Below are 60,948 nucleotides of genomic sequence, written 5' to 3' on the forward strand. Positions count from 1 at the left end.
CGTTATCATTACTTATGCATTCAAAGATTTTAGATCTAATAATACGAATAAAGCGAAGCACAAGAACTTCGATGAAAGTCATTCACTCTATCATTTGCCGTGTTTTCTTCAACGTGAAAGCTATTTTTGAGAAAGTCATAGCAACATATTCTATAACCATGATATCGGTTCTAGATTTGTTGTGTCAGTGTACACCTATAGTTTTAAAAACGCTTAATTTGGAAAATGATTTAATATGAATGTTTTACTTGAATCTTATTAAACGATGTTCTTGCAAAACCTCGCGAATGTTTTTATTTAATCTCACAAAACTATAATAGCGCTGCATATTTCTGGAATCGTGCGTACATCTTAAAGTGACAAATGGATTCTGAAGTGTCAAGCACTAGAGAGACAGAAAAAAGAATCACTGCATTTCCGGCGCAATATTTTGAATCTAATTAGAGAGTGCGTGTTGTGGCGGTATTAACGTGTGATCATCCCGGAAGTCATCAAATTCTACTCAATCAAAATCAGTATAGGTGTGACGGTACTTTTAAAACTTACTGATTTATTGGACCTAATGTCTTTTATTTTAGTATATAAAGGGTACAGTGCCGATTCTCTCGCAGTATAAAAAGCAATGATATCAAAACAGAACTATCACTTAAACTTGTGAGTTCATTCTGTATACACATTTTGTACCTAATATCTTATTTTGCCTGACTCGAAAAATGTCGAAAGCAGTGCCAAAATCAAATCGCCGTCGCAGTCGTATTAACTATATTTCTCATCAGCTACAAAGTATGGAAGCCGTATTTGCTGATAACAGTACCCTGATTATAGGTCAAGAGAAGCGCTGTCTGATGCTATTGGTTTAACGGAATCCAGAATTCAGGTAAATATAAGTTATAATTATTATTATTAATTTGCTATTATTAATAATAACAAAAAAACACGCATTCTCATATTAAAATAATTTTGTTCAACATAATCTAACATTATTTCTTTTCTTATTTCGCAGGTATGGTTCCAGAATCGACGCGCTCGACATAAGCACAGCCAAAAAGTGAAGAAGAGTGAAGGATCATCCAGACTTCTTCGAAGATCTCCATCGTATGAAGAATTCTCGCCGTCCAGTTCTACGTCATCGTCTCGTCCATCGTCTGTGGAGCCGACTTCACCTGACACATGCCCATGGTCAACGTATTCGGAATCACCGTCTTTGTCTCATCTGAAGATACCAACTGTTCCTTCACCGCCTTCAAGTCGTTGCAGAGAAGCTTGTTGTTCTCCTCCAGCCATCACTTTGTCTCCTCCTTCATTCAGGTTTGCCAACCTGTCAACTTTTAGTTTTGAAGACAATTTGTGGCCTATTTCTGATGACTTTTTATATTGAATTATTTAATTACATTTTGCTTTAAAAACTCATAGGCCAAATATCTGTATATATAAATTTGCTTTATAATAAAATCATGATGTTAAATTTGCAACAAAATGGAACACCATCAACTGGATTATTTAATTGTATTTGTATTTTTTTTTTAATCTGTACGTCTATTAACTGTATAATAAATTTACTTAGTAATAAAACACGGTGTTGAACTGGTAATAAAATGAAATATTATTTAAATAATTATTGCCACAAATATTGAAGAGTTGCTGTCGTGTGGATATGATTTCAGTATTGAGATTAGTAGCCTGCGCACCACTCTCGAGAGCAATATGGTGTTTCACGATGGTCGTGTTTTTGAAGTGTCTAGTGATGACGTATGTCATGAATTCCAAAAATTAAACATCACTAAATCAGCTGGTCCAGACAATATAACACCCAAATTGCTCAAATTGTGCGCTGAACAGTTAGCGGACATTTTTGCAATCATGTTCAATTGGTCTTTCAGATTGCAGTTAGTTCCTGATATCTGGAAGCGTTCTTGCATAATCCCCATTCCAAAGAAATCTGTCATCTCTTGTATGAATGATCTTAGGCCTGTCGCGTTAACATCAATTCCGATGAAAGTGTGTGAAAGATTATTCAAGAAAGCATTGTTCGACTATGTTCAAGACCACATTGATCCTCTGCAGTTTGCCTACAGAAGTAATCGTAGTTGTTCTGATGCTATTTTGTTCTTGTTGGAGAAAATGTATTATCATTGCGAAGGTACTGCTAGGTTTGGCAACACAGTCAGGACAATGTTTTTTGATTTTTCGTCCGCTTTCAATACCATTCAACCGCACTTGCTGATTCAAAAATTAATGGACAGTAGTAGCGTGCCTAGTTCTTTCATGGCCTGGATTTTAAATTACTTAACCAATCGTTCTCAATATGTCAGACTTACGTCCAACGGTACATTGTCTCATATGCTTACATCTAATACTGGTGCCCCCCCCCCCCCAGGGTACAGTTTTAGCACCATTCTTATTCACTATTTACACGTCCGATTTCAGATCGAATGACCCTGCATGTCCTGTTATTAAATTTGCGGACGATAGTGCCATGATTGGGCTAATTGCCGATGATGATGATACTGTTTACCAACAACAGCTTGTTCGGTTTGTCAACTACTGTGATGCCAACTACTTAGAGCTAAATGTCTCCAAAACAAAGGAAATGGTTGTTGACTTTAGAACCTCTAAAAGTCGTTCTCCAGGTCCCGTTGTCTTAAAAGGAGGTAACATAGAGCGTGTGTCATCATACAAGTACCTTGGCATCATGATAGATGACAAGCTGAACTGGCATATACATGTTGATCACATGGTTAAAAACTGAACTCTCGCATGTATTGTTTCAGGAAACTAAATTTCTTTCATGTCAATTCTCGTATTCTCGCATTGTTTTATGATTCAGTTGTAGCAAGTGTTTGGCGATATTGTTTACTTTGTTGGGGAGGGAACATTACCATAGGGGACAGACAGAGGGTGGAAAGGGTAATTAAAGAAGCTAGTAGAATCATAGGCTCACCACGACAGGCTTTCGAGACAGTGTATACTGATCTTTTGTTGAAAAAGCTCACCGATGTGATGGAGGATCCCCAACATCCACTCCACCATCGCTTGTCATATCACCATAACTCAAAATCTGGTCGTATGCAACTGCCCCGTGCAAATACAGACAGGTACCTGAACTCATTTGTTCCTCAAGCTATTTTTTATCATAACTTGAAGTACCGTCGTTAATTTATGTTTTCATTCCATTTCTAGGGAGTACCCTTGAATTTCATTTTGCTTATAATAACTGTTTTTGTATAATGCTTGTTCTCTAAATGTAGTTTTATGATCTCATATGTGCATGTAATTTCCAGAAATGGATTAATAAAGTTTAACTTGACTTGACTTGATATGGCAATTTATAGGTATGTTTGATGCGATAAAAGGTTTTGCAATATGAAATAGAGCGCTATAAAACCATATCGGAAATTAGTTGCTATCTTCAGTAGATAAATTTGCTTTATAATAAAATCATGATGTTAAATTTGCAACAAAATGGAACACCATCAACTGGATTATTTAATTGTATTTGTATTTTTTTTTTAAATCTGTACGTCTATTAACTGTATAATAAATTTACTTAGTAATAAAACACGGTGTTGAACTGGTAATAAAATGAAATATTATTTAAATAATTATTGCCACAAATATTGAAGAGTTGCTGTCGTGTGGATATGGCAATTTATAGGTATGTTTGATGCGATAAAAAGTTTTGCAATATGAAATAGAGCGCTATAAAACCATATCGGAAATTAGTTGCTATCTTCAGTAGATAGCGTTCTCATTACTTATGCATTCAAAGATTTTAGATCCAATAATACGAATAAAGCGAAGCACAAGAACTTCGATGAAAGTCATTCACTCTATCATTTGCCGTGTTTTCTTCAACGTGAAAGCTATTTTTGAGAAAGTCATAGCAACATATTCTATAACCATGATATCGGTTCTAGATTTGTTGTGTCAGTGTACACCTATAGTTTTAAAACGCTTAATTTGGAAAATGATTTAATATGAATGTTTTACTTGAATCTTATTAAACGATGTTCTTGCAAAACCTCGCGAATGTTTTTATTCAATCTCACAAAACTATAATAGCGCTGCATATTTCTGGAATCTTGCGTACATCTTAAAGTGACAAATGGATTCTGAAGTGTCAAGCACTAGAGAGACAGAAAAAAGAATCACTGCATTTCCGGCGCAATATTTTGAATCTAATTAGAGAGTGCGTGTAGTGGCGGTATTAACGTGTGATCATCCCGGAAGTCATCAAATTCTACTCAATCAAAATCAGTATAGGTGTGACGGTACTTTTAAAACTTACTGATTTATTGGACCTAATGTCTTTTATTTTAGTATATAAAGGGTACAGTGCCGATTCTCTCGCAGTATAAAAAGCAATGATATCAAAACAGAACTATCACTTAAACTTGTGAGTTCATTCTGTATACACATTTTGTACCTAATATCTTATTTTGCCTGACTCGAAAAATGTCGAAAGCAGTGCCAAAATCAAATCGCCGTCGCAGTCGTATTAACTATACTTCTCATCAGCTACAAAGTATGGAAGCCGTATTTGCTGATAACCAGTACCCTGATTATAGGTCAAGAGAAGCGCTGTCTGATGCTATTGGTTTAACGGAATCCAGAATTCAGGTAAATATAAGTTATAATTATTATTATTAATTTGCTATTATTAATAATAACAAAAAAACCACGCATTCTCATATTAAAATAATTTTGTTCAACATAATCTAACATTATTTCTTTTTCTTATTTCGCAGGTATGGTTCCAGAATCGACGCGCTCGACATAAGCACAGCCAAAAAGTGAAGAAGAGTGAAGGATCATCCAGACTTCTTCGAAGATATCCATCGTATGAAGAATTCTCACCGTCCAGTTCTACGTCATCGTCTCGTCCATCGTCTGTGGAGCCGACTTCACCTGACACATGCCCATGGTCAACGTATTCGGAATCACCGTCTTCGTCTCATCTGAAGATACCAACTGTTCCTTCACCGCCTTCAAGTCGTTGCAGAGAAGCTTGTTGTTCTCCTCCAGCCATCACTTTGTCTCCTCCTTCATTCAGGTTTGCCAACCTGTCAACTTTTAGTTTTGAAGACAATTTGTGGCCTATTTCTGATGACTTTTATATTGAATTATTTAATTACATTTTGCTTTAAAAACTCATAGGCCAAATATCTGTATATATAAATTTGCTTTATAATAAAATCATGATGTTAAATTTGCAACAAAATGGAACACCATCAACTGGATTATTTAATTGTATTTGTATTTTTTTTTAAATCTGTACGTCTATTAACTGTATAATAAATTTACTTAGTAATAAAACACGGTGTTGAACTGGTAATAAAATGAAATATTATTTAAATAATTATTGCCACAAATATTGAAGAGTTGCTGTCGTGTGGATATGGCAATTTATAGGTATGTTTGATGCGATAAAAAGTTTTGCAATATGAAATAGAGCGCTATAAAACCATATCGGAAATTAGTTGCTATCTTCAGTAGATAGCGTTCTCATTACTTATGCATTCAAAGATTTTAGATCTAATAATACGAATAAAGCGAAGCACAAGAACTTCGATGAAAGTCATTCACTCTATCATTTGCCGTGTTTTCTTTAACGTGAAAGCTATTTTTGAGAAAGTCATAGCAACATATTCTATAACCATGATATCGGTTCTAGATTTGTTGTCAGTGTACACCTATAGTTTTAAAAACGCTTAATTTGGAAAATGATTTAATATGAATGTTTTACTTGAATCTTATTAAACGATGTTCTTGCAAAACCTCGCGAATGTTTTTATTTAATCTCACAAAACTATAATAGCGCTGCATATTTCTGGAATCGTGCGTACATCTTAAAGTGACAAATGGATTCTGAAGTGCCAAGCACTAGAGAGACAGAAAAAGAATCACTGCATTTCCGGCGCAATATTTTGAATCTAATTAGAGAGTGCGTGTAGTGGCGGTATTAACGTGTGATCATCCCGGAAGTCATCAAATTCTACTCAATCAAAATCAGTATAGGTGTGACGGTACTTTTAAAACTTACTGATTTATTGGACCTAATGTCTTTTATTTTAGTATATAAAGGGTACAGTGCCGATTCTCTCGCAGTATAAAAAGCAATGATATCAAAACAGAACTATCACTTAAACTTGTGAGTTCATTCTGTATACACATTTTGTACCTAATATCTTATTTTGCCTGACTCGAAAAATGTCGAAAGCAGTGCCAAAATCAAATCGCCGTCGCAGTCGTATTAACTATACTTCTCATCAGCTACAAAGTATGGAAGCCGTATTTGCTGATAACCAGTACCCTGATTATAGGTCAAGAGAAGCGCTGTCTGATGCTATTGGTTTAACGGAATCCAGAATTCAGGTAAATATAAGTTATAATTATTATTATTAATTTGCTATTATTAATAATAACAAAAAAAACACGCATTCTCATATTAAAATAATTTTGTTCAACATAATCTAACATTATTTCTTTTTCTTATTTCGCAGGTATGGTTCCAGAATCGACGCGCTCGACATAAGCACAGCCAAAAAGTGAAGAAGAGTGAAGGATCATCCAGACTTCTTCGAAGATCTCCATCGTATGAAGAATTCTCACCGTCCAGTTCTACGTCATCGTCTCGTCCATCGTCTGTGGAGCCGACTTCACCTGACACATGCCCATGGTCAACGTATTCGGAATCACCGTCTTCGTCTCATCTGAAGATACCAACTGTTCCTTCACCGCCTTCAAGTCGTTGCAGAGAAGCTTGTTGTTCTCCTCCAGCCATCACTTTGTCTCCTCCTTCATTCAGGTTTGCCAACCTGTCAACTTTTAGTTTTGAAGACAATTTGTGGCCTATTTCTGATGACTTTTTATATTGAATTATTTAATTACATTTTGCTTTAAAAAACTCATAGGCCATATCTGTATATATAAATTTGCTTTATAATAAAATCATGATGTTAAATTTGCAACAAAATGGAACACCATCAACTGGATTATTTAATTGTATTTGTATTTTTTTTAAATCTGTACGTCTATTAACTGTATAATAAATTTACTTAGTAATAAAACACGGTGTTGAACTGGTAATAAAATGAAATATTATTTAAATAATTATTGCCACAAATATTGAAGAGTTGCTGTCGTGTGGATATGGCAATTTATAGGTATGTTTGATGCGATAAAAAGTTTTGCAATATGAAATAGAGTGCTATAAAACCATATCGGAAATTAGTTGCTATCTTCAGTAGATAGCGTTCTCATTACTTATGCATTCAAAGATTTTAGATCTAATAATACGAATAAAGCGAAGCACAAGAACTTCGATGAAAGTCATTCACTCTATCATTTGCCGTGTTTTCTTCAACGTGAAAGCTATTTTTGAGAAAGTCATAGCAACATATTCTATAACCATGATATCGGTTCTAGATTTGTTGTGTCAGTGTACACCTATAGTTTTAAAAACGCTTAATTTGGAAAATGATTTAATATGAATGTTTTACTTGAATCTTATTAAACGATGTTCTTGCAAAACCTCGCGAATGTTTTTATTTAATCTCACAAAACTATAATAGCGCTGCATATTTCTGGAATCGTGCGTACATCTTAAAGTGACAAATGGATTCTGAAGTGCCAAGCACTAGAGAGACAGAAAAAAGAATCACTGTATTTCCGGCGCAATATTTTGAATCTAATTAGAGAGTGCGTGTAGTGGCGGTATTAACGTGTGATCATCCCGGAAGTCATCAAATTCTACTCAATCAAAATCAGTATAGGTGTGACGGTACTTTTAAAACTTACTGGTTTATTGGACCTAATGTCTTTTATTTTAGTATATAAAGGGTACAGTGCCGATTCTCTCGCAGTATAAAAAGCAATGATATCAAAACAGAACTATCACTTAAACTTATGAGTTCATTCTGTATACACATTTTGTACCTAAGGGACCGTTCACAAACACTTGTAAGGGGGGGGGGCCTGATGCAAAAAGGGGGGCCCCGAAAAATTTTGACCCTCCTAAGGGGGCCCTGAAAAAAAATGGCCACAAATTTTTTGGGAAAATTGAGTTTATATGCTTTTCTATGGGGTTGACCGATAATTTTCATGTCAAAAAGGGGGGGGGCCTGAAATTCTCGAGGTCTGTAAAGGGGGGCCCCGAAAAATTTTCGCGATAAAATTTTTTTGCATCAGGCCCCCCCTTACAAGTGTTTGTGAACGGTCCCTAATATCTTATTTTGCCTGACTCGAGAAATGTCGAAAGCAGTGCCAAAATCAAATCGCCGTCGCAGTCGTATTAACTATACTTCTCATCAGCTACAAAGTATGGAAGCCGTATTTGCTGATAACCAGTACCCTGATTATAGGTCAAGAGAAGCGCTGTCTGATGCTATTGGTTTAACGGAATCCAGAATTCAGGTAAATATAAGTAATAATTATTATTATTAATTTGCTATTATTAATAATAACAAAAAAAACACGCATTCTCATATTAAAATAATTTTGTTCAACATAATCTAACATTATTTCTTTTTCTTATTTCGCAGGTATGGTTCCAGAATCGACGCGCTCGACATAAGCACAACCAAAAAGTGAAGAAGAGTGAAGGATCATCCAGACTTCTTCGAAGATCTCCATCGTATGAAGAATTCTCGCCGTCCAGTTCTACGTCATCGTCTCGTCCATCGTCTGTGGAGCCGACTTCACCTGACACTTGCCCATGGTCAACGTATTTGGAATCACCGTCTTCGTCTCATCTGAAGATACCAACTGTTCCTTCACCGCCTTCAAGTCGTTGCAGAGAAGCTTGTTGTTCTCCTCCAGCCATCACTTTGTCTCCTCCTTCATTCAGGTTTGCCAACCTGTCAACTTTTAGTTTTGAAGACAATTTGTGGCCTATTCCTGATGACTTTTTATATTGAATTATTTCATTACATTTTGCTTTAAAAAACTCATAGGCCAAATATCTGTATATATAAATTTGCTTTATAATAAAATCATGATGTTAAATTTGCAATAAAATGGAACACAATAAACTGGATTATTTAATTGTATTTGTATTTTAAAAAAATATGTACGTCTATTTCTGATGACTTTTTATATTGAATTATTTAATTACATTTTGCTTTAAAAAAAAACTCATAGGCCAAATATCTGTATATATAAATTTGCTTTATAATAAAATCATGATGTTAAATTTGCAATAAAATGGAACACAATAAACTGGATTATTTAATTGTATTTGTATTTAAAAAAAATATGTACGTCTATTAACTGTATAATAAATTTACTTAGTAATAAAACACGGTGTTGAACTGGTAATAAAATGAAAAATTATTTAAATAATTATTGCCACAAATATTGAAGAGTTGCTGTCGTGTGGATATGGCCATTTATAGGTATGTTTGATGCGATAAAAAGATTTGCAATATGAAATAGAGCGCTAAACCATATCGGAAATTAGTTTTCAGTAGATAGTGTTCTCATTACAAAGATTTTAGATCTAATAATACGAATAAAGCAAAGCACAAGAACTTCGATGAAAGTCATTCACTCTATCATTTGCCGTGTTTTCTTCAACGTGAAAGCTATTTTTGAGAAAATCATAGCAACATATTCTATAACCATGATATCGGTCTAGATTTGTTGTGTCAGTGTACACCTATAGTTTTAAAAACGCTTAATTTGGAAAATGATTTAATATGAATGTTTTACTTGAATCTTATTAAACGATGTTCTTGCAAAACCTCGCGAATGTTTTTATTTAATCTCACAAAACTATAATAGCGCTGCATATTTCTGGAATTGTGCGTACATCTTAAAGTGACAAATGGATTCTGAAGTGCCAAGCACTAGAGAGACAGAAAAAAGAATCACTGCATTTCCGGCGCAATATTTTGAATCTAATAAGAGAGTGCGTGTAGAGGCAGTATTAACGTGCTGTGTGATCATCCCGGAAGTCATCAAATTCTACTCAATCAAAATCAGTATAGGTGTGACGGTACTTTTAAAACTTACTGATTTATTGGACCTAATGTCTTTTATTTTAGTATATAAAGGGTGCAGTGCCGATTCTCTCGCAGTATAAAAAGCAATGATATCAAAACAGAACTATCACTTAAACTTGTGAGATCATTCTGTATACACATTTTGTACCTAATATCTTATTTTGCCCGACTCGAAAAATGTCGAAAGCAGTGCCAAAATCAAATCGCCGTCGCAGTCGTATTAACTATACTTCTCATCAGCTACAAAGTATGGAAGCCGTATTTGCTGATAACCAGTACCCTGATTATAGGTCAAGAGAAGCGCTGTCTGATGCTATTGGTTTAACGGAATCCAGAATTCAGGTAAATATAAGTTATAATTATTATTATTATTAATTTGCTATTATTAATAATAAAAAAACACGCATTCTCATATTAAAATAATTTTGTTCAATGTAATCTAACGTTATTTCTTTTTCTTATTTCGCAGGTATGGTTCCAGAATCGACGCGCACGACATAAGCACAGCCAAAAAGTGAAGAAGAGTGAAGGATCATCCAGACTTCTTCGAAGATCTCCATCGTATGAAGAATTCTCACCGTCCAGTTCTACGTCATCGTCTCGTCCATCGTCTGTGGAGCCGACTTCACCTGACACATGCCCATGGTCAATGTATTCGGAATCACCGTCTTCGTCTCATCTGAAGATACCAACTGTTCCTTCACCGCCTTCAAGTCGTTGCAGAGAAGCTTGTTGTTCTCCTGCAGCCATCACTTTGTCTCCTCCTTCATTCAGGTTTGCCAACCTGTCAACTTTTAGTTTTGAAGACAATTTGTGGCCTATTTCTGATGACTTTTTATATTGAATTATTTAATTACATTTTGCTTTAAAAAACTCATAGGCCAAATATCTGTATATATAAATTTGCTTTATAATAAAAACATGATGTTAAATATGCAATAAAATGGAACACCATCAACTGGACATGTTGCCTTTAAAAGCAGGCTGAAAAAACGTTTCATCGGTGAATATGATTTGGCATAGACACTACATGTTTACCCTCGAAGCTTTACGGTAGTTGTGCTTGATTTTCTCATTATACTTAGCTGCTATCCAATCTTTGTATTGTGTTCCCCATGTGTTCCCTTTGTGTGCTTTAATTATCTTCTACTGCTTGCATTCCTACAATAGTAGCCACCGAACTTCACATTAATACTGCATCATCAGAATCATCATCAGAAACCGTAGGCGTTTGTCTCCATTATGCTCTTGACGTAATTAGTAGCTATGACCTTCACTATTCTTCTCTTTCTCTTTTCTTTTCTTCCCTTTCATATCCTTTTCTCTTCTTTTCTTTCTGTCGGATATGTGTATGTGTATGTTTGTGTGTCCATGAGGTCTCTGCACCTCACGCCCCGCGTTTAGCAGAGTCCTCGTCAATCATCTCTTTTCCCTCTCAATTTCCTTTGCTCAACAACCTAGTTTAGAATTGTATTACTATACTTTGTATTTATTGTATCAATGACCATTTAAAATGTATTCTGATAAGCATGCATTATTATGTTGTTGTATTTATTTATATTATACTGACATAATTGTTACTAATTGATTGTATCGATATATAATTATACCATTAATTCTTGCCTCATATTTCGTATTAATTTTGACCATTCATTATATCAATGATCATTCATATATTTTGTATAATCTAATGCTTGCTTAATCTTGCTTGATAATTAATCATGCAGTACTATATTGTATTATCATTATTGTTATTATTTGTGTTATTATTATTATTATCATTATTATTATTATTATTATTATCATTACTGTCATTTAAAATGTAGTCTGCTTAAGCATGCATTATTATATTACTGTATTGACTTACATTATATTGATTTAATCGTAAGCTTGATTATACTATTGATTCCTGATTGTATTTAATATTCTAGCTTTATATATTTTGTATTACTTTGTTGGCTTTTATGTATTACATGCATTTTGATGATTGATGAAAATAAAATATGAATGAATGAATGAATTATCTAATTGTATTTGTATTTAAAAAAAATATGTACGTCTATTAAGTGTATAATTAATTTACTTGATTTGATTTGATTTGATTTGATTTTATTCGGTACTCAGAAATTACAATGTAAATAGACAATTAACAATAATATAAGATGTACACATTTTTAAAAACAACACATTAGGATGATAAAACATTATAAAAACATTATAAAACAGCAGAGCACCAAGGATAGCCCAAAAAGCTTTTCAAAAGAAAAGCTTATTTCCATTGGGGTCCGTAAACATATATGAGGGGAGGGGGAATGCAAAGAACACTGAAGACAAAAAAATATGAAACACCAACACAAAATATTGCACATGAAGTGAGACCAGCTCACTTAATAAAACACGGTGTTGAACTGGTAATAAAATGAAATATTATTTAAATAATTATTGCCACAAATATTGAAGAGTTGCTGTTGTGTGGATATGGCCATTTATAGGTATGTTTGGTGCAATAAAAAGTTTTGCAATATGAAATAGAACGCTAAACCATATCGGAAATTCGTTGCTATATTCAGTAGATAGCGTTCTCATTACTTATGCATTCAAAGATTTTAGATCTAATAATACGAATAAAGCGAAGCACAAGAACTTCGATGAAAGTCATTCACTCTATCATTTGCCGTGTTTTCTTCAACGTGAAAGCTATTTTTGAGAAAGTCATAGCAACATATTCTATAACCATGATATCGGTTCTATATTTATTGTATCAGTGTACACCTATAGTTTTAAAAACGCTTAATTTAGAAAATGATTTAATATGAATGTTTTACTTGAATCTTATTAAACGATGTTCTTGCAAAACCTCGCGAATGTTTTTATTTAATCTCACAAAACTATAATAGCGCTGCATATTTCTGGAATCGTGCGTACATCTTAAAGTGACAAATGGATTCTGAAGTGCCAAGCACTAGAGAGACAGAAAAAAGAATCACTGCATTTCCGGCGCAATATTTTGAATCTAATTAGAGAGTGCGTGTAGTGGCGGTATTAACGTGTGATCATCCCGGAAGTCATCAAATTCTACTCAATCAAAATCAGTATAGGTGTGACGGTACTTTTAAAACTTACTGATTTATTGGACCTAATGTCTTTTATTTTAGTATATAAAGGGTACAGTGCCGATTCTCTCGCAGTATAAAAAGCAATGATATCAAAACAGAACTATCACTTAAACTTGTGAGTTCATTCTGTATACACATTTTGTACCTAATATCTTATTTTGCCTGACTCGAAAAATGTCGAAATCAGTGCCAAAATCAAATCGCCGTCGCAGTCGTTTTAACTATACTTCTCATCAGCTACAAAGTATGGAAGCTGTATTTGCTGATAACCAGTACCCTGATTATAGGTCAAGAGAAGCGCTGTCTGATGCTATTGGTTTAACGGAATCCAGAATTCAGGTAAATATAAGTTATAATTATTATTATTATTAATTTGCTATTATTAATAATAAAAAAAACACGCATTCTCATATTAAAATAATTTTGTTCAATGTAATCTAACGTTATTTCTTTTTCTTATTTCGCAGGTATGGTTCCAGAATCGACGCGCACGACATAAGCACAGCCAAAAAGTGAAGAAGAGTGAAGGATCATCCAGACTTCTTCGAAGATCTCCATCGTATGAAGAATTCTCACCGTCCAGTTCTACGTCATCGTCTCGTCCATCGTCTGTGGAGCCGACTTCACCTGACACATGCCCATGGTCAATGTATTCGGAATCACCGTCTTCGTCTCATCTGAAGATACCAACTGTTCCTTCACCGCCTTCAAGTCGTTGCAGAGAAGCTTGTTGTTCTCCTGCAGCCATCACTTTGTCTCCTCCTTCATTCAGGTTTGCCAACCTGTCAACTTTTAGTTTTGAAGACAATTTGTGGCCTATTTCTGATGACTTTTTATATTGAATTATTTAATTACATTTTGCTTTAAAAAACTCATAGGCCAAATATCTGTATATATAAATTTGCTTTATAATAAAAACATGATGTTAAATATGCAATAAAATGGAACACCATCAACTGGATTATCTAATTGTATTTGTATTTAAAAAAATATGTACGTCTATTAAGTGTATAATAAATTTACTTGATTTGATTTGATTTGATTTGATTTTATTCGGTACTCAGAAATTACAATGTAAATAGACAATTAACAATAATATAAGATGTACACATTTTTAAAAACAACACATTAGGATGATAAAACATTATAAAAACATTATAAAACAGCAGAGCACCAAGGATAGCCCAAAAAGCTTTTCAAAAGAAAAGCTTATTTCCATTGGGGTCCTTAAACATATATGAGGGGAGGGGGAATGCAAAGAACACTGAAGACAAAAAAATATGAAACACCAACACAAAATATTGCACATGAAGTGAGACCAGCTCACTTAATAAAACACGGTGTTGAACTGGTAATAAAATGAAATATTATTTAAATAATTATTGCCACAAATATTGAAGAGTTGCTGTTGTGTGGATATGGCCATTTATAGGTATGTTTGGTGCAATAAAAAGTTTTGCAATATGAAATAGAGCGCTAAACCATATCGGAAATTCGTTGCTATATTCAGTAGATAGCGTTCTCATTACTAATGCATTCAAAGATTTTAGATTTAATACTACGAATAAAGCAAAGCACAAGAACTTCGATGAAAGTCATTCACTCTATCATTTGCCGTGTTTTCTTCAACGTGAAAGCTATTTTTGAGAAAGTCATAGCAACATATTCTATAACCATGATATCGGTTCTATATTTGTTGTATCAGTGTACACCTATAGTTTTAAAAACGCTTAATTTAGAAAATGATTTAATATGAATGTTTTACTTGAATCTTATTAAACGATGTTCTTGCAAAACCTCGCGAATGTTTTTATTTAATCTCACAAAACTATAATAGCGCTGCATATTTCTGGAATCGTGCGTACATCTTAAAGTGACAATGGATTCTGAAGTGCCAAGCACTAGAGAGACAGAAAAAAGAATCACTGCATTTCCGGCGCAATATTTTGAATCTAATAAGAGAGTGCGTGTAGAGGCAGTATTAACGTGCTGTGTGATCATCCCGGAAGTCATCAAATTCTACTCAATCAAAATCAGTATAGGTGTGACGGTACTTTTAAAACTTACTAATTTATTGGACCTAATGTCTTATTTTAGTATATAAAGGGTACAGTGCCGATTCTCTCGCAGTATAAAAAGCAATGATATCAAAACAGAACTATCACTTAAACTTGTGAGATCATTCTGTATACACATTTTGTACCTAATATCTTATTTTGCCCGACTCGAAAAATGTCGAAAGCAGTGCCAAAATCAAATCGCCGTCGCAGTCGTATTAACTATACTTCTCATCAGCTACAAAGTATGGAAGCCGTATTTGCTGATAACCAGTACCCTGATTATAGGTCAAGAGAAGCGCTATCTGATGCTATTGGTTTAACGGAATCCAGAATTCAGGTAAATATAAGTTATAATTATTATTATTATTTTGCTATTATTAATAATAAAAAAAAAACACGCATTCTCATATTAAAATAATTTTGTTCAACATAATCTAACATTATTTCTTTTTCTTATTTCGCAGGTATGGTTCCAGAATCGACGCGCACGACATAAGCACAGCCCAAAAGTGAAGAAGAGTGAAGGATCATCCAGACTTCTTCGAAGATCTCCATCGTATGAAGAATTCTCGCCGTCCAGTTCTACGTCATCGTCTCGTCCATCGTCTGTGGAGCCGACTTCACCTGACACATGCCCATGGTCAACGTATTCGGAATCACCGTCTTCGTCTCATCTGAAGATACCAACTGTTCCTGTCTCTTTTAAACGGGACGTGAAATAATGTTTACCATAATTACCTGGTTGTCATAAACTATGTTTTGATTACTTTACCATGAATTTATTATATCTTCATGGTATTATAGTGTTACTGTCACATATCTTCTTCCTATGTTCCCTCAACATCAACTTCCTTTTCCAACCCACCAAATCCCGTTTTGCCACCTCACAGATTTTTAATCTAATTTAATTTTCGGCCCGCACTTTTTGTCCCGTCTGCACCATGTCCGATTTGTCTAATTTTATGTCGGAACACCAATTTATTCCATCCCAATTCAACAGCGTACTCAATCCCCAATCCCAAACTTCAGATAACTCCTGTAATATTGACCATAACCTACAATGCGACTGTGAATACTATGATACTAGCTCAATCATTAACGAAGGTGCCCTCCGCCAAAATAATTTTTCACTATTCCATCACAACACCAGAAGCATAAACAAAAAAGCAAATACTATTGTGGACTATATTTCTATTCTGAATCATGATTTTGATATTATAGGTTTTACAGAAACCTGGTTCAATTCAACTGACGAGTCCAATTTAACAACTATGACAGAATAGACTGTTTACGCTCCGAAAGATCCGGCGGAGGTGCGTCCTTATTCATCCATTCTAAACATAATTTCATTCAAAGACCTGACCTTAAAATAAAAGCCCCTGACTGCGATTCTGTTTTCCTCGAAATTCCTGACAAAAATATAATCGTTGGCATTGTTTATAAACCAGACTATGTCGACTACCATCAATTCATTTCTGACCTAGAATCAACCCTGAACACTATTTCAAATGAAAGGAAAAAAAGTTTTATACTAGGCGATTTTAATATTGATCTCTTAAAATTTGACCAAAGCCATCAGGTCAACACATTCGTTAATCTTATGTACGCCTATTCTTTTTTCCCCTGCATTGATCGACCCACCCGAGTTTACACAACCAAGAACGGTACCACAATATCGCTAATCGATAACATTTTCACAAATGATGGCGATAACCAAATAACTTCTGGTAACTTGGTTACTGACCTCTCCGACCATTTCCCAAATTTTGTTTCTGTTAAAGGCCCTCGTTTTGATAATAGTTCTCAACCCACCACAAAACAAACCAGGCAATTAAGACCTAATAATATTAAAGGCTTTAAAAACTCCTTATCACTCGTGAATTGGGATTTTGTACTCCACGATGATAATCCCGAAAACTCTTACACGAAATTCATTAATAAAACCACTAGCTTATTAGATATCCACTGCCCTATAAAAACAACTAAAATGTCTAAACGTAAATCACCACGTAAGCCCTGGATCACCATAGGCCTTGTTAAATCAATTAGAACCAAAGATAAATTATATAAAAAGTACATCACTAAACCTACAGATGAAAATAAACTAAAATATACTAAATATAGAAATATACTAAATAACTTACTTCGTACAGCCAAAAATCCCACATTACCGCCCAAATTGAATCAAATAAATTTAACATGAAGGAAACTTGGAAAACATTAAATAATCTTTTAGGTAGAAACAGGCGTTCCAAATTACCTGATTTCTTTAAAGATAAAGATGGCAACAAAATTACCGATTCAACTGAAATAGCCGATAACTTCAATACCTTTTTTACCAACATAGGCACCAAATTAGCTCATAAAATAACTACTCCCGACGATGACTACATTTCTCCACTAAATTCAATAAATCAACATAACAGTATTTTCTTAAACCCAACATCTCCCGAGGAAATAATTAATATTACTAAAAAACTTAAGGATAGCAACAGCAGTGGCTTTGATAATATAAGTACTAAACTACTCAAAATAATTATCAATGAAATAGCCCCGTTATCACACATATATTTAATGGATCCCTAATAACGGGCATTGTCCCATCCCTACTTAAAATCGCCAAAGTAATTCCAATTTTTAAATCGGGTGATAATCAGATTTGTAGTAACTATAGGCCAATTTCAATATTACCTGCTGTCTCGAAAATACTTGAAAAAATAATTTACACCCGGCTTTTTGACTTTATTGATAAAAATAATATTTTGAGCTCCCACCAATATGGTTTCAGACCAAACAGGTCCACGTATATGGCAATCAATGATCTTTATTGCAAAATTACCAGTGTACTAGATGAAAAACTCCATAGTCTTGGAATATTCCTAGACCTAAGCAAGGCCTTTGATACCCTCAACCATGATATCCTTCTCCACAAACTAAATAGTTACGGTATCAGAGGTCTTGCCAATCTCTGGATAAAAAACTATCTTTCAGAAAGAAAACAATATGCAGTTTATAACCATCAAAAATCTGCTGAAGGTGATATAATTTGCGGTGTCCCCCAGGGATCAATCCTTGGACCACTTTTATTCCTTTTATATATAAACGACCTCCCACTCTCATCACCTTCATCCCATTTTATTATTTTTGCTGACGACACTAATATTCTTTTTTCCCACAAAGACCCTGAACAATTAGAAAAAATAATTAATATAGAGCTTAAGAAAATTTCGAACTGGTTTAAACTAAATAAACTTTCATTGAATATAGATAAAACTAACTTCATGATCTTTAAAAATAAATATAGCAATAAACCTGACCAAAATTTTAACATTGAAATTGACAATAAACACATTGAAAAAGTTGAAGTAACTAAATTTCTAGGAATCTTAATTGACAACAACCTTTCATGGAAAACCCATACCTCCCATATTTCTAAAATAGTCTCAAAGTATAATGGTATAATTAGAAAAGTCAGACCCTTCTTAAACCAGGATTCCTCCAAACATTGTATAACACTTTGGTCCTACCATACTTATCCTATTGTACACTGGTATGGGGTGACAAAATAATAGTAATCTAGAATCCTCTTCATCATGCAAAAAAAATCATCAGAACTTGTACTTATTCACTTTGGCTGGATCATACAACTCCTCTTTTCATTTCCTTAAAAAAATTAAAAATCCGTGATATCTACACTTTTCAGCTTGCAACTCATATGTATCGTTAGTGCCGTACTATTACGCTGACTTTCGTATTCGGCGAGGAGGACGATTTCGACCTCCTGGTTTGTTTACAAACAGAGAGGTAGACAAAAAACCGTTCGGCGTGACCAAACACTCAAGTATCAGAAGGATGGTCCACAATAGCGTGATTCACGTAACCTGAATAGGGATTAAAAAGCTGTCACGTAAAACCATGTGCTTCTATTGTCCAATTTGCCATCAAGATTTCATATGGAAACAGTTCAGACCCAGTACAAGATCATGTCAGAAATTAATATTTTGTTCTGGGTCTGATTATTCGGACTAATGTATCGTTACCACCATGACCTCCTCCCACACGACTTACCAAATAATCAGTTTATAACCAATTCTGATGTCCATAATTACGCGACCAGACAGGCCCTTGACCTTTACATCGCGACAACAAATACCCAACTTGCAAAAAATACAATCAAAAACCAGAAACCTACAATTTGGAATTCACTGAAAGACGAAATAAAAACTCGCATTCCTCTCTTCCTTTAAAAAAGAATGACAAATCACATTTTAGATCAATATCACTCTGAAAAAATCAATAACGAGTACACGCATCAATCATGTAAATTCCCTTATCCCCCTGCACCCTCGTTTTTCTGGATGTTCTAGTTTTATTCAAATCAATATTTGTTTCATATTATTCATGAGGTACACGCATGTACCTAATATGACATCCTCTTCATGTTATTATTGTTTCATTGATACACTAGTTCACTTATTCTAGTTAAATTATTTATTCATCCATAGTTTTTTTTTTCTAGTATTATATTCGTTGCAACTTTGGGTGCCATCAGCCACACGCCTAGCGTTCTTGATGGCATCCACATCTCATGTATTTAATATGTTTGGCTAAACTTAAGATATTTACAATTTCTTGTATTTGATAAACTGTATTTATTTATCCTTATATGTATTATCTTGTTTTATAATATAACCTGTTATATGAGATGGAAAAAAATAAAATTGAATTTAATTTAATTGAATTCACCGCCTTCAAGTCGTTGCAGAGAAGCTTGTTGTTCTCCTCCAGCCATCACTTTGTCTCCTCCTTCATTCAGGTTTGCCAACCTGTCAACTTTTAGTTTTGAAGACAATTTGTGGCCTATTTCTGATGACTTTTTATATTGAATTATTTCATTACATTTTGCTTTAAAAAACTCATAGGCTAAATATCTGTATATATAAATTTGCTTTATAATAAAATCATGATGTTAAATTTGCAACAAAATGGAACACCATCAACTGGATTATTTAATTGTATTTGTATTTTTTTTTAAATCTGTACGTCTATTTACTGTATAATAAATTTACTTAGTAATAAAACACGGTGTTGAACTGGTAATAAAATAAAATATTATTTAAATAATTATTGCCACAAATATTGAAGAGTTGCTGTCGTATGGATATGGCAATTTATAGGTATCTTTGATGCGATAAAAAGTTTTGCAATATGAAATAGAGCGCTAAACCATATCGGAAATTAGTTGCTATCTTCAGTAGATAGCGTTCTCATTACTTATGCATTCAAAGATTTTAGATCTAATAATACGAATAAAGCGAAGCACAAGAACTTCGATGAAAGTCATTCACTCTATCATTTGCCGTGTTTTCTTCAACGTGAAAGCTATTTTTGAGAAAGTCATAGCAACATATTCTATAACCATGATATCGGTTCTAGATTTGTTGTGTCAGTGTACACCTATAGTTTTAAAAACGCTTAATTTGGAAAATGATTTAATATGAATGTTTTACTTGAATCTTATTAAACGATGTTCTTGCAAAACCTCGCGAATGTTTTTATTTAATCTCACAAAACTATAATAGCGCTGCATATTTCTGGAATCGTGCGTACATCTTAAAGTGACAAATGGATTCTGAAGTGCCAAGCACTAGAGAGACAGAAAAAAGAATCACTGCATTTCCGGCGCAATATTTTGAATCTAATAAGAGAGTGCGTGTAGTGGCGGTATTAACGTGTGATCATCCCGGAAGTCATCAAATTCTACTCAATCAAAATCAGTATAGGTGTGACGGTACTTTTAAAACTTACTGATTTATTGGACCTAGTGTCTTTTATTTTAGTATATAAAGGGTACAGTGCCGATTCTCTCGCAGTATAAAAAGCAATGATATCAAAACAGAACTATCACTTAAACTTGTGAGTTCATTCTGTATACACATTTTGTACCTAATATCTTATTTTGCCCGACTCGAAAAATGTCGAAAGCAGTGCCAAAATCAAATCGCCGTCGCAGTCGTATTAACTATACTTCTCATCAGCTACAAAGTATGGAAGCCGTATTTGCTGATAACCAGTACCCTGATTATAGGTCAAGAGAAGCGCTGTCTGATGCTATTGGTTTAACGGAATCCAGAATTCAGGTAAATATAAGTTATAATTATTATTATTATTAATTTGCTATTATTAATAATAAAAAAAAACACGCATTCTCATATTAAAATAATTTTGTTCAACATAATCTAACATTATTTCTTTTTCTTATTTCGCAGGTATGGTTCCAGAATCGACGCGCACGACATAAGCACAGCCCAAAAGTGAAGAAGAGTGAAGGATCATCCAGACTTCTTCGAAGATCTCCATCGTATGAAGAATTCTCGCCGTCCAGTTCTACGTCATCGTCTCGTCCATCGTCTGTGGAGCCGACTTCACCTGACACATGCCCATGGTCAACGTATTCGGAATCACCGTCTTCGTCTCATCTGAAGATACCAACTGTTTCTTCACCGCCTTCAAGTCGTTCCAGAGAAGCTTGTTGTTCTCCTCCAGCCATCACTTTGTCTCCTCCTTCATTCAGGTTTGCCAACCTGTCAACTTTTAGTTTTGAAGACAATTTGTGGCCTATTTCTGATGACTTTTTATATTGAATTATTTAATTACATTTTGCTTAAAAAAACTCATAGGCCAAATATCTGTATATATAAATTATAAAAAGAATCACTGCATTTCCGGCGCAATATTTTGAATCTAATAAGATAGTGCGTGTAGTGGCGGTATTAACGTGTGATCATCCCGGAAGTCATCAAATTCTACTCAATCAAAATCAGTATATGTGTGACGGTACTTTTAAAACTTACTGATTTATTGGACCTAATGTCTTTTATTTTAGTACATACTGGGTACAGTGCCGATTCTCTCGCAGTATTAAAACCAAGGATATCAAAATAGAACTATACTTAAAGTTGTGAGTTTATTCGGTATACTTAGGCTTAAGGCTGAGTTAAAAATAAAAATAATGTTTACCATCCCATCCCTCCCGACCCAAGTTAGTTTGGTTACTAATACATTTAAAGGGGCAGTGAGAGATTTCTCATGAAAATCAAATTGGAACATTTCACTTTATTTTGATAGACTGGATCCATAGAAATCCACCGGAGTTGCAATTACAAGAAAGAAGTCAGCAAAGAGTAAAATAAATGAAATTTTGTGAGCGCTACGTTTAGCATACCATCGGGTTTTTAAAAATAAATTTTGCTCCGTTTAAGAGCTACTACCTGTTTTTATGGATTGTTGAAGATCCCTCATAAATCAATAAATATAGAATTTTTGAAATAAAAAAACCTACCACCATTTAGCTGAAATACTAATTTTTCTTAGCATGTAAATTATTTCCGTCGATAACGAATGGCACACTTGAGTAAAACGAGTTGAAATATAATATTATCAAAGTGAATTTTGAGGGAGTAATATTATAAACCACAATAACTCTAAGCCATTGTGTGTGTCCAAGGCAACATCATTTTGTATACACGGTATAGTGGAATGGCGGTTCATTTTACCGTTTGCCCTCCCATGTTAATCCAGATAACAAAATGTTAATTTAAAGTCTCATTGCAAATGATTTTTTATATTTACTTTTTGGATTTGGCTTTGAGCAATGGTGACACATACCATGTTTACAGAAAAAATGAAAATTCTATTCCAGACACCGTCAAAATGTCAAACTTTGTATTTTTTGTATTATATTAAAGTAATTAACTGTAGTTTCTTTATTCAACATCATAAAAGGTTCATACTTGACAAATCTATGATGAATGAAAAGACTTTCATTAAATATTGAAAAAACCCAAAGTTACTCATGCCTAATTTACATAAGTAATATCATGAATACATAATTAGCTGTAATTAGCTAATTTGCATAATTAATTACTTTTGTGTATTTTTTGTTATCAATTGAAAGAACTTTGTATACATATGTGTGCAAAAAAACCGCACCCTGATACCATGTACGGTTTTGGCATCAATTTTGCATATTACATTATTATTTTTCTGGACGATATAGCTTTTGAACCCAATTTTTTTTTTCATTTCATTTCATTTCATTTTATTTGCCAGAAGAAAAACATTAAACATACAGTAAAACACATAGGCCTACAATGATTGCACAATATTAAAAGTATATAACACTTTCAATTGACCAGCAATTAACATGAGTTATTTTCATATAGGAGTTATTAAAAGGCAAGACTCCAGTCCATGATGAGGAATCACAAGACTCCCTCGGAGAACAAGACACAGAGCCTCTGGCAGGGATAGCCAAGAGTAACAAAAGTCACTTTCAAAGTGGCTAAACCTAAAAAATCTGCAAAAACAACACAGCAAAACAAAAATCACACCGAGGGAGACAGGATTTCTCCCCATGAACTAGAGTGGGGTAAATAAATGTACTAAACATATTACATAAGAAACACTCTATAAAAATCAATTCCAGCTGAGATTTTTGAAGTGCTCTTTGGAATTTGTTAAAAACCCATTTAAACTGAAAAGTTGATTACGGAGATCTTGAGGAAGTTGATCAAAAAAAGCAGGAAATCTGTTGAAAACAGTGAATTTAAAACCATCTGTGCGAGCATAGGTGTGACTAAATTGTAAATTCTCGTTGTGGCGGGGATTCACTGATATAAACTTAAAGGGATTGATATCATACCTCCCATACAAACATTTTGAAACAAAAGACAAAGCAAGGTAAGTAAAGTAAAGAAACCAACTATAGGCCTACCCCCTTCTTATAGCCAAGACATTTACTACTTGTATTGCATAACATTTGTGCCATAACTGTTTTATTTTTTTCCTGAGAAGTCAAAAAAGCAATTGTATCAATTTTATTGTTACACCCTGTATAATATGTAGGCCTATTATTATGTTTAGGATTCTATCAGGGCCTGGTATCATAGTACTTTATTGGTGCTGTGCGCCCGTAAGGAAGATACTATATCGTGTCCAAATAAGATCAAATAAGCGAGTATAACTAAACAAAGCCTGTAACCTTGCATGCAGCCGATACTTTCAACAGATCAGTAGAGAATTTTGACCTTGATACTACGGAAAATCTGTATTTTCATCAGGTAAAAATCATCTGTAGAATATAAAAGCTTCTTAGTCTTGTTTGCGACCATAATTCAACACAAGAAACCGCCAGATTCTGTCAAAATAATAGAGTTAAAGCCTAAGTAATGTACATTTTTTTTGTACGATACATGGATATCCGTCAAATTTTAATTTTGTTTGTTACATATATTTAAATTCTTTATTCAAAATGTTGAAATAATATTTATAAGTAATAACTGACGGGAAGGGTTGCTGTCCATTTTAGGTTGATATAACAAGGTAAAGTGTAAGAAACCCCACTGGTTATTTAGGCCATTTAACACACAGTTCTAGGGAGGACATAGTGCCGTACTATTACGCTATGTTTTAGATTTGAGAAGGATGTCGGTATTTACATCCGCTGTTTTACACGTTATTTTCACCCTTTTATGACCGTCTAAAATTCCCTTTGTGAACCTATAGGTGATAACCACTTACTTCTCACTCTATTGCAATACCGTACTTCAGGTTTCTCGATGTGCACTGAAAAAAGTGAAATTTCTTGGCCCTTTCTTGCGAGTCAGTTGGAGAGTTCCATACCCACGTTGTCCTGTCAAAATTGATCATGGTTGACCCGGTATGACCTGTGTCATCTTGCAAAGGATATGGTTCATTCCATTATTTCTTGAGGGAAATTCTAGGGAAATTCCACCGCGTATGTTCAGCACGTCCATCAATGTGATAGAAAACACCCTATTTGAGAAATGGATGATCAATATGCATTACGTATGAGGTCAACTCAATCAATTAACCTTTAGGGCCAGCCATTTTGCATTTAAAAATAAACAGGCAAGACACGACGAGATTGTGCTCAAGACGTGACTACAAATTGGTTTTTTTAACGAATGCAGAACAGCTTTTTACGTCGATTGCACACCCAAACCTTGTACTGTATACAAGCAACAATTTGGAGAGCTCATATATGCAGGTGAGACAAATTAAACTCAAAAGTGACATCAATAACACCATGCCCAAACGCAGTAGGAACACTTCAGTCGATTTTATAGTATGTATAATCGACTGAATATTCGGTCTAGGGAGGACATATTATCATAATTTTTAAATTATGATTTACAATAGAGCTGACTAAAGATCTCAATTGGGGACAACACATCCAGAAAGTTGTGACAACTTAGGCTAACAGAAACCTGAACATGGTTAGGAGGAACCTCAGCAAATGTACAACAAAGATCAAGCGCCAAGCTTACCTGTCCCTCGTAAGACCAAGTCTTAAATATGTGCAGACTGTTTGGGACCCTTACCAGCAGAAGCATATTGAACAAGTGGAAAAGATCCAGAGAAAGGCAGTGCGATTTGTAATGGGGAATTACGACAGGACAGCAAGCGTCACATCAATGCGAGAGAAACTTGAATGGCCAACCTTACTGCAAAGAAGATGCGTTGCCAGGCTCACCATGTTTCACAAGACTCAAAATGGTGCAGTAAACCAATCAAAAAAACAGAAAGAGGCATTATGAATTATAACTTAAGTTAACAGATCAAAAAAGGATTTAAAAGTTTGCCTTGCGTATGTTACTATTGTCTGTCAAACTTTTGATTGATTTTGAAGTCCCTCAGTTTTTTGTAAACAAAGACTTGAAGCATAAACTAAAGGGTAAATCTATTGTAAATAACTTCATTTCTCCATATTATAATCAATTTGTAAGTGGCTGCCATCTTTTTTGAACATATAACAATTTTAAAATTTTTCTTGAAATGTCTGTCAAATAGTAACATACGCAAGACGGTGCTGTAATTCCTGCTAAACTAGGGTGATACAGCTAATTATGCTACATGACATAGCATTTAGCTCTACCTAGCTTTGTGGCACTATCACTTTGTGAGGAGAAGCTTTTTGATGACACAATCCATTGTTAAGTGTTGTCTGTCAAACATTTGTACGCAAGTAACATACATAAGATTTGTATGTGTCTGTCAAAAGTAACATACGCAATACGTTTTCAAAAATTAAAAATCACTTGATGTTCACATTAGGCCGTATAAAATTAATGTTTTGGTTTTCGTCCAGAGGATTTTCATGAATTGATGAGGGAGGGAGGTGGTTTTTTTTTTTTTTTTTTTTTTTTTTTTTTCAATGTAAAATTAGCATTGTCAGTAGTTTTCGGTTTTTTCCAACAGTGCTCGAGGAAACGATGAGGCCTTTTTTTTTTTTTTTTCAAATGTGAGATTCTGAGGGATAAACCCCCTAGAGTACCACAAAAAGACTTGGAAGTGATGCTTGTTCTCTAATAAACTTATTTATATGTATGAAGATTTCATAAATCATTCCAAAGTCTTAAAAAATTGAAAAATCTATAAAAAATCAAAAAATCTGACAAATCCCAGAAATTGAGGAGGGAGGGACGAGAACCAAATTATTAATTTTACACGGCCTTATGATGATAGTTTAGAGTTTATAAAAGTGTTTTAAAACATGTGATTTATAAACTGCATGTGATCTTTATTCAATTTCCCATCTTGAACTACTGTTTTTGCCAAGTTATTATTCTGTATGTTACATTTGACAGACATCTTGCGTATGTTATGGCTTGACAGACACACATATTTTATTTATAACAATTTATCCTCCTTATTGTAATATTTGGACACATTTTTTTCCACAATCAGTTGCTGTAGGCCCTACACCTAAATAACCACAAAATACCTTATGTAATACTTTATAAATTTTTATTTGATTGCAGAAAATCATCAAAATTGTGTCTGTCAAATATAACGTACGCAAGGGCTAGAAAATTAAATTTGTGAAGTAAATGGTCTATAACTTATCTTTCTTTTAGTGTATTATGAACGATATATGTGCATACTATAATTTAAACCTGGTTGGAGACCAAAAGAAAAGAGCTGGAAAAATAATTGTGTGTTACACTTTTATGACACCTTAGCTTATTTTGAGCCAGCTTCTCCAGCTGTTGGATTTTTACTTGCACTGTAAATATTGTCTGCACGATTGTCTTGATGTGAACACATGTGATGTTACCTTGCCACCCTGGACAAGTATACCTTCTCCGTCCTGTTCCAGTATCAGCGTAGATGTATGTACATGAATGTGCTGAACTTTGCTCTGTTAACCTACAAAGTCAACAAATTTGGCAGATTTCATTTAGGTGCAAGTTGGGACATGTGTAAACATTACAAATATGAAAAAAAAAAGGTTTGAAAAAAATTAACCAATTTCATATTATAAGATCGTACATTTATGGCTTTAAAATGGTGACTGGTGTCACGTACTGCACCACTGCACAGTTCCAATAATTCATGAATTGATAGTGCCGTACTATTACGCTGACTTTCGTATTCGCCGAGGAGGTGCTGAGGAGGACAATTTCGACCTCCTCGTTTGTTTACAAACAGAGAGGTAGACAAAAGGCCTGTCAAAACTGTTCCGCTTGTCCACGACTCCAAATACTCAAGTATCAAAAGGATGGTCCACAATAGAGTGATTCACGCAACATGAATAGGGGATTAAAAAACCATGTGCTTCTTTTGTCCAATTTGGCATCATCAACATTTCGAATGGAAACAGTTCAGACCCAGAACAATAGAATAAATACCTCCAATGCAAAAAAATTGCAGGTGCCGCTGTCCGACCGAAAAACAATAGCAACGTTCTCTAGTCTAGCATCAAATACGTAACTATTGTGTGCAAATTTGAAGAGTTCTCGAGTAACCGGTTAAACAGGTATCCAACGGAGAAGGTCATTCATGATCCCATTGATCACAAAGTCTATCCTCAATCCAGGACACTGATAACCGATGATGTATATACGAGGATAGAACGTGGAGCTATATCTCTAAATGCATCAGAATCAGTGAGGCATGACACCATGTAAAGCAATGGAAATTCGGAAGTAAACAACGCCAATCACAACAGGTATAGCGCCTGAAAAAGTTGCTTTTAAATGACATGTTGGTTAGCAAATTTTGCTGTGAAGATACATACATTTGTACAGTTAAGGGGGTACTACATGTACACCCCTGGCACATTTTGTGCCTATTTTTGCATTTTTCTCAAAAGCTATACCAAGTAGTGCATTGGTGACAAGTAAGATATGTATATATTATAGGGGCAAGTAGCTATTGATTTATTGTTCAAATATTGGTTTTCCCTTATTTTTGACTGTAACTCCACAACTGTTGTCTGTGCTGAAATAAAATTTTCAGTGCAGTATAGTTGTAGTCCTTGCCCTATAATCAGTGTTCGATTTACCACCTGCATACCTGCACCAGTGCATGTAACATTCCCTCTGTGCATGCAGCTTTTCACTACCTGCCTGCACGCGTGCATGTACGATTTTAGCGCTAGCGATATGACAAGGCAATACAAAAGTAAACAAGCAGTCAGTCCGATTTGGAAAAACGCAATCTATTTTTAGCGCAACATCCTGACTTCATTAGAAGGGCTGGCGCAAATCGCGCAATTGACAATTCCCGATACCCCTATCACGTGAGAACTGTCACTTTTTTTCATTGACTTCCCTAGTCTTCTACACAGCCAGTTTGCATCGGTCTGATACTTGTCGGTCCTAACGAACATTCGAGATAGCCACATACAGTCTGGTCCGAGACTATGACTTCCCTTAGAGGGGCTAGCGTAATGTGATGTAATCCACCAATTCCCGATACCCTCGCACATGTAGAAGCTGTCATTTTCATTTTATTGAAAAAAAAGAACCGAATTTAAACCGTGGGAAATATTTGTTTACGCACGGAAAATAATCATAATAATGTCCAGCAAAAAGGAAATAGCTCAAAAACACTTGCATCATTCTGGAAATCGTGCACCTCGTCGGCGACTAGTTCTAGAACAGATGAAGCCACAGTATCCGTGTTTTGGCTAAGAAATCGGTGGGTGATCGGCATAAAAATGACAATGACAGTGGAGCCGGGAATATTATTACAAGCTTAACTGACAATGATCGTGATTCAATGTGATTTTATGTTTGCTTTAATTTTGGTGCATGCACACTTTTTGCTGTGCATGTAGAAATTTTGGGCTACATGCACCAGTGCAGGTAGGAAAAAATTTGTAAATCGGACACTGCCTATAATATACTACATGTATATCAATGCGCTATAATTTTTGAGAAAAATGCAAAAATAGGCACAAAATTGACCAGGGGTGTAGTGTAGTACCCCCTTAAGTCATCAAAATAAAATTTGATTAAACTTCACAAAGAATAATACGTTTGAAAATTGGCGATGATTGAATGACTGAAGTAGTTATAGTTCCACACTCTATCTTCTATCCACACAGTAACGTGTCATCATGGATAGTAGAGAGATTTCTCAATCAATGATCCCATATCCAATGTCATGTCATGAAGGTTGTGCGTTCGCAACTTCGCATTATAGTATGAAATACGCGAAATACGATCCTGTTTGGATCAAATACAGACTTACCGGTACAGGTACTGGCAGCTTGTTTTAATTTTGATATATTTGTCTTTGTTTAGGATACATGGGTGAACATAACTGGTACCTAAAATTCTTTTGCACTGGATAGGCAGGTTTCATATATGCCACGGGTCACTTGCCCTGGTCACTAGCCCTGGAGGCACAACAACGATATTGGAGCACATGAAAATGAAATATCACCCACAGAATGCTAGTATTCCTTACAAAGCATGGGGTGCCAAAAGATTCACAGAGGATGATATAGTTTGTTTGTCCTCCAGCACACTTGGCTGACTCTCAATGCAAGTCATTTTTATCAACCTTTTAACCTTTTGTGCAAGCGCCCTTTACCTTTTCTAAATCTTTATGACTAGAAGAATACATTGGTATAATTTTTTCACATTGAATAAAGCAAGTTTTGACACCTGCTTAAAAATACTACGACGCCCTTTTGTGGAGTTATTGCCAGGAAAGCCAAGCAGGGCTGTCAACTCGCACGCATTGGCTGTGAGTCAAATAATCATGGTTCAAAATGAACATTGGAGTCGGCAAATCCCGGTACGCCTCTGTCTCACGCCAAGCAAGTCCAAAAAGTTGACAGCCCTGAAGCCAAGTCTACCCTCACTTCTATGTCATGTCTCATGGTCTTGTATGTATGACTGCAACAAGTAACATACATGTATGGGTCAATTCATGCACACAAGATTGGACTGTTTTAAAGTATACTGTACCCTTTTTTTAATTGTAGATTTTGATGCATAATTAAAGTGAAGATGACCACACCTGATGCATCTGAAGACCAAACAAGTGTGCCAGCCACAGAATGTTGCGCAGAAGACAAAGAGAACCTAGCCCACTTGGAGGCATTGTTTGCTGACAGATTCACAGAGGAAGATGTTTATTATCAGCCCTATATAGGCAAAGATACAGATCCACCTCCAATTATTGAGAACTACTATATAAGGAGACCAAGACAGTATGACAAGTAAGCTTACTACCATCCCAAGTGGGGTCTCCCCGTCAGCCTGAAACACCATCAATCCGAATCTCTGTCAAGCCGAAAATCTAATTGAAGTTAGGGCTAGGGTTGGGGGTTGTCCCTCTTATCTCTTTCTTCCATGTCCCAAGTAAACAGGCAGTGTCTGCTTGAGTAATTAATTATCAGCAGTGTGTAAAATTCGGAGCGATTGCCGAATAGGGTGCAACTCCACTAGTCATATTACAAGACTGCCCTACCCCAACCCTAAACCCTAACCCTAAACTCCGTAAACGAGGACTGGACTCAAGTCTAGCAAGTTGCACCCTATTCGGTAATTGTACCTAAAATTCAGCCAAAAAGCTCCTAAAACTAACCTGTCCTGCCTGAAAGTAACCTGCCCATATAATTTATGCGAAACTTTGGTTTTGCTGTATCGGTACTCGGGTGCTGTCTTAGTGTTTAGTTATCAGTGGACAAAATTTCCAAGGTGGCCAAAATCGCAAACTACCAAAATTACTGTGAAATCGGACATTCCTAAGCGAAGATATTGAGTTCGTAAGTTATGGTATTATAAAATTGGAAATTGAGATATTGGCCTTTAAAAATATTATTGACAATGTTGAGAGTAGGAATTACCTTGAAAATTAAATTTCAAAAAATACAAAATGCCAGTTATATTCCGATCTGAAACTATCAGACAATATTTGAAACATTAATAACATCACAAATTCGCAACAAACCTAAATTGTGAAAATATCACCCCCAGGCAGATTTTTGGCTATTTCTCCACTTACTATCCTGCCCAAAAGTGTCTCCTTTTGACATGACACGTCACAATTGTGCACAGAAGGACAATAAATGTGCACGGAAGTTGAACTTTACATGTTTGGTAAATTTTGCTCTGGTATTTTTGCAGTCGGTGATAGGCGTGGGGGGGTAAATTTCCCCAATATATAGATAAGGGGGGATGGTCTATGCAATCATCTCCCCAATGTTGATGCCTGTATACTATAATGTGGGTTTCTGACCAAATTAACCTCATATATGGCCATTTTAGCCTAAAAAGTATCAATTTTTGTGCCCAGTGCAAATTTGTTCCACTTTTGCACTATATTTAACCATCATTTTAGCTCCAATATGGGGAAACTTTTTTAACTTGTTCTGTCACCAAAAGGTGCTGGATTAAATATACCGTACTTCAAGAATTTTTTTCCAACCCCATCCCCCAATGTCGAAAGGAAATTATTCTGCCTCATTGTACCACTTAATGCTCTGCATGCTAGCCATGCGCTTCAATGGAAAAAGTTCAAGTTTTGAAATATTTTCTCAAAATATCAAGAGCTATCTTAAGAACTAATGAACCAATGCTAGGCTTGTTTGTACTCATTTTAATGCATTTTTCATGCTGATTCCAAAAATGGTCATGAAAATTTACATTTCTGAATTTTTTATATTTTTTTATATTTTTTAAAACTTGTCGTCTGCAGTCGACACCCGTGTGCAGAGAGTTAATATAATGGTATTTACAGTGTTATATCAGGCAATAGATACACGGCTGGTTCTCAAAACAGTACCTTTATTCTGGATAACAGTAAAAATACAGTATATGCGGAGCTATTTTACCTACATGTATTTCACCTAAATGATTGAATGAATGAATACTGCCCCTGGACACTTGCAAATCTGGGCTCGAAATAAGGTGTTCCCTTCAGTCAAATGCCTTTAAAATATCCAAGGGCCCTCAACTTTTTTGTACACAACATGCCTATTTACCTAAAATCAACTTCACTGATAAATTAAAAAAAAAGACCCAGAGTGCCCTCTTGAAAGTAAATCTATTGATTTTGTTCATGATACTAACACTTGTTTGCCTTCTTTCTTGCAGCCAACGTGGAGGAGGTGGTGGCTGGCAAAGAGGTCAGAAGCGTAGTTATGATGACAGAGACAATTGGAATCGACAAGGGGGATACGACAGAAGAAGTGGAGGCTGGGATAGGAATAGAGGGGGTGGTTGGGGAGGGGGAGGTGGCAGTGGCGGAGGGTATAGAGATAACAGAAGGTATGATAGCGGTGGTAGAGGCGGTTGGGGTGGACATAGTGGGGGACATGGAGATAGAGGATACCAAGACAGGAGCGGCAATGAGGGTGGTCACTATGGACAAAATAGAGACAGATATCAAGATGGACATCAAGGACACAGTGGCGGCAGGGATAGACAGCAGACAGACTCATACAACAGACCAAGAAATCAAGGACAGTCAAATAAAGGAGGGAGACCAGAATGGGATTAACATGTATCATACTGCAATGGGAATGGTGCACTCACTTCAGCAGAGGTGCTGAGATCTTAGTAGGCAGGTTGTGTGTCTCTATTTAACATTGTGGGATCTTTGTAATATATCTTTCCCAAGATTGACCATGATTGTGACATCACCCATTGGTTTTGTGTGTTAATTTGTTTCAACTTCAATATTTTATTCATAAATTCTGGGGTATGATCCACAGTTTTACCAGAATTGAATACAGACATGTGTCTTCTCTCTGTTTGATGGATCCAACACTCCAGGATTTGCTTATTACAACATTGAAGTTGACAAAATTGTACACAAATTCTTAGGGAATAAACATTGCGGCAAACTAATTTCTATCAATGCTCAGGGTATACATCCAGAGAAGATATCTTACCCTTCCCAGAATCCTTTGCAACATGATGCATCGACCTCATTACATCAAATGACACTACATGTACTATTTGTACAGGTTCCCTTTGTTTTCATGTTAATAGAATGGCTATGGGTTGATAGTCAAGAAATCAACATAGTTTGCAAGGTCTGGATGTACTACATGTACGTTCATTGAGGTACATTTCGCAAATCGGTACAGAAAATTGAAATGGAAGAAATGCATTATGGGAAGTGTAAGCTATCTTCTCTGGTGCAAACCACCCCTATAGCTTTAGTATTGATCACATCTGCTGGATTTGTGAGTATTAGATAACTCTTACACAGGAGCAGTGCCACAGGGTTGGGGAGGGGACCCCAGAGAGTCACAGAATGGTTAGCACATCCATGCATGTGACAGTTTGAAGTATCACCAATTGTATACTTCATTAAAATATTTTGCAGATTTCCTTTTACAAATTAGGCGTACTGCTAGCTACTTGGCGTGTATTATTTTGCACAAGATCCTATACACACGCTTGTATATAAGTATTTTGCTGAAGGGTATATTCCATTTTTGTACCCTTTCAATTATTGTGAATTCATCAATGAAACATTGCCCAGAGGTTTTTTTTTATTTATTAATCATGTGTGTCTCAATGTCACTGAACTGTTGAGCCATATATCAAAAAGTAGGGGGGGGCAATCAGTTTGAGAAAAACATAGTCTCTCCATTAAAAGTAGTTCAAAAATAAACTTCATTTGCCATCAGAGAAATAAATAATGTTTTAAAACTTTATTATAACACTTGCAGTATCTTAAATATCATGTACTCTTTGCTCGGAAGAAAATAAAATAATGTTAAAAAACAACAGCTCTATGTTTGCACTGTATATGGGGCAACAGTGTGGAGGTCCTTGCATTAAGTCTGGTACCCATGCATGCTTGTTCATATCCTTAGATTTTTTCAGATAGAATTCTGATTTTGTTACCACTAGTAGGATTTGAATGTTTAATATTGTGAAACAGGAGCCAGTAATGGAAGGGAAACCATAATTTTGAAACGGGACTTTTTAAAACTTTGTTGAAATAACTGCAAAAGTAGTACCATTTCTCCATGCTGGTATTTCTCTTTTACTGCTAAAAAGCCTCACTTTTACTGCTAAACCCGCACTTTTATGGTACCTCGCCACATTCAAGGACACTCCATCCTGTGGATACAAACAATGTACACAAATATGGAATTTCAATCAACCAATGAACTAATAAGGATTTATGTATGAGTGATATAAAATAACTTTGCCATTTGGGCGCTGTTTTATTTTAGGTGCTGTGAGGACGTCACATATATCTAAATTCCTATCAGTTACTCTCATTAGTCATTTAAATTTTTTTTTTTTAAATGATTAAAGACTAGTTATCTTATTTGTGACACGATCTGGTCCATGGGGGCCAAAGGAGGCATTTTTTTTAATTGAGTTACTGTAATTATTACATTATACATACAATAGGCTATCATTTACTGAAAACACCAAATGTCTAGCATACCTGGTTCAAAAGTTATGAAGTTTTTAGATGTCTATTTTCTTATGTCTTATTGTTTTTTAACTGCATATTTTTACCTTTCTCTCAGTTTCAAATGTGCCGCCTTTGGCCCCCATGGACCAGATCGTGTCACATTTAACAAATATTAAGTTACCATCATGAAAACTCCCATTATTCTAAAATTAACAAAACTTGTGTAAAAGTTCAATTGCGTGTACTGTGATCACATTTGCATATTACGCTTTACACAAGCATGTTCCACGATGACGGGACCACTATCCTCTATTTTGTCATGATCGCATCTGGGAACCAATCAAATTTAACGCTTACAAGCTAAACCAAAACCACTGACTAAGACGCCAAAATACAGGGTATCTCCAAGAATTGTACCATCGGAAATTGTATTTTTTTAGTATTTCAAAGTGTGAAATCAACCACGGCGGGTATTAATGTTGTTTATGCCCAGACCTTGACCAATCACGCGCGCTGTTAGATACGGCATATGTATGAAATTCCATTCTGTTTTATTGTGGCATTAAATACTCAATATTTCAATTTTCTGATGTAACATTCTTAATTTCTTTCAGACACCCTGTAATGTGTCCTGGGCAGTAAAAACATCCATTCTTACTGATGCCTCAAACACATGAATGTAAAAGATTGGCATTACCCGTTATTTCATAAATATATAGTGTGCAAAATATTTTGTCAAAACTTAAATAACATTATGTTAGAATGCCTTGCAGCAAGTTTTCAACAATATGTTTGAATGATATTAAAACGTTTTATACCATTAATAAACCCTTTATATAACATACAAAATTGTTGTTGTTGGAAAGCTTATACTAAATGGTATACCATTTTTCACCAGTGGCTTGGCAATGATGTGGAAACAGCGTGTGCATCTTTTTAAAGGTGTGTGCTTGCAATTTGAGATTTGCAATTTAAATCTCAAGTTTGAAAAAGCTGTTTCCTTAATTTAAACCTTTACAGATAGTGTACACTAAAACATACTGCCCAGGGGTGTAGCAAGAGCCTTGGTATCGGCAAGGAGCAGTGCGGGTCCTTTTAAACAGGAAGCCCTGTCTGGCTAATTCTCCACAGAAGAACTGACAATAAACCTGTTATATGACAGACAACAGAATTTACATGGATAAATTTTAACCTTGACTAATTCCCCAAGGAACTTGAACCAAATGTGGGGCTTTCACCTTAACATCTCCTATATCAGCCCTTTATTTATTTTTGCTTTTGCTCAGGCCCCTGGACTTTGTCCACCCTCACGCTTGCTACGCCCCCATACTACATACATTCATGTAAACTTTTATCAAAACATTTTCTAAAGAGTAACAAAATCTTCATTAACAAATGTTACAAAATCATCCTTGGGCCAAGAAAACAAAACAGGTTGAGTTAAATATCCAAACTGCCCTGTTCAAAGGCAAAATGATGGAGCAGTGTCTTGCTAAGACAGTGTTACTACATGTAAGTGTGTATCGGTGTTTTACAACTTGACAAGCTTTACAGAGTAGTAGACCTTCTGTGGCATAGCAGAACACTTGCATGTAAACACAGATGACTTATTGTCACAGATTAGCTCCAAAGATGCCAGTGGATCATCCAATCCATCTGGGATTTTGACTTCTTCAAGCATTGCCTTCTGTGTCCAATAGACGACTCCATCAGTGTTACAGATGGCGAACTTTGCCTGTAACCGGTACCTGTCCACCTTTGAATGTGATGATGAGTTGACAAAGTCTGTCTCCTTGGAAGCAACTATCTCAGCTGATAACTTGTGTGGAAAACATGGAGAATTATTCTTCTGCAGTCTTAGGATCCACCTTTGTGGCTGCTGAATGCCTCTGCCTGTACTACTTGTTGCAATGTGTATCGGAGCAATACCATCTGTAAACTTAGACTGGAGATTCAATGCTTGGCCATACCATCTGCTTTCCTGATCGCTAATAGCAGCAACATCATCATCATCTTCCAGGTTGTTGGAGGAGAGAGCATTATGCCGGAAGGCTTCCATCAAGTCCGTCTTGATAGCATCAATACCAGCTTTAGTTACTATCTTGGACTTCTCAACCTGAAGCAACTGTGCGGTTGTCATCAACTTAAAATTGATATGCTTCATGATCAACCTGGTGCTTGCTGTAACATAAAGCGAATCTTCTGCAAGCAGTCGTGTCTCAACTACAGAAAAAAGCTCAAACTCATCTCTTACTATCAACAGGTCGGATTGTAAGATTGCAACCAACAGTTCAATGGGGACCAAAATCCAGCTCGCGAGTTCTGCAGCAGCTTCAATATTGCATGCAATCAAGGATGTGCAACTTGCTTTCATGCCATACAGTGAGAACAGAGAAGCAAATGGAAGCCAATCAAGGGCACAGTTTAAGTCTCCTTCATCTACAACCCCAATCATGAATCCTTCGCAAAGATCCATCAATAATGGTACATCATACTTATCAGCTAACATGAACATATGCACTACATTGTCCACTGTCAAACTGGTGTGTCCGCTATACAGAAAACCTAGAAATAATGGGAACACCGCTTGGCACTCTGGGATATCATGAAGCTTCACCATCCCATTCCTAGACTCTTTCCAGTCTCCAAGGAACATTTTCTTGAAGAATGAACTGGATGCCATGAGGGGAATTTGTGAGCAGGGATGATGCAATCACCTTGGACTAATTTCACATCAGCAGTTTCCTCATCACTAATGAGGTTGACCAAGTTGGTTAAAATGCCAGAGCCATTACTGACGTATGCTCTCTTGAGTCTCTTGGGGCTCCCTGATACACACGCCATCTATGAAAGGAAAAATATTTAGAAAATTATCATTCAAAACAATTGAAATATTTGTGATGTGGTATATTGAAAGCAGACACTTTTGGGCATGATCGTAAATGGAGAAATAGCCAAAAATCTGCCCGGGGTGATTTTTTCACAATTTCGGGGTTTTTTTTGCAAATTTGTGATGCAAATAATGTTTAAAATATTATCTGATAGTTTCAGACTGGAATATAACTGGCATCTTGTAATTTTTCAGCCATTTTTCAAGATCATTCCTACTCTCAACATTTTCAATAATATTTTTAAAGGCGGATATCTCAGTTTCAAATTTTATAATACCATTACTTACGAACTCAATATCTTCGCTTAGGAATGTCTGATTTCATTGGGGAAAACAGCATTGTGGAGCAAAATATCTTTATATTTAAGATATGTAAAAACCTCAAAATTGATAACCTGCCCAAAAGTGTCTGTTTTTGCACATTTTTTTAAATCATGCAAAGAAACAGAAAAAAAGTTGTTCACAAAGCAAGTGGCTGTTTTTTCCTCGCATTTCCACATGGAAACCATTTGTCCCTGTGTCCTCATGTGGCTGTCAAATAGACCCCCTTATGTTCAGTAAATCTGCCACTCAATGACCCCTTTTTTCATCAATTTTCAACAATTTTTAGCGTTCCACACATAATGAATGACCCCCTTTTTCGTCAAAAATTGCCACCGATAAACCCCTAGTGTCGTACTCCGGTAGGCACAGATACGTTGATCACTTTCATATTCATGTCACAATGGGGGGGGCAGTATTTTTGTCCACACAAGGGTCAAAAATAAAGTATTCCAATAAAAATGATCTCAAATAGTTTGCCCCCTTTCGATTCACTACCCCTTTTAAGGTCAGAGTAATGGGAGAGAACATGGACCTTTTTGAGCATATATTATTTCTGAATTTGATGTCCAAAGTATATATTATATAACTATTTAACTATTTTGGAAAGGAAATGAGTCTAGGAATCCCATGGTGACGTCAGATTTTGTTTTAATCTTTAGTTTTTGTCAAAATCCCCAAAATGCACTTTTTTACCCCAATTTTTTGTGACAAATTAGCTTTTTGCGCAGAAGAGACCCTAACCCTAACCCCTTTTTTTTTTAAATACGGGTATTGGTATTGTTTGTCCCAGCTGCGTGAAGCTACGCCAATATTCATGATAATAATACGATCGGTGAGCTAATACAGGCAGTCAGGCACTGGAATGAAATAGCAATTTTCTTCGTTTTACATGCCTCATTTGTTAATTGGCTCGAAATTAAAAGGAGACATTGTGGGTAGTGAAAACTATTCTTATATGCAAATCACACATGGTTATAAAGCCATATTGTAACATTTGCTGAGGAGGGCACTGACCCTCCAAATTGTTTTAAATTCTTTTTCTTACACGACTGTAATGCACTTTAGTAAACTAAGATACTCTGCAAAAATCAAAACTTTACGTGCTGTAGTTTTGTCAAAATCCGAGATTTTTAACAAACCGTCTGAACAAGATGGTTTATTATTTAGGGGGTCTCATTTTCTTCGGAAGGTGGGGTCACGAATATGTCGGAGACCGGAGTCAATTTTAATGATCCCCCTATCGTGGGCTAAATTTTTTATGACCCCCCTACCTTGGGTTGAAATTTTTTATGACCCCCCTTCCACCCACACAGATTCAAGGCAAATTATTCATTGTTTGAAACTTTGATTGTAAGTGTAAAGAAAGCGTGCAGAGCGCGCAGACATTTTGATTGTAAGTTTCAAAGAATGTGTGTGGAACACGCAAAGATTTTGTATTATTGAACTGTAAAGACTGCGCTCACATTTTAATTGTAAGCGGAAAGAATGCATAACGCACAAGCCCTTAATAATTTTACACCCCCCCCCCCCCATTTTGGGTGCAAAAAAATTATGACCCCTGTATTTTTGGTATAAAAAACAAGTATAGTCGTACTTTTAAACCCGGGCTACTAACCATGCAGTATTCAGCTGGCGTATGCTAGAAGTTATGGCAGTGGAAAAGTGCTCCTGAAATATTAGTTGATGGCAAATTTTCCTGTTGTTTTTAACCACGAACCTGTCCATGCACCCAAAAAAGTTTCCATGTGTTTGGCACCGGAAGTCTGTTTTGTTTGGCCACAGGCTTTGCGAAATAGACAGCGACGAGCTGAGTGTACACTTGCGCAGTCGAGTAAATTCGTGATGATATAACCATCGACTCGCGGGGTTTGAAATACACAAGGAAAAATAGTTGGCTTTTCTCACCTTCTCTAGTCGTTTCTCGATATTCATATGATATGTAAGTATGTCTAAATTATTGTGTGTCCGACTGAGAGATGGCAGCCCAGCTATCAATTCAATCACAAGTTTATACCATGATACAATCCCGGATACAATCAATCATGCATGGGGTGCACATGTACATGTGTACTGCACTGCCACTCAGATCATCACATGCTCTGGCAGATAGGGAGTTAGGGACAGGCATAAAAATTTCAAATTAACTCTATTAACATGAATTGTTGTTTATTGGAAGAGAGAACTTCTCAGAAACAATTTGACACCAAAACCAATCTTCTACTGTATTGCTAAGTGAAGTTATGATGAAATTACTGTCGGAACATTGCCACAGCCACAGGCTCACATCACACACTATAGGTGGCGCTATTCGTCCATAGGGAAGTGGAATGTGCCTGTACGGTCCAAAAATGGCTTTACTGTGGGGCTCAATGGAAAAAATTACTAAAAATTAATTTTGACAACCAAAACCTAAGTGATGTTGACTTTATGTAGGTACTGGCATGATACTGGATTCATAAACTATCACATAGTGGACACTCGATTTAGCTCAAAAGCAATTTGTGTGTAAATCAAGACCATCCAAAACAGCTTTCTTACAGTAAAGAATAGGAGGTCATTTGGGGTCACATACAGTAGTGTACATTGTACATGTGCCTGCTGTCACAATTTCACACACAAAATTTTGGGCAATTTGATGACACTATTTTTGTCTGTAACTTCAAAAGTATATGCACTAGAAACATGATTGACCCCTTATTGTTTAAGTAATTTAATTCTCTTTCAAATGAAAGAACTTTCAGCTAAAAATATTGAACTTCAAAATTTTATGAACATCCCTAAAATTTGGGCCATTTTCTCTGATAAGACTTAGGACTAGGACACACCGACATCGCCTGGCTAATAATTATTTGGTGCAGCAGAGACATTAAAATGAATACACGGGATCCATACACGTGAATTGCTATGCACGATTTTGATATCAGGCGAAAATCTTCGGATCCCGTTACAAAATGATGAATATCTCCCGTAAATGAATTTTTCTCAAGAAACCAGATGTGGTCTCATACACTTGAAAATACCTGTTGAACAGATATTATAGTCGTTAGCGTGCGCTTTGAAAATTGGCCGTGCGCTTTGAAGTCAAAATTTGACCAAAACTATAACAATTTTATATTGCGTTGGTCCTATATGGACTACAGCGCGCAGCAGGCTATAGCGACACTCACTCAAGTGGCGCACAAGCTTGCTCACAGAGCGAAAAATCAATTACCCCGTCTCTTGTCAGTAGCCTTAGTCAAGTCACTTCGCTAATAATATGCATCTCATAAGGTCCGAATAAAATGGTCATAGGTGGCTGTGGATTCAACCTACCATGGCGATTTCTACTATGAAGATATCGGGGCGATGTCACTGTGTAGGAGTGCATGGGGGGACTTGATAATTTTTGTGCCCCCCTGTCAATTTTTTGTTTTCATTGTAATTTTATCTACTTTTTGTTGAATATTATGTATGTTATCATTTCCAACACATCTGTGTCTGTGAAATTTTGTATGAAAATTCAATTTTTAAGGTGGTCATTTTGGGCCCATTTTAGGCAAAAACAATGATTTTTCCCAAGCGATAACAAAAAAGTGCTTCCTCCCAGCAAATAAGTAAACTGGAATTGTTATGTGAAAAGGATGAAAGTTTTTGTCAAACCATGTTTCCCTTTTGTCAGAAGATGAATTTTGGGTCAAAATAGAATTTTTTCCCAAAAATGCCCCTTTTTGGCCCCTTTTTTGACCAAAACATTGATTTTCACCAAGACTTAAAAAATATTCGAAAGTGTAGTCAATGTTGCATTCTGCTTCCTAAAGCATTGAATCTGTTGTCAATGCAAACTAGAGCATCATTTTGGTTTTATTCATCATTTTCTCCAAAAATGGTGTTTTCAGTGGCACAAAATGGCACAGAGGGCTTTATTTACAAGTAAAATAAATAGCGCCCTCGCTCAGATGTGCCTGTCCCTAGCTCTGGGCTGGCTACAGCTACATAGAACACGGTGTAGGTATATACATACATGTATAAAAGGTGAATTCAAATTTGCCATCAAACCACATCATTGTATATCAAGGCTTGAGTAAAGAAAGCCAAAACTGAAAACCATTCTGTCATACTCATAGCGCTTTCTGTAGCCAAGCCAAAGTTGTTCGAAAAGTTCTAACTTTCGTATGAACAACCGATAGCTTGTGATAGCAATTATTTGTGCTCATGTCACATAGGCCTACTTTGTTTGGCACATATACGCGGTTGGCATGCAGGGCCGAATGTCAAATTATTAATTATTGTCTCAAAAACATGAGGATATTGTTCTTTTTTAGTGACACATTTGCTATATTCCTTCATCAATTCACCATGATTGTACTTACTAAAAACATCATTTTGTGTCAATTTTTCTCGAGTGATCATCAGACATCACACAGCCACCATTGTAAATAGGTGATCAACAAATGTAGTGCTGAGCCGGAAGGGCGTCACCATCAGTTGGCAATGACAAGTCAACGTTTGCCAATCGGGAGATCGATTAATTTGCCCAGCACTAGATTTTGCTTTCATGAGTGGCGCTGGTCGGTCGTCAAAATAACTTTGATCAAGCAAGATTGCAGAATTAAACAGACTCATAATATGGTCAGAATTTGTACTTCTGAGCCTGTGTTTCTGGATAAAAGTAAGCAAACAATTGTAGCCAAATTGGACAATCTAAAAAATTGTAAAATGCGTTTTAAAACTGACAACGCTATAATGACTGAACGTGTTATACTAGCACCCTCTCGAGTCCATCTTCTATCCACACAGTAAACTATCGTGTCGTCGTGGATAGTAGATAGATTTCTTGTCAAGATTGACTTTCAAAGTTTCATCAAAAAAACCAAAAAAAAACCCAGCATAGTCTCTTGTCCGAGGTGCTCTAACTATAACACTCCAATCGGCCATGCAATCTACGTTTTTAATTCTTCAACTAAACAATTAAAATGTGTGCACAATCTTTCGTTATATAACATAATATGTATAATGCAAAAGTTTTGTGCACTCTACGCTCCTTCTTTACGCTTACGATCGAAATTTGAACGCACTCCACACACTTTCTTCGCTCTTCTGGTCACTCCGCGCCATTGTTCCGGCAATGAATAATTTGGCATGAGTTTGTGTAGGCGGAAGTTGGGGGGGGGGTCATAAAAATTTTCGACCCAAGATAAGGGGGAGGGTTGTAAAAAAATTTAGTGCTAGTCTGCGATGGGGGGGTCATAAACAATTGGACCCCCTCTGAAGAAAATGATAGCCCCCTCAAAATTACAAAAATGTCCACTTTTTGCACCAATTTTGTTCAAAATTTGTATATTTCTCCCCCACCTGAAATTCACTTTGGCCCCCATACCCCCCATAAAAATTCTGGTGCCGCCACTGGCCATTGTGGGAGGGGGATTTGAAAATGTTTTGTCCCATTTTCAGTCATACTCTTTGCCGTTCCAATTTAAACCCTGAACATTTTTTAGCTTCTTCCTGGCTACACCACTGGCCAGATCAGTTTTATAGTTATTTGTCATTTTGCTTGCAAGCAATTTGCACACAGCTTTTTTTTTAAGGGCCTGTTTTCCTAGGGACACAAAAAATTGGTTATTTTTCGAAAATGGGGATGGGCCCATTTTTCAAAAAAAGGGACATTGATCCTGTTTTCCAGTCACTCTATCACACCATGGTATCAAGTAATGAGTATAATAAATAGTTAGGCCTATCCGTCTATTTTATTTTTTCTGTTCCTGCTTGTCAATTTTTTGCTGTCCCCATTTATCACTGAAAATCTCTGGGATGGCACTCTGCTCTCACCTGGCTACCACTGGTGCCTGAAAAAATAAAATGGGTCAAATTTGAGTATTTTGGCATACCCACAACAAATCGTTTTTCCGATAGCCTTGGACCAGTCAAATGTTTTTTGGGGAATTTTTTGTATAGAAATTCTATGACCACTCGGTAATGTATATTCATGGCGCAATTGGCACCCCCATTCTGAGGGAAATGACACTGACAGCCCCTAACACTTTGGGTTGGTAAACTGTTCTTTCTTTCATAAAAAGTTATACTTCAAGTAGTTTGACATATTAACTGTTTTTTTAATAAATAGAAAAAGCCAGAAAATGGCAAATTGAACAAAGTGTCATTTCTCTTTCTGTTTTTCAGAAAATCAGGAAAATGGCTCCAATAGAAAGAACTCTGCTCTCACCTGGCTACCACTGGTGCCTGAAAAAATAAAATGGGTCAAATTTGAGTATTTTGGCATACCCACAACAAATCGTTTTTCCGATAGCCTTGGACCAGTCAAATGTTTTTGGGGGAATTTTTTGTATAGAAATTCTATGACCCCTCGGTATATTCTGAGGGAAATGACACTGACAGCCCCTAACACTTTGGGTTGGTAAACTGTTCTTTCTTTCATAAAAAGTTATGCTTCAAGTAGTTTGACATATTAACTGTTTTTTTAATAAATAGAAAAAGCCAGAAAATGGCAAATTATACAAAGTGTCATTTCTCTTTCTGTTTTTCAGAAAATCAGGAAAATGGCTCCTATAGAAAGAAGAAGTGGCAGGAAGCGAGCGCTGGTGAATGGTGAAGATATTGAGAAGAAGAATACTCTGAAAAGATCACTTCGACAAAGAACAGATACGGTTAAAAAAGAAAAACCAAGTACAGACAAAGTCAACAACAACAACATCAATATTGACAAGAAAAAGGTAACTAACACTTGTTAATAAGAAGGTTAGATTATGTGCAGTGCATATAATTTTATTGCAATTTGCTGCATAGTTTTGCAAGCCACCTGTGAAGCACATATGAATTGCATGTGGATCGAACTATAATGCAGTTCAAAAGGAACTCTAGAATCCATCATACATTAGCCTTGATTCAAGCCTTCTGCCTTTTTCCTCTTCTTTCTTCCTTTTTTAAAAATTACTTTACTTTTGCTCGAAATTGAACATGAAACCTTTAAATACCCAATTGACTATAAAAAGGCCTATATTGCTTATAGATCAATGTTTTTTCTGAAGTATTTCCAAATCATTCTTGGATGTCATTCTATCCATGCATGCACTGAGCATGCTGGTTTTGGCCACAGAGGGGCCTGAGGGTTCATGTGTCTGACCATGGTCTGCCTTCCCTGATCTAACCTGGAAATCCCTGCTGGCTGCTTACAATAGCATCAAGCACATTGTATACAAGAGACAGGGTATTCTCACACTAAAGGACATTCCCTCCAGTTTTAGCCTCTTGGCAGAGGCATGGCTGGATGATGTTCTGTGCATGTTGTGTGGCCGTGGTTTTAAATAGGGTTATATACCAATGGATATATTAATGAACAATTGATAGAAAAATGCATCAGTCTATATAAAGCCTGAGGACTTGGAGCAAGTCTAATCATACATATGCATATAATATTTATTAATGACCCCGTTAATGACTCAATCGATGTACAATAATGTGAGTTGACTGTATACTCAATGATTCGTCTCGATCCAATAGTTCAAAATTTATCAACTTTCAGATCCAAAGACTTCCTTTCCTATTTGTGGTAACTAAAGGTTAGGCATGTCATGACAGCATAAAGTATAACTTCCTGAAGGTTGTTTGAATATGGTTTGCTCAGAGGTGCCATATTGTTGTTTCTTCAGCAATGAGCATGTAATTCTTAGGAGAGGGCACCCTACAGATAACCTGGTTAATCCACCAGTTCCTCGGTTTTCCTCCTGGGACCACTGGTCATTGACCAGGGGGTATCATGCATGACCAGAGATTCACATAAAAAGGGTCTTTTTTCATGATCAGGCACGTACTGTACATAGTATCGTGAATAGGGTATATTGGTATATCTGAAAACAAGGAAATTTAAGAAATATGTTACATACCGGTACCTTGCCCACTAAAATCACAGTGTTCTGGGGGTTTTGAGACAAATTTAGCATGGAATAAAGGTTAAAAGTTATGAACTTTTGAATTTTTGTTTACCCAAATTGTTATGAAGGGTTTCAGAGTCAAGAAAATGACTGATTTCCTTGCTTCTAATGGAGGTTAAAATAATGCCAATACCGTACTTGATTAGGGTAGGAAATTTGCACTTGACATGTACTTGTTTAAGGGTGCATTTTCAGACCTCGCAAATCCTTATTTAGGGTGCTTTTTGAGACTTCCCGGTCACACATGACATAAATATTGGGCGTAAAGCATCCAATTTTATCATTATTATGTGTTGGATCCAATATTTTCACACAATTGGATCCATCAAAACATAATAATGATTAAAAAGGGATAGGTAGGGCTTCCCAAACTTCTTTTTGCGTGACACAAATTTCTATAAAAAATATGACGCGACCCATAGCATAATACTAATGCTGTTACTTACCTAAAATTATCAGCAGCGTATAAGGAAAACTTTGCAAATGGAGTACTATTTCCAAGTCGTCCCAATACCCCACCCAGTATCCCACCCAGGGTTTTACTGCATGTTGATGACTTCAGAAGAAGGTTGTTCACCACAATTTCTCTTAAGATACTGGTGTTTGATTTTTTCTTGCAAATTGTTAAATTCTGCACAATATCTGAATCATTTACAATTAGTGGGTTTTTAGTGGGTTCGCCGCCGGACAAGTTTAGAACAGTCCTGTGTTTAGACAGTTCTAAACTTGTCCGACGGCGAACCCACTAAGGTGTCTTGTGCCATTGTGATAGTGATCTTATATAATGCTATTGTATTAAGATTTTTGTATTTTTTTTTTTTTTGTATTTTTTTATTTATAGGTGCTTGAAAGTTCATCCAAAGAGAATGTGGAACCACCATCATTGGCAAGCAATCTACCCAAGGCCCTGTCCTGTCTCAATAGGGTTCAACCAGGCATCCAAGGCTTTATACCACATGGTCTTCATAGCAATAACATACTATATAGACTACAGCATAATGCTATGGGTATAACACGCGAGAGGAGTCTAAGACAGGTAAGCACAATCTATACAGCTATGTACACAGAGTCTGTATAATGTAGTCGCTGTTTCATCAAAGGCATACATGTATTGCTTCAAATTATGCAAAACTTAATGATCTCAATATAATCATAGGGCTATACAGGGAATTCCAGCGCTATTTCTGACAATATGGTTTGATACATAGCACATCTGCTGGTGCATGAATGTTGAGAGAAATGAATTCTGGAGATGAGATGAGTTAACATTTGTGTCCATATGTTTCCTCTGTTGGTCTGAGATAAAACTTGCCAGGCAAAAGACCATAGCCTAGTTTGATCAGCTCGTAATAGGTGGCAAATGTTAGGCTTTTACCACTACGCCGAAAAGTTGACCCACGTTAAGAGTGCTATTAATTGACCTGCCTGGTCTATATATTTTGTGTTAAAGAAAGTAGACAAAGTATAGGACCTGAATTAATAATTTGTGATGCTTCTGGCGAGATGTCATAAGACAATTCTCAAAATGAAACATTAATATTAATGTTATAGAGCCCGCCAATTATGAGCTGATCAAAGTATACATGTTATCAAAGTTGCGTTTCAGATGCTACATAATAATTATCACAAAATTTAAACAACAAAGGTTTTTCAAGTTGGGTTTTGAAAAGATCATTTGAGTGATCTGCTGAAACAATAATAGCAAACACTGCTGTATTATTTTGTCCTGTGTGAAACAACGGGGTGTTATGACAACATATATAGGTCTACTCATCAAGGAGCTACTGTGATGAAATATTTGCACCGTCATATTTTACTTTCATTGACTTTCATTGACATGATCAATGGGAATATAAGTCACATGTCGGCAATTTTCAATTAGAAGTTTTTTACATCATTTTCTGGCAGTTTACGCAAACCCCATCAAAATCAGACATTTGGTTACTGAGTTATGAGCAATTTATCAATGGCAGAAACAATATAATCAAAAGAATTTAAACCATTTTTTGCTAATATCTCAAAAACAATATTAGCGACATCAGACTCATTACCCTTGATCATGTCACATATTGATAACTATGTAAATTTTTATTCAAGTTTCTTTTCCTTCTCTCTTTAGGCAGTGGTACAGTCCTACTCAGACCAGTTAGCTAACTACCGCATCCTTACCACGGCAAGTCCATTTGACAGACGGGTAACAGCTATGCAGTGGCACCCAACTCTACCAACCACAGTAGCTGTGGGATCCAAGGGTGGAGATTTAATACTCTGGGATTTCACCAAAACTGAAGGAATTACATTCATGCAAGGGGTAATTTTATTATTATTATCATTATCATCCTGTATCACTTTGGAAATTCCATCAGCCATAGATTGCTGCTGTTCAATCATGGAATATGCTCCTTACTACAATCAGAAATGCTCCAAACATAAAAAGTTTCAAAACCCAGCTCAAAATCTCACCTTTAATCATTTATTTTGGTTTGTTTCATAATACTTTGTATTTCACATGATAATATCAAAATTTTGTTTGATATCCGCACCCACACATCAAACTGACTCTATCTTTCTGATTATCAATCATACTGATTAAAAGAGGATAGACAGGGCTTCCCAAATTTGCTTTTGCGTGACCCAAATTATATATGAAAAATATGGTGTGACCCACAGCATAATACTAATGCTGTTACTTACCTGAACTTATCAGCGGCATACCAGGTAAAATTTCCAAATGGGGCCCAATATCCAAGTCATCCCAATGACCGGCTCCAAAAATTACTTAACTGGGACAAATGTGTGTTCAAAGCGTGCGATTTGCAATTTTAATGCTAAAATAGGTCAAAACTGGGTTACATGAACAATGTGATGGTACCCTGCACTTTAATATATGGAGATATATTTTTTGGCAAGTACCACGACCCCTTTTGGAAAAAGCCGCAACCCCCCCCCCCAAAAGGGTTGACCCACGGTTTGGAAACCACTGATCTAAGGAGTTGTTTAAGTTAAAGAAAAGCAAACTTCCAGTTAAAGAAAAGAAATTTAAAACATTTTGTACTCACAATGTTTTATGGAAAAGGTAAATCTTAACTATAAATTGTGCAATCAGCAAAACTGGTTACTATATTGGAATTTAAAACAAAGTACCGTATCCATAAACAAAAATAATTCGAGTCTCTCAAAACCATAAGGAATTTGACATGTTACCGGTACTTTTCTCTAAAGAAAACACAATTTCTATTTACTTGCCTGTTTGTAGATTGGTGCAGGTGGTTCAGTTACACACCTTCAGTTTGACACCACTGACCCATCCTTCATTTATACGTCATCCATAGATGGAAAGGTATCCAGGCAAGATTTCCATGGCAACAATAAAACAGTCTTCCTTAACACCATGGATTGGAGGTAAAATTGAATTTTTCCTTCTGATTTGTTATTGTTTTACTGTAGATTGGGAAAGGAGGTTCTATCACTAATTTGCATATTGATGAATCGGATCCTTCCTATGTGTACACATCGTCTAATGATGGAATGGTTCGAAGGCAGGGTTTCATTGACAACAACAGATCTATCTTCCTTAATACCTTGGACTGGGAGTAAGTTGAAGCACTATCATGTATCATTTCCTTCAGTTGTGGTGTAGAAAGTATGTAACTAGCAGGCGAGGTGGCTATGGGTGCCAAACTTTGGGAAAGAACTGATTTTAGGGCAAAATACATGTAGACTAAAACCACTGATCATACCAGTTATCTTCTGCTGTGTGCTGATGCCCTATTGATAGAGTTGTCAGCTGGGTGCAAAAAGTGTGGCAACAGGTTCCATAATAACATTTCATATAACATCTTTCTATCAGTAGGTTTATCCACTGTGGTTTATCATTGGGGTTGTCTGGTCAGCTAGGAGTGAAATTGGCCAAAGAGGGTAAATTAGCAGTAATTGGGCTTGGTTATATATCCTTTTTCTTAGCAATATCCAATTATACCTATCAGGGCACTGATAGTGGCCTACTCATAGTGCTAAATGTAGTTTTATTTGGAAATGAAAATGGTTTTATATCAGAGCGTTCAAGTTCAAGTTTATTTCACCATCAGGATTTAAAGGCAGCAAGTCAGGTAGAAATTTAAAGAATGGGTCTTGCAGAGATACAGGGGTGGGGTCACTGGGGGAGGGGGAGCAGGTTAGGATAACAGTTCTGTCCTCACTTTGCACATTGAGATCCTGGGTTTGAGCCCCTGGTGTTCCTAGATGACTTAACTTGCATTGGTTTCAAGTCCATATTTGCTTTAAAGTTCACAGGTTATTTTTTTGCTCTGGGTTCTCCATCAGTTTCCTCCTGCTTGTAAAACTGGGATTTCTTCTGTGAGTTTATTGATCTGCTTTGTCTCCTGTATTGAATATTGTAAATAAAATGTACTGGACAGTTGCACATTGGTCTGAGTAACCAATAAGTTGCAATAAATCTAAGCACCTAACCCACCCTAACTAGAATTTCTTTATCCCCATTGCTGATGCTATTTCTTGCTTTTATTGCAGTTACTGGTATTGTAGTCTTGATGTTAACTACAGAAGTAATGTCTTAGTATCTGGAGACAATTTAGGCAATACTGTACTAATGACTAGACAGGGAGAAAAGGTGAGGATACCTTTAGTGAAATATAACATAAACAAGTTTTTAGCAGGTTCGCTGTCTGACAAGTTTAGAACTGTCAAGCTTTCGTCAGTAGTTGCTCTGACTTCTTCAGAACAAAGTACCTAAGTATAAGACATGTAGGCTCCCCTTTGCCTACTGATGGCTCTGTTCATACAGAAGTGTGCACCTTGTGAACAGTGAACAAGCAAACCTCACCTTTCTGAAAAGATATTATTATTATGTATATCCTGGGTCATGAGGGAGAATGTCAAACTCTGACTTACATATTTTCTGTAAGGCATGACATGTTCACGTACATTCGAGAGAGAATAGATTTGCCAAATTTTCATGCTGCAAATATTTCTTTTTACTACATGCTTTTTATCCCTAACACGCCCAGGTACTACAAAATACTTCTTGATATATGTGATGCGATCAAGCAAAATAAGTCTGATGTCGATCAAAATCAAAATTCAGTTTTTAATCTCACTACAGGGTGTATCAAAATGATTGGTACCCATCAATATCCACTGAGCAAGACTCCCACATCAAAATGCAGTTTAATATCCACCTTATTTATAGATTTATGTTATAAAAGGTCATGAAACTGTAATTTGTAGTCATTTCAAGAGGATCTAATGTTGAATGTGGAAGATGCAGGTGTTTCATCATACATCAGAGCTGATGGGTACCAATCATTTTGATACACCCTGTACATGAGCTGTTCTCCGAGCTTTATTTTTCTGAAAACCCCATCATAATTATTAGATTTATGATTATGAGTTATGGCCATTTTAGGGTTGCTCAGAACAATAAAATACAAAGGATCGAAGTTGAATTATTATCATTGGTTATATCTCAAAATCAATATTCCCAACATCCAACTCATTTTACTTGATTGCATCACATATGCGCTGTTCGTGCGTGCATCCAACACACGCCTAGGTACTACAAAATACTACTTGATATATGCACTGTTCGTGCGTGCATCCCACATGGTGGTTGGCATGCGAAGGGTCTCAGGTTCGAATCCCACCCAGACCAAACAACTTCTTTCTTTCCTTTCTCTCTTTATTCCTTCCTTCTTTCCCTTCCCGTCGCCAAAAAGCCCCTGGGGCGTTAGGGTTAGAGAGAATGTATCAATTTTGTGAAAATTACATGCCACAAAATGGTTCAAAATCATGAAAATTTTGTTTATGCAGGTATATAAATATGTAAGCCAGAACAATGCTCATGATGACGTTGAATTTTGTGGCATGCTTTTAGTAAGTTCTAAATGTCCAGGTAATTTTGACTCTGGCTTTGATTCTGTGTGTACACATTTTTTTGCAGGTATGGTCACACAGACTTCACAAGTCAAAGGTCACTCATTGTGAGTTTAATAAGCAGTGTGAATGGCTTCTAGTGACAGCATCTACAGATAAAATGGTCAAGATGTGGGATATTCGTATGGTTTCTGGAAGGAAAAGTGCCTTATATGAACTACCTCATGACAGACCTATCAACTCAGGTACGTTTATATTGTGGATGAGTAAAAGTTTGAAGGACAAAGTGCCAACTATCCTGTGTTATGATTTGGGCATTGTCTTGGCCTGCCCATTACAAATAAGGGCTTTTTAGTGCTATGTGTGGTTACAGGGTCTAGATTTTGTGCCAGTTTGCGAGATGAATCAAAAATCATCCGAGTCACTTCACTTACTGCATGATTCAGTGAAAGAAATTGATTCTCGCAACAAATGTTATGATAATTGATTCAGTGATTCTCATCGAATCTGAGGCCCTGGGTTAGGCCTTTAAAAAAATTTGTATTGCACTTTTCGACCTAAAATCTTTAAAAAATTGAGTCACATTTTTATTTTCATATTTGGTAGTAAATATACACAAAAATTTTGTGAAAATGTTTTGACTCTTTGTAATTTTGTATATTTGCGGGATCTTAACTGCCAAAGCATAAGCTTAATAATTATTTACAGCTTCTCAGCATGTATATACATTGTACACAACTCATACTGTTTCGAATCAAGGCACAGAGGCTTGTTATTGCATAATGTGCACCATAATAAGTGTTGTTGAGATGGTACAAACTATCAAGGAGGGGTATAATTGATTGTAAAAATATCAAATGGTAATTAGCTAGTGAACTGTCTAGAATTTATGTATGAGTGATATAAAAGATGGTCATTGGGATGAATGGGCTATTCCAGTTGAAATTCATACACCACTATGCACTCGGTCAGACATCCGGGAACATTGTCCCCTTTGCACAAGCACTTGCATATCAACCAGCTTGACGAAGGGGAACTGCACATGCGCACAAAGGTTTGACAAGGCCTTTTCCTCCTGTGTGATGTCAGCCCGACAAGAGAATATAGAAATGACCTTAATGTTCCGCACAGGAAGTGTAAATTTCAAATGGGGTTACCTGAATGGGTGATTCTATATTTGAAATCTCCCTGTGTGGGGCAGGGAGGCTATAAGGTAATGTTTTCCACAGGAAGTATATGAATTTCAACTGGAATAGTCCAGCCCTCGCTGTTAGAAATTAGTTCAACTGTATTTCACTCACCTAGCTTTGTAAAATTCAAATTCAAATTTGGTGAATTCTTAAATTAATTTTTCAGCTTACTTTAGCCCAGACTGTAGCAGATTGTTGACAACGGATCAAAATAGCGAGATCAGAGTCTATGGTGGACCCTTGTGGGACAAGATGGAACGAACCATACCTCATCCGCATAGATTCTTTCAGCACATAACACCAATTAAGGTTTGTGTATATTCATATCCTTCTCATATTTCATCGTATGTGTGTGTGTCCCAATCAAATTGCTCATTTTGACATACATTGTATGCACAAAGGCGTGGAGGTTATTTGCTACCCATCAATGACTTCAGCGTGTGATGTAGTGATGGATTACAGCACACAATGACTTCCGCATGTACCTCACGTGTGCCTCCTATGCGCTGGAACAATTCAGTGAAATACGAACTTTTACATTCAACTCGGCAAATCCTCGTTGAATGGAACAGTCTATATTTCACCTCATGAAAATATTCTTACCATTGAACTCATAAACATTCAATATTTGTATACCATGACCGGGCATAGTTCAATTTGATGAAATTCTCTCAAAAATACAGGGCATAGTTAAAACAATGCCCCCACTTTTATCCAATCAGATGACAGGAATCTATGAGGTATATCCAACAATGACAGGTGTGGAAGAAGAATAGTGAAAGGGCCAGGAAAGAGTGTATGAATGATGCAAAAGATTGTAGCATTTTGGCTTTTCAAAATTTATGGAAACATGGCTAACTTTTTTTTCAATGGGTGTATATTTTGTTAACCATTCAAAGTCTAAGTGTCTTCATCCTGCTGTCATTTCAGGCATCTTGGCATCCAATTCATGAGTTGATTGTGATTGGTCGTTATCCTGACCCACAATTCCCTGGGTATCACCATGGTGAGAATAGAACCATTGATGTCTTTGATGCAAATACAGGTGATATGGTATGCCAAATGCTGGATGGCAGCGCCAAAGGAATTATATCGGTAAGTTGATGCATATCGTCTATGTTGAGCATAGACCACTTGAAATCATTGTTTATCAACAATGGCTTTCTTTTTCTATATGAAATGTGTTGGGCGATTTGAAATGCACATGCCCTGAGCAAACTACGATGCGTACACACACTGCAGGGCAAAGAACAATGGAAATTGCCATAATTCGCGTGCATACTGCCGGGCAATGATGTCACATGTCAAGTGGTCTATAGAACACTTTTTTTAAATAAATACAGCAGATGTGATGTACCAAATCAGGGCCGGATTTACCTTTTTGGGGGCCCTGGGCCAGGCCAAAATTTGGAGGCCCTCCAAACGCACTGTGAGGAAGGCATGTGCACTCAAGTGGCCAAGTTGTTAGATTTTACTTGGATACTTGCTCGCGAAGCGCATGAAAAAATTTCAATTTAAGACTATTTTAGCCCAAATTATAGCTGTATTTTGCTATATAACAGGCCAGGGCGAAAAAAAAAAAAAAAAGCGCGCAAAATTTTTGTACCCTATTTTGCCCCAAAACATGGTGTTTTTGGCTAAAATGGAAGATGCACACTGCACAGGGCAAATTTGGGGGCCCCAAAATTTGGGGGCCCTGGGCCCGGGCCCATCTGGCCCTATGTTAAATCCGGCCCTGTACCAAATGCTGGATTCGACTGGGCCATTCTAGTTGAAATCCATACATCCCCTGTGGACAACACACCCTTAATCTTCCACATGTACAGGGAGTGTTAATTTCAAATTGGGTTACCTGAATGGATGAATCCATTTGAAATCTACACTCCCTATGTGGGAGATTAAGATTATGTCTTTAGGGTATTGGATTTCAACTGGAATAGCCCATTGCTTCAAAGGAATTATTGATGAGAAGGCTATGTATTTTGAAAATTGATAGTGGGCTTCAGATTGGCTTCAGTACGCATCGTAGTTTACTCAGGGCGCGTGCATTTTAAATCGCCCACCACATTTCATAGAGTACAAGAAAGCCATTGAACAGTGTACCATATTGATAGACCAGTCCCCCCGCCTTTGTTTATAAACAATGATGTCAAGTGGTCCAGTAATATGAGGAGGTTATGAGCACAGAGGGCTCTCTCAATTTGATTTGCTCAAGGACCACAAAGGGGCCAAACATACATGCTTGAAGGTCAAAATTGAAAAAATTCTAGCCAGTCGTAAAGCAAATTGCCAAAGACTTTTACAACTTTTCCCAAAGTCTTTTGCAAATTTGGAAAATTATGGCTCAAGTTCAGTTGCGGGTAAAAAATAACTGGTACCTTCATTGTTTTTGCACACTGTATTTTTTGGAAAAAATAGGGAAAATTTTGAATAAATCACTCCATCCATATACCAAAATTGGCCTAGAAAAGGGGTCATTGACAAAACAAATGGCTGAAAATGTAATCCATATATGTTTGCGGCACATCCTCATGGTCATTTGTACCGAGTAAATTCCTGAGTACTATTAGTTCCTTAAATGAAATTGTTTAAACCAATTTCCATTTCAGTTATGTCAGTTTAACAGAGATGGCAGTTACTTGGCAGCCGGCATGGGTGAGTAAACAATGATTTTATACTATCTCAACGATTGTTTTTTCAATTTTTATCCACCTGGCTTTAGCCATGAGGGGGATATTACGATAGTGTATTCCTTCTGTAGGGGTGTGTATGTAGGGGTGTGTATGTTCCATTTTGGTTAGGTTTTGCCTTCTGCCTATTTTCTCGGAGACTAGGGGTTGCACGTTCCTCAAACTTGGTGGGTGGGTGCATCTTGACCCGAGACAGAACCGGTTTGTATTGGTTAGTTGATTCATCTGGTGCCTTCATTGGAGAAAAGGAATCGCAACAAAATTTGAAAGGTGCATAGGGCACACTGTTTTACCGCTGTGTTCAGAAATGTCAATCATCACAATAAATTGTAAACAAATCATTTCTGAGTTTGATTAACAGGTGACTTCAGACACAAACTAGTATTTGTAATTCAGTCTGTGATTATAATAGTACCAGTGTCTACATTCACAAAACAACCCAAATCTAGTCACAGACATTATACTATCAATTCCAAGTTGTAAATTAGCAGTCAAGATTTAGGCTTGAAGTTTTTAGTGTGAATGTGGTGTTGCCACTTGCAGTTCCTTTCTTTATGTTGAATTGGGTTATTCGAGATGAAATCCATACACCATATGGAAGTCATGACCTTACATGCAATCTTCCACACAGGGTGGATGAATTTCAAATGGAGGTTAGCTGAATGGGTGACTCTATTTGAAATATGCATCCCCGGCCTGTGTAGGAAATTGAGGCCATATCTACCATAGGGGTGTATGGAGTTAGACTGGAATAGTCCAGACTGGATTACCACATCAGCATTTTCAAAAGATTAGGGTGATCATATCCATTAAGTCAGAAATCTGCTTCAAATGTCTCACTTCATTTCAGGTTTAAACACACTGATATGGACAGATGTAGCTAAGCTTACTACCCAGGGTGCATTGAGTGTGAACAAAACTATCTCAGGCATAGGATTGAATCCAAACCGAGGGTCAAATACATCTCAAAGGAGGAGAAACAGAAGAAATAATAATGATGATGAAGTTGATAAGCTCAAGAAAAAACTGAAAACAAAGACTAAAACAAAGACACAGACGAAAACCAAAACACAAACTAAATCAAAATCATCGAGAAGATAAAAAACTTGTCAAGTGTGTGAGTACCTAAGAGTATTAATATTTTTAGGTAAATATTTAACTCTTAGTAATATCAGGACAGAAATCATGAGCGTTTAAAAATATGAAGTCTAAAGGTAATTGATTCCATACCTTGGGACCTGTTTAAAGAATTGTCTATACTTTGCACCTTGAAAGTAATTAATGTTTGCTTGACGATAAGGAAAAGTCCCATCAAAGGAACATGGAAGCAAGTGTTTTTTTTTAATATTTGTACATAAATTCCTCTACCTCTTTTTTATACGTATTAGAAATATTAAGTACACTCCTCAAAAGAATTAAAGGATCAGTTGAATATGATCAGCATTTTTGACAACATTGGATATGATGATAAATATTATTGATAATTGTGCTTGATTTTTCATTATATAACTTGTTCCCTAAGTTGTATAACAAAATTCACTCATTACAAATATCCGCTATCACCCACATCTTGAGGGGAGGGGGAAATGGAGGCCAAAATTTTGATTTTCAAGCCGTTTTTCAAATGTCACCACGGTCAAGGTCAAGTCACATATTGAGAGGGGTTTGTGTATGTGATGTGTTTTTGGGTCTATACGTCACATTAGTTGGTATAAGATACCCTCATTGTATCCCGGGGGTGGGGAAAGTCATTAATGTAACCGCACAAAAGATGAACTCGGCCCCTCCTAACATATCTGAGAGTAGGGTCATAACTGAGCTCCCTTAATAGTGCAATGTAATGCATAAATGAATACTCTATATGTTCTGTCGTTTTGTACCATTTAATGGTCACGATTAAGACCCCTACCCTCAGAGAAACGAGGAGGGGCCGGGTGGTCATCTTTTGTACGGTTACATTAATGACTTTCCCCACCCCCGGGGATACATTGAGGGCATATTATACCAACTAATGTGACGTATAGACCCAAACACACATCACATACACAAACCCATCTCAATATGTGACTTGACCTTGACCGTGGTGGCGTTTGAAAAATGGCTTGAAAATCAAAATTTTGGCCTCCATTTTCCTCCCTCCCCCTCACGATGTGGGTGATGGCGGATATTTGTAATGAGTGAATTTTGTCTGCAGCTTGGGAACAAGTGATGTAATGAAAGATCAAGCACAATTATCAATAATATTATCATCATATCCAATGTTTTCAAAAATGCTGATTATATTCAACTGATCCTTTAATTCTTTTGAGGAGTGTATATTGTGTCTTTCAAAACAAAGGTTTTGAAGGGGACAAGGGCACTTTTTGAATTTTAAATGCCTTGTTAATATATTTCTTGTTGGCATTTCCCCAAAGAAATAGGCCATTTACAGACTTGACATTTACAAGTGCATTTCAGTTCTGACAATAATTTTGCATAAACTACACGGGCTAAATATTAATTGGGGTGTGTTGGGAGATGGTGTAAAATAATTGTTTGATAGAAAACATATTTTCCCATAAGTTTAGATTATGGTTCTGATAATGTAGCGAATTTGCCTAAAATGGCGGATTTAGGAAGCTGAATTTGAGCTTTGTGGGGGACACAATTTCAGACTTTATGCAACATTGTTCTGTTATTATCAAATTTATAGGGATTTGAGGTGATATTTCCTAAACTTTGTCAGCAATTGGCATTCATCACAGCTGAAATACACTTGGAATGCACAAATTTTTTGAACACGGGAGGAGCTTAAAATATGGCTCTTAAAAGTGATACATACTCAGAAAGTTTGAATGGCCCCCTGGGGTCAAATATTATAAACGTATGGTACAAAAGCAACTGCACAGATTCCTGGTTGTACGATAAACTCATGCTGTTTCTTTGTGTACAGTAAGTTTATAACATTTGGCCCGGGAGGGCCATTCAAAATTTCTGAGTGCTTACCACTTTTAAGAGCAATATTTTTTAAAGTAAAGGTCTTCCCACTTTCAAAACTTGTAGATTACAAGTGCATTTCAGTTCTGACGAACACTTATTGGTATTTAGGTTCAGTAAATATCACCTCAAATCTCAATGAATTTGATAATATCAGAATAAAGTTGCTCAAATTCAGAAATTTTACCCCCACAAAAATAAAATTCAGTCTACTTAAATCTGCCATTTTAGGCTAATTCACTACATTATGAGCACCATGTAAACTAATGGAAAGCACATTTGCTATCAAACAATTATTTTACACCATCTCCCAACACACCCCAATTAATATTTACCCCTTGAGGTTTATGCAGACCCCTTCCAGACCAGTCTTGGAATGTTGCAAAAAAATATTCCATATTAAATGTCAAGTCTTTAGTGTAAGTATATGGAAGCAGACCTGCCAACTGTCCCTCATTTGGGGGTTTCCAAAGTGAAAAAGAGGGACAGTCCTGCTTTCTGAAAATTTCAGTGATGGCAAATTAAAATGTAAGAACAGCAGAAAATGATGCAAATTTTGCAGTTGCATTATCTTTAGTCTATTGTAACAAATAAAGATACCTGGTTTGTGTACATGTGCAAGGTTTTGGCCTCAATGTCCCTCTTTCTGTCTTCGGTAGGTTGGCAGGTCTGTGGAAGTATTAATGAGCTAAGCTGTACTTGTTGTCAGTATTGCTCATGACTTTGTCTAGGGCACCAATATTGCTTACGCATAATTTACATAAAGTATATTTGTTTTTCCATGTCAAGATTTCATCTACAGGAAGTAATAGGATAAATATTGGTATTCCTCAAGGCTCAATACTCGGGCCACTTTTCATCATTTTTGTAAACAGTCTTCCTAACAAATAGAAAGAATGAAGTAGGGAGATGTAAAAGTTCTTTTCAAATTTCCCAAGAAGAGGCTTAGAAGAGCTGTTTTGAGCTTTGTGTGTGTGACAATATTAATAATATAAACTGAGCTCAAAGAGAAACTTATAATTTTTCACAAGGTCATATCTTAAAATCCTGTCCATCAAGATGAACCAAAATTACACACACGTTTCCTTCAATACTCTTCTCTAAACACATGTCAGTAATCAATCAGTTATCCAACTGACACAACAGCAAAATGCACTGAAATGGAACAGCTTCCTGGACCACATTCACAGTCCAATAATTGGCACCCAGCAAAAGAAATCTGTGAGAATGTGTACAAGATCCTTGCACATGTGATAATTCCCAAAGAGTAAGTGGAATAGTGTTGAACAAGACCTGTTTCTTGAAAAAGCAGCACTGTTTCATCATCTATGCCAGGATCTTGCATGCATACTTACTCCAGAGAGCTGTTCCTTGTCCGTGCTTTTTGCTGTTGTGTCAGTTGGACAACTGCTTGGTTACATGTGTTTTGAGTAGAGTATTGAAGTAATCCTGGGTGTAATTTTGGTTCATTTTGATTGACAGGATTTTAAGATATGACCTTGTGATTCACAAGTTGTGAAAAATTATAAGTTTCTTTTTGAGCTCAGTTTATATTTTTTTTGCATGTTTTTGTTTATTTCCTTTTCTATTTTATATAGTGATCTTATTTGTTTGTTTAGGTTGTTCTGTAAGGGACACTACTATTTCATGAATAATATTTTTTGATTTTATAAGTCATATACATATTATGTTATGTAGCCATATTTTATGTGTACCTTAGTGTAGTGATCATATCTCTTTATTTTGTCTATGTATCATTTAAATTCTTCAGTGTTTAGAATCAGGTCACTTAGCCTAAGGTATATAGTCTAAACATACACAGCAAAAACAATGTTTAGAAATTGAGGACAAATTGATGTTTAAAAAGTTAAATGTCTACCATTTAAATGCTCTGTTTAGATCCCAAACACATTTCATATGATTATATATATATGTTAAGATGTTTAAGATCTAATCATTAAAGTGTTTAAAGATGATTGACCTAATTGATAATATCACCCCCCCCCCCCCCCACACACACACACACACTTTTTCCATTCAAAGTGGACATTTTGGCATCAGAAGACATTACTGGTCGAACACGATAAGATTTCGGTTAATAATAAATAGAAGGTTTTCTGATAGCGCTCTCATAGGTCTTTGAACCTGTCTGCAGCCCTCTAGCT

At 36.1% G+C, this 60,948-nt stretch overlaps 4 protein-coding genes across 4 annotated transcripts; all 4 read left to right on the forward strand.

Moving 5' to 3' along the window:
- The first annotated feature begins 6,058 nt into the window (after positions 1 to 6,058).
- Positions 6,059 to 6,878, forward strand: LOC140142365 (paired mesoderm homeobox protein 2-like). Its single transcript, XM_072164334.1, has 2 exons — positions 6,059 to 6,375; positions 6,504 to 6,878. Exons 1-2 carry the CDS (start codon positions 6,211 to 6,213, stop codon positions 6,876 to 6,878), a joined length of 540 nt encoding a protein of 179 aa, XP_072020435.1. The 5' UTR covers positions 6,059 to 6,210.
- Positions 6,879 to 15,352: 8,474 nt separating this feature from the next.
- LOC140142367 (paired mesoderm homeobox protein 2-like) lies at positions 15,353 to 15,902 on the forward strand. Its single transcript, XM_072164335.1, has 2 exons — positions 15,353 to 15,517; positions 15,645 to 15,902. The coding sequence occupies exons 1-2, from the start codon at positions 15,353 to 15,355 to the stop codon at positions 15,900 to 15,902; spliced, it is 423 nt and encodes a 140-aa protein (XP_072020436.1).
- Positions 15,903 to 24,192: 8,290 nt separating this feature from the next.
- LOC140141936 (uncharacterized) lies at positions 24,193 to 33,914 on the forward strand. Its single transcript, XM_072163819.1, has 3 exons — positions 24,193 to 24,302; positions 30,488 to 30,724; positions 32,604 to 33,914. The coding sequence occupies exons 2-3, from the start codon at positions 30,513 to 30,515 to the stop codon at positions 33,007 to 33,009; spliced, it is 618 nt and encodes a 205-aa protein (XP_072019920.1). The 5' UTR covers positions 24,193 to 24,302; positions 30,488 to 30,512; the 3' UTR covers positions 33,010 to 33,914.
- Positions 33,915 to 39,958: 6,044 nt separating this feature from the next.
- Positions 39,959 to 57,201, forward strand: LOC140142787 (DNA damage-binding protein 2-like). Its single transcript, XM_072164786.1, has 11 exons — positions 39,959 to 40,049; positions 44,632 to 44,817; positions 46,877 to 47,071; positions 48,155 to 48,346; positions 49,292 to 49,437; positions 50,566 to 50,665; positions 51,995 to 52,172; positions 53,284 to 53,426; positions 54,048 to 54,212; positions 55,727 to 55,772; positions 56,658 to 57,201. The coding sequence occupies exons 2-11, from the start codon at positions 44,644 to 44,646 to the stop codon at positions 56,906 to 56,908; spliced, it is 1,590 nt and encodes a 529-aa protein (XP_072020887.1). The 5' UTR covers positions 39,959 to 40,049; positions 44,632 to 44,643; the 3' UTR covers positions 56,909 to 57,201.
- The last annotated feature ends 3,747 nt before the right edge of the window (positions 57,202 to 60,948 follow it).

Source organism: Amphiura filiformis, chromosome 20, assembly GCF_039555335.1.
Source record: "Amphiura filiformis chromosome 20, Afil_fr2py, whole genome shotgun sequence".
Taxonomy (NCBI): Eukaryota; Metazoa; Echinodermata; class Ophiuroidea; order Amphilepidida; family Amphiuridae; genus Amphiura; species Amphiura filiformis.

Coding starts and splice junctions, on each gene's coding strand:
- LOC140142365 (XM_072164334.1), top strand. CDS start 6,211: ATGTCGAAAGCAGTGCCAAAATCAAATCGCCGTCGCAGTCGTATTAAC. Junction 6,376..6,503: donor TAACGGAATCCAGAATTCAG/GTAAATATAAGT, acceptor CTTATTTCGCAG/GTATGGTTCCAGAATCGACG.
- LOC140142367 (XM_072164335.1), top strand. CDS start 15,353: ATGTCGAAAGCAGTGCCAAAATCAAATCGCCGTCGCAGTCGTATTAAC. Junction 15,518..15,644: donor TAACGGAATCCAGAATTCAG/GTAAATATAAGT, acceptor CTTATTTCGCAG/GTATGGTTCCAGAATCGACG.
- LOC140141936 (XM_072163819.1), top strand. CDS start 30,513: ATGACCACACCTGATGCATCTGAAGACCAAACAAGTGTGCCAGCCACA. Junction 30,725..32,603: donor AGACCAAGACAGTATGACAA/GTAAGCTTACTA, acceptor TCTTTCTTGCAG/CCAACGTGGAGGAGGTGGTG.
- LOC140142787 (XM_072164786.1), top strand. CDS start 44,644: ATGGCTCCTATAGAAAGAAGAAGTGGCAGGAAGCGAGCGCTGGTGAAT. Junction 44,818..46,876: donor TCAATATTGACAAGAAAAAG/GTAACTAACACT, acceptor TTTTATTTATAG/GTGCTTGAAAGTTCATCCAA. Junction 50,666..51,994: donor TGACTAGACAGGGAGAAAAG/GTGAGGATACCT, acceptor ATTTTTTTGCAG/GTATGGTCACACAGACTTCA.